Genomic DNA, 71037 nt, shown 5'->3' on the forward strand with positions numbered 1-71037 from the left:
TTCAATCAACCTGTTTGGGCTTAACAGGCTAGGTTTGTCTCTTTGGTTCGACGGAAATTGGCTAGATGATCCAATTAGGGATTAAACAATCTCTCGTGATTTTGGTTTGAAACATGGAAAGATATGAACGATATTTAGTTGGATTCTTTGTTAGAGTTGGATTGGGATCAATCAGGTACGACTAAACAGGGTTTATGAGTCACTTATAATCGAAGGAAAGGATTTGGATGTACACAATCAGCCACGAGAGTATCTCGGGTTTTTATTTTCTTACCCGAGTTCTCTGTTTATTTTTGGGAAGTCGGATTGCGTTTTCAGCGTGTTTAAACTCTGTTGAGAACGTGTTGGTGTCGTGTTGGGAGAATTTCAGCTACCAGTTGACGTGTAAAAGAAAGAATTAAGGAAATAATACTCGAAATATGGCTGAATATTATTCTTGAGTAATGAAGGTGATTCTCAAGTTATGGCCGAGATTTTATGGGACTTCTATGTATTTAAAGGGTGCTTGGGGGTCAGAGATGGTGATCGAGTGATTGGGGAAGCTACAGAGGAGAATAGGAAGCTGCAGAGCAGATTTTTCTGCTGCTGTAGAGAAGAACCTGAAGACATATTACCGTCAAAAACTGTCGTATCCAGCGTCTTATATTCAACAGTTTGTAACGGTCTGTTTTTAACGTTTATCTTCAGTTTGTGACATATATTCTAACGGTGAATTCTGTAACGCCGCGACAGTGTTGCAAATTTCCTGAGTTATATAATTTCTTCTTTGTAAACACCATTTGTGCAATGAAAAAATCATTTTGAGAGTGTCCACAACATGACGAGCTAGACCCCATCACTGGGACGACGGAGGAGGATGTTTTTCGTTCATGTGGTAATTAAAATAATTCTTTTATAACTATATGCATAGAATGTAATTGTTTTATGATTTCTATTAATTATTTTTTATTTTGTTTGATGTCACATGCTTAGTTTTAATTACTTTTTATGTGTCATGCTCACAACTTACAACTAATGTTTTATGAAATCTACTTTGGCAACGATTAGAGTTATTGTTTCTTTTGTTTTGAGCTATAAATGTCTAGGATTAATTTATAAACCCATGAACATGAAAAACAGTAAAACCACGAGTCCCAGTAAATTCTTCATCATGTGACCATATTTTGTACATATACTCTTTATTTTTATTATTTTAGTTTATTAATTCTTAAAATCAATCTCATCAAGTCCGAGTGAACGACAACCTTCTTACCACTATATAAAATTCGATCACAGGTTCACGGCAAATTTGACTAATCAAGCAAGGGTAACCTAACTTCTTGTTTGGTGAAGTCATCGAAATCATTTGAGAAATGATGAAACCACAAATATGTAGACTTGGGACACCCAATTCAAGGAAATAGGCCAATTCCGCAAAATCACGACTCCACCGAGAATTCTCAATTGTGGATGGACAAAGATTAGAGATACCAAGTTTTACAAAGTCCATCAACTCAACACTAAGAACATTAGTAGGAAACTTCCCTTGATTCCAAGCAACCTTCTTACCGCAAAGGCCAAGAGAGATGTCTTCACGTGATGGTCATTCATCACTTGGTCTAGATAGGCGAACATTACCCAATGGAATTTTGGTAATCTTCGAAATCAACTCTCTATTAACAAGAAATCTTTCTCTATTTATCATGGTTTTGAATTCCATTTTTCCGAGATCAACATCATGAATGTTGGCATAGAAAATTCTTGTGAGAGTATCAAATCCTTGACCAAGACCATCAAAGATGTTTCCAAGATTTAATTTTTCAAAGCAAACTAAATTCTCTTTATGTCCACTAGAAGAATCCAATTTCTTTTCTAAAATAAAACCCATAGATGAAATCCTTTCAAAAACATTAGCACAAGAATCATTGACAAATCTAATTCTAATAGAATTTTGGTCTAAAGGAAGATTCATGCTAGAGGAACCCAAACTTTTTGAAGTTCTTTTTGAAACCTTGAAAATTCATCACGAGATCTAGAAACTGGAAGAAAACAAGAGGAAGTTACTTACTTGGAATGAACTTTGACCACCCCTTTGTCTTATTTTTCTCCAAGGAAGATTCAATGGAGAAATATCATGAACCCTAGAAAGTTCACGTACGCGGACTGATGGGATGAGAAAGAAGGTGCACGTACTTCTTCTTTATATGCCCCACTAATGGTCTTGGACTATTTTATGAACCGCGACCCACAAACGGAATGTGGGGTTTTCTTTCGCACATCAAGGTTGTGCATCTCGTGACAACACAATTTCTGAGAGAAGACGGATGCAGTAGAAAGCTCTCTTTGAAACTCCAAGAAGAATAGAACAATTTTTTAACCCAACTATACACAAACCAAACCATTTCTTTCCCCATCTCAAGATATGTACAAATGGGGTGATGCCACGCTTGTTACCAAGAGGCATGATGTCCAGAGGAATCCTCATGCAGCATTTCTGATTTATATATGTGAGCAGTTCCACTGATATAATCAAAGTAATAATGATAATCAGGGTTGTCAGAGCTTTCTATCTTCCTTTTGATGTGACTAGAGAGAAGATTCTTCCGATTCCTATACCCTGTGTTAAAAACATGAGAACCCACGTTGGATCTGCTTGTGTTGATAGAGTATTTGGTTCATACATCATTATTCCATAGTTTTACATGTACAGAACTTTTATCGGGTCGATTCTTAAACTTAACTGAATTAAGTTTTTCTAAGAATCTGAAAACGCTTTCGAAGGCTCTGAATAGATCTTTGTCAATTAATCCATTACGATAGTATTTCTCAAAAAGATTAAGAGTTAATCTAGTGAGGGTCCATATCTTTGAGCGTAACGAACGTTTTCTCAATCTTTCTTTTTATTTTTTCCTTTAGATTGTTTCCCATCATCTAAATTTTCCCTTTTAGATGAGATGAGATTATCATGAGAAACCGGAGGGTTTATCCGTAATAATGTTTCAGCAATCTTTAAGGATTTCTGGTGTGCGTTACAGATGCCAAGAGCAAGTTTTCCAAAGAAATTTCCCATATGGGAATTTTTAAGGATCGAACAAACACAAACTTATCAGGTTTGAGGTGTTTTCCTGCTATGATACCAATTGAAAATGATAGGGTACAACAACCACACCCAATATTTCGATTATCAATCTGTATGGACTAACTCTAATATACTTTCAAGAGAATCAACTAGACTCGATCTTAATAAAGTATATCAAAGATTTATATCTCTCTTTCTCGATTCAATACTTACTCAAGCAAATAGAAATATGCGAGTCTAATTGAATACAAGAGAAATCACTTGAACGGTACCAAAGACCAATGTTCAAGTATCAATCAATTTCAATCAACAACCAAATGTTGGATTTCCTAATTGATTGATTCAAATGCACAACCTGTGATATTTCAATTATAAAGATAACCAATATAATTCTGAAAAGAAATAATATAGACACCAGAAGGTTTGTTAACAAGGAAACCGCAAATGCAGAAAAACCCCGGGACCTAGTCCAGATTGAACACACACTGTATTAAGCCACTACAGACACTAGCCTACTACAAACTAACTTCGATCTGTACTGTAGTTGAACCCCAATCAATCTCACACTGATCCAAGGTACAATTATGCTCCTACGTCTCTGATCCCAGCAGGATGCTACGTACTTGATTCCCTTAGTTGATCTCACCCACAACTAAGAGTTGCTATGACTCAAAGTCGAAGACTTTAACAAATAAATTTGTATCACACAGAAAAGTCTGCGGTAATAGATAAATCTGTCTCCCACAGAAATACCTACGAGTTTTGTTCCGTCTTTTGATAAATCAAGGTGAACATGAACCAATTGATAACCCGGACTTATATTCCCGAAGAACAGCCTAGAATTATCAATTACCTCACAATAATCTTAATCGACGTGGAGAAAGAAGATATTGTGGAATCACAAACGATGAGACGAAGATGTTTGTGATTACTTTTATATCTTTCCTATCGGAGATATCAATCTCAAGCCAATCGTTACGATTGTACTCAATACGATAGAAACAGCAAGATCAGATCACACAACTACAAGAAAGTAGTATCGGACTGGCTTCACAATCCCAATGAAGTCTTCAAGTCGTTAACCTACAGGGTATAGGTAGAAACCTAAGGTTAAAGGAGAATCGACTCTAGCTTATACAACTAGTATCACACAGGAGGTGTGGGGATTAGGTTTCCCAGTTGCTAGAGTTATCCTTTATATAGTCTCTCAAATCAACGTTTGCAATCAATGTTAGCTTAGTAACAACGCATTCAATATTCACCGTTAGATGAAAACCTAATTATATTCAAGCTAATATCTTTCAACCGTTAGATCGAAAACTTAGCTTGTTAAACACAAAAATGCACGTTTTAGGTTTTTGTAACCGTACCCAAACATGTACATTTGTTGGTTCAACAGTAGTTAACCAAATGGTTAGCCATATGAGCACTTTCATATCAACCATGTTTTTCTTCACCATAACTAATTCAAATGACTCAAATGAACTAGTTAGAGAGTTTTTCCATTGCTTAGATCTTATAGAAGTATACAAGACACAATTGAAGCAAAAACGATTTGATTCACTCGAATCGATTCATGAACTTTATAGCCACGGTTTGCAAACTTGCATTCCTTAGTTAATATAAGTATAAGTTCACGAATAATCGATTTTAGAATATAACCAACCTAAGTACGCGGACCAGGTATGCGGACTTAAGTACCCGGAATGAGTTTGTAAATAGTTCACAAACTCCAGCATATTTTCTCGGGGAGAGAACCTCCGAAAGTACGCGGACTGGGTTCGCGGACTCTATTCCGATTTCTTGAGCAGCAAAGCACACAGACTTTGTTTCAAGGAATAAGGACTTATACATGTATGTGTTACCACACAATACTTATATCCAACATTGAAACATTCTTAGAGGACGTTATATAGTTGTTATTCACAAACTATTTTTCGTCAAAGCCATTTTCAAGTGATTGAAACATAACATGAGTTTCGTCACTATGTAAAGATGAACTTGGCCAAAGTGAAAGCGTACCAACACATATTTCGAGAAATAGATAAGCGAGATAAACTCGGCTCGAAATAGCAAATGTGTATAATCAAAGTCTATATAGCAAAATGACTTTTGTCTCAAGATAGGAGATAGAGTAGATAGACTTTTGAGTGATAGATAAGTTCAAGTCTCCATATACCTTTTAGTCGATGAAGTTCCACCAGTTCCTTGAGTAGTTCTTCGTCTTGTATGATGATCGCCATGGAGTTCTTGAGCTCAACTAAACTTTCTATCCTAGTCCGAAACTTAGCTATAGTAGACTAGAAATCAAGACTTATAGTTTTGATCACTAACATTGACAAACATGCTTGAGATAGCAACCCATGCGAGTTCGACCGAGCAGTGCTCTAACAATGAAGACATAATTTTGGCATTCATTGCATATCTTGAGAATATTTTCGGTTTTGGAAATCCCTTGGCGTCCAAACATCCTTGGTCCATAAATACTTAAGTTTGCATTTTTTAGCAAACTATCCTAAGAGCCAGACAAACTTCATTTCTTTTTGTTTCTGGTGGAGCCGTATAATCGGAGAGGAAAGTATCCTAATTAGGTAAAATCTCTTAAGACCGCTCGTTTAAAGACTTCCGTGAGATCAAGAAGATCTACGAGTACCGTTGGTGGGAAACTAGATAATTGCAGTATTATTAGTTTCTGATTTGATTTGATTGACTAATGGTTGTTGAAACTTTGATTGTGTCTAGTTTTTTTATGCTTGGGAATCTTCTCTTCTGATATAAGGTTCACTCAGGCTTGATCAAATTATCGACGGGATCTTTGGAACTGTTGTTAGATCTAAAAATATCTTGTGATAATCCATTGTTAAGATAATCTGTTTTGTGCGTGATTGATCACAACAGATTCAAGTGGATAATAGAAGATTTGAAGACGAATAAGAATTCTTATTAGTTTTCGTATCTTGTGGATTTAGTGCACAAACCTTGATCGACCAGGATCCATCTAGAATCAATTTATCTTTGATAGATCTGATTGATTAGTTGCGTGAGATCGACATTCTCTATATTTATCTTTGGTATTTATATTGATTGAGTGTGAATCTATACTTGACTATTTCGGTAGTTAAAGTTAGATTGGTCTAACCAGAAAAATGAGTGTATTAGATTAAACGGAAGAGCCTTTGTCAACGACTCATCTATATCTTTAGAAAGATTGATTAGATTGGTTGCCAAACAGATTCTTCCTTTGCTGTTTGGAATACGGTCCAAAGGACTTGCTAATCACGTGCGTGTCTCTAGAAGTCGAAGGCGCAGGGATTCTGAGGGAACTAAGTAGCTAGGGGTAGTCTGCTTGGTCTCAACTATACGAAGTTGGTATTAGATTTTGTATAACGGCTTAATTCTGAGACTATTCAAAACTGGACTAGGTCCCGGGGTTTTCTGCATTTGCAGTTTCCTCGTTAACAAAATCTTGTTGTGCCATTTACTTCACTTTTCCGTATTATAATTGTTTTATTAATTAAAGTAAATTGCATTTTACGTTAACTCCGTAATACTTGATGATGATCCTATAGAGTTTGGATATTACTGAACCTATTATCAAGTACATACTTTATCGTTGTATTATCTTGATCTTATTTTCATTGTCAATCACACAAGTTATCTTGTTGTTGTGTTGTCTCGATCTCGTATTCATAGACAATCACACGAAGTGTGAACCGAATTGTCTTGTCTCTTGTCTCGATTTTGTCCATAGACGATCACATTCGGTAGAGGACTTATAGGTTGATGAATAAAAGATTGTGGTGTATTTGGGTACCCTAGTCTTTTCAACTTTTATGGATAATTCTTAACTCAAATGAGGAATGAGCTAGATTTTTTCTTGCAAAGTATCAAGATAAACATAAGTATTGGTTTTTTATTACAAATAATCTTCTGTGTGTCCTGGCATCAAATGGATATTACAGGATTTTAATGAACATATTAGATGGAGTCCGGGAAAAGGAGACCAGATTTCAGTTTTGAAGGATACTTGGATCCTGGAGTAGAGCATCATTAAATCATTTCATGACAGTGCTTATGTAAACCAGCGTATCCACGTGAAGGTTAGTAGTATAATTGTTAATAATCAGTTGGTTATTCCTGAGGAAATATTACAATTTTTTCCAACTTATGATCTGCCAATTATTATACCTGGTGAAGATAAATTGGTTTGGACTGTTACACAAGATGGTAAGTTTTCTGTTGTTAGTGTCATTTCTTTCATTAGAACTTGTTTTCCTAAACTCAAATGGTATAAGCATGTTTGGGAAAAATGTGTTCATCCTACTACAAATAGTAATATATGGAAGATTACTAGGGGAGCTTGTACCACTAATCAAAACTTGAATAAAAGAGGAGTTCATATAGTTTCAAGATGCTATATTTTCCATGATTTTCAAGACTCCATGGCTCATCTCTTATAGGAATGTAATTATGGTCAAATGCTATAGAATTGGCTTGGAGGCATTTTTGCTTTTAGAAATCCTAAATCTTTTGAATATATATTATACCATTGCAAACTTAATAGTACAGTGGTGCAGGAAATTTGGTTCATAGGTGCTTTTAATGTAATGGTGGATATATGGTTCACTAGGAACATGGTATTTTTTGATAATATTGTTCCTGATGTGTGCAAAGAAGAGTATAACCAAAATGGTTAAGGATTGTGAAGTAAGACTTAAAGGTTATACAAATAACTCTGATTATGATATACATGTACATCAATCCTTTTACATTCATTACAGGAAGATGAAGATTGCTAAAATTATTGAATGCCAATTCACTTTGCCTGATGAAAATACTACTTTAATCTGCTGTGATGAGGCTTCAAAAGGTATCCTAGTAACTCTGGTTATGGATTTATTATTAGATATTTTTTGGTCAGTTCATTGCTGCTGAGAGTGGAGGTCTTGGAATAACTACAAACTTTACGGCTGAAATTATGAGAACTTTATGTGCTTTGGAATGGGCAATGCAACATAATAAACTCCAAGTTATTGTCAATACTGATTCAAATGCTTCTTTGTCATTCTTCTCCAAAAACAGCGTACCTTGGTTTATATGGGCTAGGTGGAAAGTGGTCTGCAAAGCTGTAAGAAAAATTCACTTCAACCATGTTTACAGGGAGATCAATTTCGCTGCAGACTTTTTTTGCAAAAAAGAGGATGTCACCTGCTAAGAAGCAAAGCATTACAATTCTCTACTCGACCAACTAATATGCAGAGAATGGAATTCCTAGGTATTCCATGTTATCGCTTTGCCTGAATCTCTTTTATTGCTTTCTTGTTTTAGGCTAAGGACACGTCGTCCATCCTTGACATGTTTTATTCTTTTGGGCTTTTGACATGTTGTCATTTTTGCTTGTTTTTTTTTTTTCTTTTTTCTGAGGATTTAATTCCTCTCTTTGTAACCTTTTTTGTAAAAAGGTTAAAAAAATGCACTCAAGTATCAAGTGAAGACTATCCTAAAACGAACTCATTGATTTACCGGACAGTAAATGTGCAAAACATGATGTGTCATGGTGGCACAATCCATCAAGAAGTGTTCCTATCGTGTTGCATGTCGTGAAGTTCTGCGTCTACTCCTTTGTTATATATTTCCATATAAAATATTTCTGGATACTTGCCCAACGAGTAATCTACTGAATTTATAAGATAATTTAATTATAATAAATTAAGGCTAATGAGAACAAGGTTTTGGCACTTGATTTTAACAAGAGGCTCTACTGTTAAGAGAAATAAACCTCTTCATACTCTGCATGGGGAAAGATTTACTCGACCTCTATTTGCACATATTGGACGAATGATCACAATACCGATTTTTCTGTCTGTTAATACATTCTTTATTCATTTTCTACTTGATTAACTTTGTAAATTAGTAAACCTTTTATTTTTGTTGAAAGACAATCTAAAATTTGGAAAAAATGATCGGTCAAAACTTAAACTCAAATTGTTGGAAAGTGCATAACCATATCTAGAATACAAAACAGAACTTGGCTAAGTTAGGCTAGATAAAAAGCGGCCAAGATTTGTCTAGGAGGGATAAATCTACGGCCGTGGTTTTTTCAACTAACCATTATAAATACTTTATTAATCAGTGTCCTATTAATTGCTCATGATGAATAATTAATTAATTTTTCATGATAATGGTGCATTTAATGAATCTAATAAATACATATTTTTATTAATAAATAAGTTTATTAAAAATTATATATATATATATATATATATTTTTTGATCGGTAAAGAATTTGGTGCTGGCGAGTTTCAAACTCAGGTAATTGGAATCACCACCCAATGACTTTACCACTGTACTACAGTGACCCGTGTTAAAAATTGTATTAATAATTTTTAATGGTGGTAGTGAAAAAAGTAGTGGGTGGTGGAAACAGTAGCGGGTATTTGTGAGTGGTGGAGGTGGTAACATTACTGGTGGTGGAAAAAATAGTGGGTGTGGCTGGTTTTTACATACAGTGGTGGATGTAAGTGAATAGTAGTGGACAAAAATAGTTTTGTGTCTTTACAAAATGAGCAACATTTTATTGTGATAGATGTAGTTGGTTGTTTTTAGCGTAGCTGGTAAGTAAAAAACACAAATACTTTGAGGAGGATACTAAATCATATAAGACAATATGATCCTGACCGCTGGATCACCCAAATGGGTTCCCAACTATTTATAGTACCCAATCGAATAAATCACGATTTTTAGTATTAAAATAAAATTGACTTCATTTCCAGAATACAAAACAAAGTTTGGACAATTAGGCTAGATAAAAAATGATAAAATTTATACTTGCAGAACATAAATCTACCGCTCTAAGTGATCACATTTAATTAAAATTTAATAATAAATGTTCAATTGATATTTCATAATAAATGTTTCTTTAATTAATCAAATGAATATATTTTTGTTGATACATAATAAATTTATTTGATACTCCCTCCTTCCCACTATTAACTGACCTATTTGATTTTAGATTTTGTCCCACTAATAAGTGACTTATATCATTATGAAGTTTGTGAACATCTGTGGAGTAGTTTGAGAGATAAATCATTTCTAAATTTCACTAGTTATTATCCATAAGGGTTTAATTGTAAAAAATGCTTAAAAGTACTATTTTCCTTGCTTGTCTTAAAAATTGTGCAAACTTAAACTAAGTCACTTAATAGTGGGACGGAGAGAGTATTAACCATATCAGTAAGCATTAATGGTGGTTGTGATCATGGGCGGTGGTGGGGATAATGATAGTGGGTATTAGTGAGACTGGTGGAGTGGTGACGATAATGTGGTGGTGGAAGAAGTAGTGGTAGTAGGATGATAAAAGGTGTCCTAAGATAGGTAATTAAGCAATAATGGTGGTTGTGATGGTGGGTGGATCGGCGGTTGGGATAATGGTGGTGGGTATTGGTGAGACTGGTGGAGTGGTGACGATAATGTGGTGGTGGAAGAAGTAGTGGTAGTAGGGTGAGGAAAGGTGTCCTAAGATAGATAAATTATTTAGTCACCCTCGGTAATTTTTCTTTGTTTTGTTTTGTTTTAATTTGATTTTAGTTTTCAAATTATTATTTTTAGTATTTTTTTAAATTAAAACAAATTTTAAGGGCCAGATTTTTCCAAAAAAGAAGATGTTGTGATTTTAAGGTTTGTCGGGTAGGGGTAGGAAGAAAAATGAAATCAAAATTGACCAAACACAAAGCTACGCGCGAATTAATTGTGGTCGGTTCAGTTTCTCACATCTCTCTTTATTCCCCTTTTTTGTCATGGTTTCTGTTTCTGTCATTATTTCTCCCCTATTTCATTGGATTATGCAAGGCTACGCGTGAATTAATTGTAACCGATTCAGTTTCTCACATCTCTCTTAATTTATTCCCCTTTTTTTGTCATGATTTTTATTTTTGTCATTTCTCCCCAACTTCGTGTAATTATGCATGCTTGAGAAATAGTTCATGATAATAGGTAAAGCGACAAGAAAATAAATGGATCAAGAATTAAATATTATTATAAATTTTAGGAAAATAAATAAACACAAATCTATGTAAATTGGGAACCCAACAATTTATATCAAAGAGAAAAATTAAATTCTAATGCTAACAAATTTTGCTAGATTAATCTAATTGGTTTTAAAGTAATTTTTGGTGTTTTTAGTTTTGTTACAAGTTTGGTGAACCTGGCTAAATTGGCGCCAATAGATAGATGACAAAAAATGTCATTAGAAATCACCTACACACCACCCCTTATCAAAATAATTACCTAACTACCTATTTTACCCCTGAATAATTAGCAATAATTAATCGTATTAGGGGTTAATTTTGTTTTGGATGTAAGATTAACTAATGTTAGAGAGTTCATCAAAACATCAAACATTTTGATTTTTTTCGTAAACAGTATTCAGAATCGGTTTACGTTCATGCACTTGTAAACCGATTCTGGATTGGTGTTTACGAATTAACAGAGGACATCTATAATCAGTTAACATTGACATGTTTATAATCCGATTTTCATAATTGGATTTTACTTATAACATATATAAACCGATTGTTTCCTTTCATTACCAATTTTCATTCATTGCATTATTATTGTAGGATGCATTTAGCACATGCATCAAGCCTTTAAATCCCTAGGCGACCCTAGTGGACGAGTTATAGTCTCGTGAGGGTTTACATATCTACTCACAAAACCTATACAAAAACTTCTAAAGCCATCAATCTTCCTCCTCCGAAGAAGACGATACAACATCCAAGTAGTCCGGGTTATCCTCCGGGATTCTTTCTGCCAAGAAGTGATAGCTTGCATCGAAAGCGAATGCTTCCCCCTTTTCCTCCAAGTAGCGCGCTTTCACGACTTCGTGCTACAAAAACACAAAAACAAACTTATATTTTTTAGTGGTGTTTCATTGGAAGATAAAAAACATGGGTTACGTAAAACAAATCGCAAAAATATTCACAAATTGTGCAATGGACAAGGTGAAGGGGCGAGTGTTAAAAATATGAGGTTGGAGAGCTAAAAAAGCAACTATCGCATTTTCGATGACTTGGTGCCTATCATGGACTTGTTGAACACTTCTTGCATTAGGAGTCCCAAAATCTTTCCTAAAATTGTTGTGTACCCTAGCCCAAAAGGTTGTGGAATCCACCCTTCGGAGGATTGACGTCTAAGTCGATTTTCCGCATACCATGCTTTGGCGATTGTCAAATCTTCCGCGGAGTCAAGATGCCATTTCTTGTATGTATATGTATGAAATGAGTAGGTGTGGAGTATATGGAGTGAGGGGAATAAAATGATCAATTTTGGGGAGAATGGGGTCCAAGGGTGAGGTCTCTATTTATAGAGAAAGTCCCTAACGACTAATTTTTTTTTTGAAAAACGTGAAATAATTTGCTATAATCGGTTTATATATTTTAATATGTGATCCGATTCTTGCTTGAAAAGCATCGAGGAAAAATTGCTTGCACAATCAGTTTATATATGTTTATATGTGATCCGATTCGTGCTTGAAAAACATCCAGGAAAAATTGCTTGCACAATCGGTTTATGTTGACATATCGAGTAGACCGATTGTTGGCATGTCAGGCTAGAATCAAAATACAAACATCAACCACACAAAGATCATCCAAAATACAAACATCAACCACGCAAATATCATCCAAAATACAAACATCAACCATCCCAAAAGACTTAAAACAACCACAAGTCTTATAAACTTAAAGTTTTAATATTTAAAAGTTAAACTTAAAAACTTAAGGAGCACCAGGAGCATTTGCAGCAGCAACAACATCAGGAGCAGCAGCAGCACCACCACCACCACCAGCATCATCATCATGAAGAGTAGCAGCTTCTGCCTCTTCCATGGCTATATATTCAGCCATTTCTTCAAACATACCTTCCAATTCATGGTGGTGATCCCTCTCAGCTGAAATCCTGTTTCTCCTCATCCTAGCGAACCTCATGACCTCAACAAGCTCTTCCAGTGCAAGCATGTCAATAAATGCGAGGGCTTGTTCAAGACGGGTCTCACCTCCGAAAGCAAACTTATATAGGCTTCTCTCTGGCACTCTTTGTGGTTTCCTCAGAACATCCTCTAAGGTCAGCTCTCGATTGTAAAATGCTAGGTGTCCGAAGTCCATTCTACACAAAAATTTGACAGAAATCAAGTAAGAAATCGGTACATATAGAAACAAAAGTAATCCGATTCTGAAGAGACTACAAGAATCGGGGTATGTTCTACATGTATAAAACCCGATTGTGGAAAGGAAGATGAAAAGACTATGGTAATCGGATTATACATATTACATATATAAACTAATTCTGGTGATGTATTTTCATATTTCATTCATGTTAATCATCATGTAAACCGATTACTGTACATGCTCTTCATGGCAGAAAATAAAACCCAGAATCGGTTTATTCGATATGTCAATAAAAACCGATTCTGGGTTAATCAGATTTTTGATTTGTCAAAAACGAAGATTTAAACATGTAAATCAATAAGATAAGAAGAATCATATAATGGGTTGATGGAGATTTACCTTTTTCTTGTGCGGATCGAAGATTCGTTGGAGAAGAAGATGAAAATTAGGGTTTTGAGAATTTGGAGAGATTAGGATAAAAATAGAAAGTTTTTTTAGGTTTAGGTTTTTTTTGTTTTTGGATTTACTGAAAATGGAAAGATTAGTATTTACATGTGAGAGTTTTAGGAATTAATGTGGGGGTAAATTAGTATTTTTTAGAAGTTTGGGTGTCCAAAGTAATTTGGTGGTGTGGGAAGGAAAACTTGATAGGCCCCAATTTAGCCAGGTTGGTGAATGACCTTTGATCATATTTTTTTGAAGTAGTGAACGAAATAATGTTCTACAACCCGCTCTAACGATTAACTATGTTTGTCCCAAAGGGTTGTATGACTTACATAGACAATATTAAAAAATTTCAAGGATAAAGACATGCTTATTAACCAACTCCTCAAAACATTTAGACCTGGAACGATTGGTTCGATTCTTCTCGGACAATTAGGACATGTATGAATCGATGGATACATTTGAAACACATATTAGCGGGTTAGTAAGAACGATCCAACCACTGGGATCGATCATTATATTTGTCTTATATGTTTAGCAATCGAATGAGTTTGGACTCTGGAGTCAAACATCATAATCAGTCGCTTGTATAAGTGGATTCTAGTGCATAGGAACTGGACATCGATAATTGAACCAAGACCTACATAGCTAGACATGGGATACTATTTGATACGCGGAAGATCGAAAAGCAGAAGTAGGAATTACCAATAGGTACCATTATAGTGTTCTTAGTTAGTGGCAGGTCCACCCATTAAATCCCAGTAATCAGAGGTCCATAATTAAAAGAAAACATGAAAATGGACCAAATTTTTTTTTCCCGGGTCCTGCACACGTGCGAGATCAGGTATACGTAATATGAAAATACCACAAATAACCTTTCCTATTTAATATGTTAAAAGCATGAGAAATATTTTTCACATTTCATATTCATTTTCTTCTTCTCTTTCCTCTCACCATTGTTGCAGATGAAGATGAAGATTTGTTTTTGTTCTTTCTCGTTTCTACCGAATCAGATGATGAAGATTTTCCATTGTAATGTTTCTTTTAAGGTTTTGGCAATCTAATCATTGTTGTGCTTGATTATGTTTTCGATCTCCATGGTTGATTTGTCGACTATATATTAGATCTAGATGAATAATCACATTTTTGTTCATTTCGTTGCTAGATTCGATTATGCCACTTCCATTTCAGATGTTTTAGACGTGTTTCAGTTCTTTTTTGTATATGAATCAACAGTACGTATATCCCGTACTGATAGAAACTTAGTTTATTTTTGAGAAGAAGAAGAAGAAGATGCATCGTTATTATTTACGACGAGAAGATTGTTTGTGTTTCCAGGTATGTATATTAACAATGATTTTCGATTTCCATTCTATTTTTTTCATAGATTCGTTACTAGTTTTTCACATGCAGCTGAAGTTTAGATTATGAATCAGCAGTACATATATGATGTACTGAAAAATTATGCTTTAATTTTGTTATTTTTGTAGTTTTTGATATTTTTCTTCTTCGATCTAGAAGTATATATATGGAATATTGAAGAAAAAAGTGTTTCGATTCTTGTTTTTAGAGATTCATTACTTGGTTTTCACATGCAACTGATTTTAGTTTCATTTTGGTTGTTTTTGATATGCTTTTAAGTTGTTTTTGTGTATTAATCATCGGTATGTATATGATATACTGGTGGATTTTGATGGAACAAGTTCAGATCTAAATAAACAATCATATTTTGTGTTTATTTCATTAGTAGATCTGATACTTTTATGGTTTGTTTTTCAGTTTTCTTTTGTTATTATCAATTGTTGATAAACATCACTGTCCAGAGTTCGTCCTAAATTTTATACTTCTCTTGCTGTTTTAAAAGTTTGTGGGGATATAGTTGATGAAAAGAATGTACACAGTTGGGTTTTGCTTAGATTTGTTTATAGACCTTCTTTGATTCATATGTGTAGTATTTGAATTTTATGTTTGTTAGTGATGTTGTGAAGTGTTTGATGAATAAGTGTTCTTGAAATGCATTAGAAGCGTTGGGTATCTTTAGAGAGATGAGAATTGAAGGAGTTAAATTGGAATTGCATGACTGTATCTTACTCATTGCTGGTGCTCCACTTGGTGAAGAATTGAAGGGGATTTTGATTCATGTGTATGTGCTCTTCCTCTTATGTGGTCTTCCTCTTTTATGTATTTCCTTTTAAGATTCATGATATAATTTGTATCTTATCTATCACGGACAGGTGAAGGTGGGAACCCGTTCTGCGTTACTCAACTTTGGATCACCAGTGGATGCATCTCAGCTATATAAATTACTCCATGCCCTTCATCCACATCCTCATTAGAAGAAAAATTAGCAGGCAGAGGTGCACCTGGAACATGTATGTTACTCGGATTTTGTTGCTTTTGTCATACATACCAAAATAAATAGAATAGTAGCTTGGTGCATCTTTTCGATGTTGTTTACTGCTCTGGAACTGTTATCCTCAACTGGATAGATAGACCTCACCCTGTGTAGTTTCTTAAATGCCAAATGGCCTAATGTAGGCTCATGGGCATGCGGATAAGTAAAAGGTTAGCCTAATATTTACAGTTAGATAATGTGATTTTGTTAACTGATACTATTTTTGAAAGCTTTATCGTTCTCCCAAAATCATGTAGACCTCTGAGGCAGAACAATTCTTTTTTCTACCACAAGTTTCCTGACTACCTGCTGCTGTGCGATATTGATGTCTCACTGGAATACCCATTTCTTGCTTCATGCTACAAACAGACACCACCTGATACACAACTGTTTTTTTCACCCTTAGTCACTATGTGGAAATGATAATCTATAGAGTCACAAAACTCATAAATTGTTATTATCAATTTTTTTTCAGTTTTCTTTTGTGTATTACCTATCAGTACATATATGACGTTTTCTAATTTATTTATCATTGATTCTTACAGATTTGTACTCTACCTGGAAGCAGTGCAGCAAATATGTACTCGAATTTGTAAGCATTCAGATATATAATCGGATTTGTAAGCAGTACGACAGATATGTACTCAGATTTCTAAGCAGTGTGACAGATATGTACTCAAATTTGTAAGCAGCGTAGCAAATATGTACTCGAATTTTTAAGCAGTGTACCAGATATGTACTCAAACTTGTAAACAGTGTAGACACACACGTTTGGTAGTAATGGGCATTATGAACATTTCCATGTTTTAATTAATTTTGGACCTCCGGATAAAAAAAAAGATCCGATTGGACCCTATTATAAATAACTATATGGGCCTAGGACCAAACAAAAAATTTTCCAAAGCAGAAAGCATTACAACTTTTACTGAGATGACACCAGGCCCTAAAGCAAGTGGGGCCAAAATATTGTTCTTTATTTTTTGTTGCATTCAAGTCCCTGACTCCCTGTTTGTTTCGTGGACATGACCCTAGTTTTTTAGGTAATAAAACAAACGAAAAGAAGAAGAAGAAGAAGAAGAAGAAGAAGAAGAAGAAGAAGAAGAAGAAGAAGAAGAAGAAGAAGAAGAAGAAGAAGAAGAAGAAGAAGAAGAAGAAGAAGAAGAAGAAGAAGAAGAAGAAGAAGAAGAAGAAGAAGAAGAAGAAGAAGAAGAAGAAGAAGAAGAAGAAGAAGAAGAAGAAGAAGAAGAAGAAGAAGAAGAAGAAGAAGAAGAAGAAGAAGAAGAAGAAGAAGAAGAAGAAGAAGAAGAAGAAGAAGAAGAACCCACTTCAGTACTTAGGATTTTATACGTTTATTTGATGAAACAGGGGATTTCTTATTTTTGATTTTGCCTTGGATCTTTTTATGTAGATAATGTTGTTAGTATGGTTTTTGCAGGTGTGTAAACATAGATATTCTGTACATCGTGTTTATGCTAGGAATACTCCAAACAGACTACCTCTCAGAGAATTTGTGGGTGGGATTGTAATGAAAGCGTGCCATGTTCTGCACTTCTGTCTGCGGTTTGGTTTTTCAGTTTCTCAGCAACTCCTTATGGCACCCTTAATTGCATTTTGGATATGGCGTTTGAGTTTAGTAAGGAGCCTTTCTGAAGCAAAGAATTGGTTCATAGTTATATGTCTGCTTCAACAGCTATGATGGACTGGTTGTATGGCATTGTAATCATCGTTATGTGCAATTCTATGACTGTTCACAAATCTTTCGTTTAAGAATTTTATACATTATAGTACTAAAATTATACTCTCTTTCTCCCTTTGCAGTTTTTGATTACCAATGGTGTGCTTATATTGGTGCAGTTCTCGTCAGGACGAATTATACTGCATTGTCTTTCATGGCTTTTCTTTGTGGCTTCGTCGATTTTCATGCCATTTGTAGAGTCAGCACCGCATATACAAAATAACTCACTGAAGAATGCATCACATGCCGCTACAAATTTATCTGCTGAAATTCAGAATGATAGCCTGCTTTCATGTGCTATAGAAGTGGTTGCTGAAACCCTGACTGCAAGTAGTATTGGACCAGGAGAAGCCTCGAGCAGCGTTGGCAAGCCACGAAGCTCAGGCCTATATGATGTTATTACTCTTGCAACCGGATATATGGTCGTTTTGTCTTTGGTCTTCGTTTGCTTTGGTATCCCTATTAGAACTGTTGCATCAAAGATATGCTACTATCTGTGGGAACTCCAAAAAGTGATAATGTATCCCTTCTTTCTGCTGATTCATCTTGGAATCATTCCTTTGGTGTATGGTTGGTGTCTGGATGTTTGTACCATTACGATGCTTGGGAAGTCAATTTCTGATAGGGTAGAATTCTTTTCGAAATTCCCTTTATTAAGTTCTTTAATGCACTGGGCGGTAGGTATCATATACATGTTCCAGATACACATTTCTACTTGCCTTCTTCAAAGGGTACTATTCTTTAGCCTATTTGATGAAATTGACTTCGTTATTGTGTAATTACCAGTTTCCTGTGTAGTGTTTTCTGATGATATATTACCTTTAACTACTTGTTCAGGTGTTGCGTGAAGAAGTTCTAGACTTTCTTCAGGATTTAGCGGATCCAGTCAGCATTATTATACGTGTACTTATTGATGATGTGCATTTGCAAGCTAGACCATTTCTGTTCTCCATTGTCTTTAATGGAATTTCGATAATGTTCCTAGTATATTTACCCGTCGTTGTAGTTGCAAGAAATCCTACACTACACCCCTCACAAGATTTCATTAACATTCAATTCATTTTAGATTAACAATCTTAATTTTATTGATAAATCTTTGAACAATCTTACAAGAAAAGATAAAGGAATCAAGAATAACCACTGCTCTAGATTTTCTCTCTCCTATTTACTTGCTTCTCACTCAAAAAAGATGTTTCTCATTCCTTTACAACTGAGCGGCTATTTATAGGGAATTACATAGTGGATGACAGCTAATCTGTCCTTTATTTTCGGATATGACTTGCGACATTCTCGCATCCTTACAAATGTTAATCTCGCAAACTCTCTAATTTTCGCAGGACCATCACATTTTTCTCATGATTTTATGACTCGTTTATTATTTCGTTCTGAAGTTGTTCTGCGACACGTTGTGTTGTGTTGTTATAATTTCGCTGAGGCATTATTGCTGCGAGATTCTGATCCTACATCTTGCCTCTCTCATATCTTCTCTGCGAAGTAGAGAATGATGTGAGAAATGGCAGCTGTCATCTCTTCATATTCTGCATTTATCACACGTATCTTTCTTCCATCTATTTCTTGACACGTCTTCTGTAACCGCTGCTTTTCAACCGCTCACGTCTTTTCGCATTAATGGTGTTTATTTCTTCGAGTAAAAAAAATCTTCTTTATATACTTCTTACTCTTCTTTCCATTTTCTTTTTACTTTCTCTTCTCTTTTTACTCTCATCTCTGCAACTCTATTGTTCTTCTAAGTTCTGCTACTGTAATTCTTCCCTCAATCTTCTTACTTTTTATCCATTCCCATACTCTATATTCAATATGCCTCCAAGTGGCCAACATGAGAAAAACTTAAAAGACGTCCAAAAAGATCTTGCTGAGAAAGGTTTCACACTTTCTACCATTCCTGGTGAAAGTGCCAAGTCAATTCTTTCTATCAAACTTTTCTCTGATCAACATTGTGATGATCAATCAATCATAATTTCGCTAGGTCAAATTCTCGCAGGTCTCCCCATTCCTCTTTATGACCCAGATATTCCTCTGTTCTATGAAATTCTCGCTCACTCGGGATTTTCGCGAGCTATCTTCCAATTGAGTGGGGATTGCATCCGTCTGATGCTGAGTTCGCTAACCGTGGTGCTGGTAAAGGATCTCTTTACTCCAAAGAACTTAGGGATCCTAAATTCGCAGACTTGGAGATAATTGCTGAAAAATACACAGTAGCGAGTTTCTTTGAAAATTATGAATTGATCTCCATGAAGAAAAGAATACTCGCTGGGGTATTCGCTTGAAAAGGAAAGATAATATTGATGAAGCTAAAATACTCATGCAAGACATTGATTGGCACTGGTAAGAACACAACTCCTCGCCAATCCAAAGATGATAAATGGTGTGTTTTTCCCTTGATGCTGAAAGGACCTTACATTGCTGGGTCAAATGTTCTTCCTGAGAATCTCGCTTCTATCAACCTTGGGTATTCTCTTGGCCCGAGAAGGAGAAAGAGGTATGTTTCTTCCAGTTTCACCACTTTATTTCTTTATTTGTCTTTATTCTTTTGTTCGCTGATTCTTGCGACATTCTACAGATCCAGAAACTGAAAGATAGCTACAGGACTGGGAAGGCTAGTACCTTGTTAGCTCTTCGCTCATACACAGATGAGGTAAGAAATATTCTCTTATGATTTTAAACAGTATATTGTTGCCTCTATTCTTATTTCTATCTGTGTGTGAAGATTATTGCTGAAATAGAAGAGCCTGCCAATGTTGCGAAGACTGGTGATAAAGGCAAAGGTGCTCTTCGCAGGGAAAAACCAACTGCTCCTCCTTCAAAGAAGAAAAATCCGTTCTTCCTCTCCTTTCCTTCTCATGAAAACTCCGAGAGTGATGAGGATGATGAGGATAATGATGACCTTGCTGCAAATGAAGATTCTCCATCTGAATCTTCTATGGCTAAGCTCTCTGGCCTCTTTTTGATTCTTTGCAAGGAATGGGAGATAGTCAATTCGCTAATACCTGCAAAGCTCTCGCTACATTTGCGATGTTCCTTTATGGATGGTGATAATTCTCTTCGCGGAGTTTCTAGATCGTGACTCCCAATTCCTGCATTCTCTTAATAGTCTGGTATGCTTTCGTCCTTTTACTTCTTCATTATTGTAACTCAAAATCTCTTTCTATTTTAATACTTTTTACATTTTCTCGCAGGCTGGAAAAGCTTCTTTCGCTGTTGCCTCAGATCTGGAGAGGAGACGCGAAATTCTTGAAAAGAAGAATCTTCAATTTCGTAAAGAATGAGGAACTGGAATGAAGTCAAAGTCTTCGCGAGAAGAACAAACAACTAGAAATTGATTCTTCTTCGTACAAGAATAAAATCTCTAGTCTTCAGCAAGCTAATAATCAACTCTATGGTATGTTACTTTTCTCCTTTCCCTTCATTCATTCATCCTGTTGTTTTATCTTATTTAATTGATCCTTTTTGCAGACATTTATGGTCTTTCTGATGAAGCTACCATTCTTCGTTCATTTCCTAATGCCTTGGATAATGATACCCTTCTTGAGCGTCTTAATAAATCTTTAAATAGTTTCTCAAATGATAAAATTTCATCTCTTTCTCTGAATGAACTAGATCCAAATTTCGCCTCTTAGAGATTGACCATAGATCTAGTTTAGGCTTAGCCAACCGATTTAAGCGTTCTTTCTTAATTCTAAAGAGAAAATCAATGAGTAAGAACCAAAATTAGCGGTCTCATAGATGATAAGGATCGCATCTCTGATCAAGGTGCTAAGGCTTTGGCGAAATTCCAAGAGACCTTCTTGAAGTTCAACTTGAACGAGATGAAGCTAACCGCAAGAATACCGAGCTCTGCGAAAGAGAAAACCAAATTCGTTCTCGTCTCTTATAAATAATGAGGATGAATTCGCTTGGGCTGCGAAAATCTTAGACGATGCCAGAAAAGATTTAGGTGTAAATGTTAGTCTCCAAGTTGAGCATACACCTTGATTAGAGATATGATTTCTGACAGAGAAGGTTATTAACTGTTCTTCTTCACTAATCTTTTGTTTCTTATGAATTTTCATCAAGTTATTAATTGATTGCCTTTTGCTCGCAGATTCTGAAAGTAGATATCGCGAAAAATTGAGGAACTTGAAGCTGAAAAAGAGGAACTCGCAAAGAATCTTTCTTCTCGCAACGACAAGTATTCTAGATTAAAGAATCAAATCAAGATCACTGTTGCGAACTTTAAGAGATGATCTGCATTTTCGCAATCAAACTATTCAAATGGTTTGTGATGACCATAGTATTCCTCACTGATTATCCTTGTCTCTTGGAGGAGATCCCAAAGAACATTCCTAGTCTGACATTCTGATAGCGAAGCTGATGATGAAGAATCTGATGGTGATGAAGGTTCTGATGGAGATAAAAGTTCTGATGCAGACGAAGAAGGGAACAAGTCTGATGAAGATGATGAAGGATCAACTAAGAAGTAGTCTTTGTTTCTTTCTTTATCTTCTGTAATACTTGTACATTTATTCCTTCTTTCTGTATATTTGCGAATTCTTTTGGTTCCCCATATTCCTTAATATATGAGTTTCTTTTCATTTTGACCTGCATTCATTAAAACAATTCTTCCTTGCAATATGGTTAATCAATAATCATTAATTTTTTAATTTTTGCGTAAATCTATCATGTGGAGACAAATAACATTTTCTAATTTCATTCATTCCCATACTTGCCTCTGTTATTTGTATCCAAATGAGAGATTTTGCAGATTTTTCTTATTTTGCCTCAACTTCGCAGTTGTTTATGTATAATTTCGCAATCATATGCGAAGTGAATTTTGATTCTTTTCAAAATCATTCCTGTGTGGTCTTATTTTGCCTTCCTAGTTAAAGGTCTTATTATGCCACCTCTTGTCATTGCGACAAAATCGCAGGACGTCTTGCACTTTCATGCAAAAACCCATTGATCTTGCCTTAACTTTTTCTTTTGTATTATGGCCTCTTCAGGAATGTTGCGACAATATGACAGGCCTAAATATTCTTGCGAAAATAAAGCCCCATTACATTGCGTCTTGCGACGAAATCGCAGGACGTCTTCGCACTTTCATGCGAAAACCCATTGATCTCGTCTTATCTTTTTCTTTTGTATTATTGCCTCTTCAGGATTGTTGCACAAATATGACAAGCCTTAATACCCTTGCGAGTAAAAAGCCTCATGACATTTGCGTCTTAAGACACTTATCAGCTCCCTAATGGAGGGTGCCGCCCTTATCTTCCCCCTGGTTGCCCCTTCAAGGAGGCGTACTTCTACCATACAAGGTTAGCTCCTCCCATCCAGTCTTAACAACAACCAGTTGTTTTCGCAGCCTCTTATCCCTTTTACCTATAGGGTTTATGGTTACGAGACTGCACCCTAAGTGGGGTTTTCTTCGGGCCGAGTGCAGTATAAGCCAAGACTTGTCAAGAATGGCAAGGTACGCTCCAGACGCCCCTGGCACTCTTGACTCAACCGTGTACCTCGGCGCCTTGATCAGATTCTGCACTCCTTGGGAGAGTCCTTATTACCTTAGTCGCCCAACCTAAGTCATATGCTTAAGCTGAGAATCCAAGGTGCCTCTCCCGGATGGGCTTTATTGACCCCAAATCTCCATGACTCAGGTTCCGGTGGCGGTGTAGCCTTTCCCTGAGCCATGCAACAGGTACCCCCTTATATGACGTACTTTAGGTCTTACATTTGCCTCTTGCGAAATTGTATTCGCGAACTAGGGTGTACGCCATAAAGGTTCGCCCCTTTCTCTTTTGTCATTGTTCTCTGATTGTCTTTTGTAGAATTCATTATCTCTGCGAGATTCTTGCACATCATCATATCGTATTTGCATTTCGCAATCTCAATTTTGTCATTCAATAAAATGTATTTTTGAGAATTTTATTTATTGCGAGAGTGTCGCAACAAATCAATCATTCATACATTACCTTTGCATCCTCTGCTTCTTTGTTATTTTCTGCTACTGCTTCCTTGGTAGTGGTATGTTCACCATTTTTTATTCTGAGCTAGCATTAGTTTCGCAACATCTCTTCTTCTTTTCTTTCGATTGCATCCACCATCAACCTCTCACTTCTTTGTGTCTCTTTGATTTTGTGTCGCCAATTTCCTTCTTGTTTGCTCTTCCTTCGCAGGATTCTACCTCAGTTTCGTAACACCTCTTTCCTTCAACCCAATCTCCCTTTATGATTCCTACACTGGGGTGAGGGAATTTGATGCACTGGTGGAAAGTTGAAGCTACACCTAGAATCCCATGTAGCCAAGGTCGACCAATTAATGCATTGTAGGGTGATTCTACATCAACGACACAGAATAGGATTTCAGAAGATATTCCCTTCAATGGAATTCGCATAGTAACCTCCCCTTTAGGCTTGTTGGCAGTACCATTAAAACCATATATCTTATATGTTGATGGTATAAGATCATCATCTCTTCCTCCCATAGTTTTATAAGTATGATAAAATAAGATGTTCACAGAGCTTCCAGTATCGATTAGAATCCTATTAATTGCCCATGAATCTTCAGCTTCATCATCCTCATCTTCTTTCGGTTTTGGATTAATTTCTAATTTTACTACCAATGGATTATCATGTACCTCTTCACCTTCGGGGATTTCTTCTGCGGTAAAAGAAATAATTGTTTCTGCCATTCCTCTAGTGGCGAGATTTTCGCAATATTCATAATTTCTCTTCCATCATTATCTCTTGCGAACACTCTACTCAAAACATTGTCATGAAAATCTTCAATTGTCTTGTATGAATGTACGATAGAGTGACAGAATAGATTCTTTGCTTTTGCACCAACTTCTATGAAGAATGTTTCCTTCTTTTTCATCGTGTTTACTTTGTGATGCTCTGGTGGTTGGCAATGGTTGAGATTGTGGGTGCCCTACCAAAAAGTGGTTTAGTTTTCCTTGATCTATCATTCTCAGAATAATTCTTTTTACATTTCTGCAATCATTTGTAGTATGTCCATGAAAATGATGATAAGAACAAAACTCATGACTTCTGTGGTTTGGAGGTGGTTCCGTTCCCATGTTCCATGGTGTTGGTATATTCTCCATCAAAATTATAGCTTCCCATATTTTCTCCACACTTGCATTTAGAGGTGGCATCTTGATTTCTTCCCATACCACCTTGTGACCTCCTTGTCCTCTATTATAGTTTTGTCTTTGACCTCCATAAGTTTCTTGCGGCTGATCGAGTCTTTGAATTTTGTTATTTCCACCACGATTGTAGAAATTTATTTCTCTTTCATATTCCTCTTGATCTCGGCTTCCCATAGCCACCAGTTTCTGTTGATTGTTGCTCGTCACCTTTTCTTGTTGTACTTGCGAAGTGCTCGCCACTGTGTTTATTAGTTTGGGTAATAAGCTTGCATTCGCTGTTTGTGAACTGGTGTTCGCAACCGGATATGATTCCATTTCATTTTGCCTTTCCTATAGAGCAATATATTCTTCCTGAAGTTCTCGCAATTCAGTCATTGTGATTGTATTCTTGACTCTGAAAATTTGGATATACAATAGGTTGGTTGCAAACATAGCATTGATAAATGATAAGATAAGATATCTCTTATCCACACGGCCAGCCATTTCGCTACACATAGTCCTCCATCTTTTAGTTAGGTGCTTCAAACTTTCGCCAATCCTTTGTTTTAATCCAAACACGTCTTCAATACCAGGTCGCGAAGAATTATTACTTATATATGCCCCCAGGAATGTATTCTGCAAATGATTAAAGGATGTTATTGTATTCTTTGGTAGACCTTCGAACCATTTTAACGTCTCCCCTGTTAAGCTGGATGCAAAATACTTGCATAATACGGCATCATGATTTTCCCATTACAACATGCACCTCACGTAGGCTTTAATGTGTTGAATTGCACAAGTTGTTCCATCAAAAATGCTGGTTAATGCGGGCAAATTGCATTTCGGAGGTATTCCTCCTAGTTGTACTTCCCTTGTAAATGGAGTTTTCGCAGCTTCTTCTATAGCTTCATCTAATTTTCTTCTGCCTACTTCTCCTCTATTATTTACATTCCTCTCATTTCTTCTAATTCTTTTAAGATTTGTTTATTTACACCTGAATTTTGATCCATTGGTCTTTTTAATTTCGCCTCCCTTCTTCTGCGTTCATGTCTTTCTTCTCTCGCGAAATTTTGTATTTCTTCTTCATCATCCTCATCTCGTCTTCTTCTGCGATTCTCTTCCTCATCTCTATCTTGAATTCGCATATGATGATGTCTCTCATTTTCCCCTTCATAATTTTGTTCATTTCTTATCAATTCCATTCGCTGTCTTTCAGCCATCCTATGTACTTTATCATACTCTTCATTGATATTACCGTTATTCCGGTTTTGTGTACGCCTTCTTTCTCGATTGTCGTGATTGTTCTGGAGAATTGTCTCCTGAAGCTCTTGTTCTTTCATTTCCGCTCTCAATCTTTTACTTTCGCAAATTAAACGTGCTTGTTCAGCATAATGTCTTTCAATTTCTTCTTCAATCGTTTGTTGATTTCTTTGAGCTTCTCTCTCATGTAAAATTCTCCTTCCTTCCTCTCGATTCCCTTCGCCATCTTGATTATTTCGTCCCTGACGTTGTCCATTTTCTTGATTTTTATCATTTTGCCTATCATCAAAAGTTTCATTTTGTGGAACGTAACGATCATCAGTCCGTTCTCTGTTTTCGCGATGTTCTTCATTAGGATTTGATATTTCTTCTTGAATATTATTTCCAGCATTAATTGTGGGTGAGTTTCGCCTCATCTCTCTTCTAGTCGATCTTGAATATGATTTTGTAATACTTCTTGATCTTCTACTCTGTAGTCTCATATTTTCCATCCTCAATTCGTGATTTTGCCTTGTTAGATTCGCACGTTCTTCTGCCTCAGCTCTTCTTTCTTCATGTATTCTTCGTCTCAACGTTTCTAACACTCCAATTTTCTCATCTCCATGAATTATTCCTTCATATGCTTCTTGATTTCTCTCTACCTGTCTATGGTTTCTGGTTTGCTGCTCTTCTTCTACTTCTTCTACTGAATTTGATTGCCAAGTGTGTATACTCACCCTATCATAATCTGTATTCCTTCCTTGTACTAGTGTTTGTTGAACTGGTGGTTGAATTTGATTTTCTCCATTATTTCTCATTCTAGTAGATTTTCCCATTTCACTTCTTTCCCTTCCAGCAATTCTCTTGCTTCTTCTAACAGTAGTTGGTTGTTCTGATGTATTTCTTCTTCTAGCCATTTCTTCAATGTTAACGAATTGCAAGAGATTATGTAAAATTCTTAACCAATTACTCCAAATCTTCACAAATCTCAATATTAATCTTTTCAATTTTTTCTAGAATAATCTTCAATCTCTCTCTGTTTCTAGCACCATTATATAGTTGCAGGAAATCCTACACTACACCCCTCACAAGATTTCATTAACATTCAATTCATTTTAGATTAACAATCTTAATTTTATTGATGAATCTTTGAACAATCTTACAAGAAAAGATAAAGGAATCAAGAATAACCACTGCTCTAGATTTTCTCTCTCCTATTTACTTGCTTCTCACTCAAAAAAGATGTTTCTCATTCCTTTACAACTGAGCGGCTATTTATAGGGAATTACATAGTGGATGACAGCTAATCTGTCCTTTATTTTCGGATATGACTTGCGACATTCTCGCATCCTTACAAATGTTAATCTCGCAAACTCTCTAATTTTCGCAGGACCATCACATTTTTCTCATGATTTAGCTGACGTCGTTTATTATTTCGTTTCTGAAGTTGTTCTACGACACTGCTGTGTTGTGTTGTTAATAATTTCGCTGAGGCATTATTGCTGCGAGATTCTGATCCTACAGTCGTACTAGTCATGCGACTAGCACCAACTATCTTCCCTCTGCATATTTCGTAAGTTTTTACCTTCTACTTGTGAACCATATTTCTACTTGTTATTTCTGTTTGCTATGACAGGTAACATTTAACCAGGTTCTTTCCAAATTGCAGTGTATCTGACCCATTCACCGAGATTTCTGTAGTCATGCTTCTGTTGAAGATATGCCTACCTTATGCAATTGAACTGCGGGAGACAGTTGCAGCTCTTCTCCATCAATGGGTTACTTCAGTTTGCTGTTTTCTTGGCTTAAGTTGTTTCTTGTGTTCTGGACCTGAGGATATTTGTGGGCAGGATAATGTGAAAGTGGAAAGTCGGCAGGAGGGACTGATGATCATAATAGAATGTGGGTAAGTGATTTCAATTGATGCAATTGATAATCTATAAGTGATATCATCAGTGTAATCTTTGTTTCTTAGTTTGAGTACCAGAAGAAAATTTAAATTTCTATCATATTCATGTGTGGAATCCATTCTGTCAAAACATTTTCAGAGTGAACTATCTAACATGTTCACTGATTGCTTTTGATATGTCAAATTTTGTGACATATTAGATACTTTCATGCACCTGGTACTGTATCTTGTCTTTTGTCAAAAGATACTCATAGTGAAATATCTAACATGTTCACTAATTGCTTTTTGAAATGTCAAATTTGGTCAAATTTGGTGATATATGAGATATTTTGATGCACCTGGTATTGTATCTTGTCTTCGGTACCAAATTTAAGCTTATTAATCTTCTACTGGATCTTTCAACTATTTGCAGCTATACTTTTGTACGTCAGGTAGTATTGTTGATCGTTCTGGCGTGGATAACATTGCTCCTCTTCAGTTCGTCTTTGATAATTGTATCCGTACCACTAGGCCGTGTACTGTTCAGTTCCATTTCTAAGCTACCAATAACTCATGGCATCAAATGTAACGGTAATGTAATAGTAGACATTGTACTTTCTGCTCAATTCAATGCTTTTTAGGTGAATTTTGTAATTAACACTAAGCTTCTGACTTCTTTCCTTGGATATCTATGCCTTCTTTATTGGAAAATTTTCCATATGGACTTCTTTCACTGGAGCAAGATACTTCTTCGAGCACTTTAAAGCAGGGAAAGTGCTTTTACGGTTCAGCAATATCTGCAAGTTGTTCTGTATTACCGTTGAGAGTTGTGTTTTATTATCACTTTGGGTATGGGATTGATGCAATTGACATTTTCTGTTTCTTTTTAGCATTCCTAGTTAGGATCTGATCTCTAATGTTGATATTTGTCCTTTGGTTTCAGAGCATTGTTATTCCAGTGTTAATCGGGATTTTATTTGAGTTTTCGTTCATTGTGCCGGTTCGAGCATTGGTTGTTGAAGCTCCAGTTTTACTCTTATGTCAGGATTGGGCAGTGGGCTTTTTCTTCTTTAAGCTGTGGAGGACACTGGTATGTGCTGTAACTATTTACTGTTCACTTTAGAACAGCGTCTTCTGATGGACCCTTAAGATGGAGGTCCACATAATGGTTATCTGAAAATGTGATGCACATATTCCAGGAGTTAGGCATACTAGAGTTGATGCCTAATTGATTCATCAAAGAAGAATCTCGGGCATGAAACTCTTGAGCTTGCTTACATAGAAATACACATAGCTCTGTAGTCTTGGGAGCCACCCTGAATATTAGAAAAAACTTATAAAGTGTGCTTATCTCCCAGCATTTGTATTGTTGCGTTTTACAGGTTTTGCTGAACCATAGGATTGTTCTGGTGGATGAAAGTTGGCGGATTAAGTTTGAGAGGGTGAGAGAAAATGATTTCTTGAAGCTTCCAAGGCATTGGCTGCTGCAGGAATTACTGATCCCTATCATTATGAATCTGCTAATGTCTCTCTGTTTTCCGTACGTTTTTGCAAGATGGATAGTCCCCTCTCTTGGGTTTCCGCCAAAAGTGAACTCCACTGTCTATCGGTTTACTTAGGTAGGCTACCTGACCATAATTGTACTGTTTTCCTGTGCCAAAAGATTTCCTGTTTGGATCACCAACCTTCACAATTCTATGCGAGATGAACGTTATTCTGGTTTGGGGCTACAGAATTTTAGTGAAGCAGGCATTGAAGGGCCAAAATGAGGGTGATAAGTTGGCCAGATGAAAGACACTAATTTGTCGGATACAAATCAAAGGTGAGCTGTTTCGCTGTTTTGTTCTTTTGTTTTCTTGGCAGGTAAAGTTATTTTGTTGATGGGAGAGGATCAAGTACCTAAAATTGTTAAATAAGCTCCACAGCTAGTTACTTGTAAATATTCATTAGAGGTGTGAGTAGGATTTTCAATACGAAATGAAGGTTTCAGAACTAGTTTTGGTTCTCATTTTGAAGTTTCTTTTCCTTCTTCTTTTTTTTTTTTTATTTTTTTTTTTATAACATATTGTACTAGAAGACACAAGTCAGACATGAACTCAAATCTGAGAGGGCAATCTTTAAATGGTGGCATTGAAATATCTGTTGGATAACCACTAATTCTATGTATATAGCTTGGATTGGGGTGTCAGATTGGCATTTTTGTGTTTTTTTTTTTTTGGTAATACCAACCTTGGCTGTAAAGAATGTCTGGTCTAGCTATATGTAACACCACTCCAGAATTAGATTTTACTAATCACATTTCACAACGCGTTATAAAAAAATGAGAAATTCTTGTAAGGATACAGAAGAGCTTATTCAGTTTACCACGGACACAAGCAAACTGGCGCTAATGTATGTTTCAGTTTACCGGTCAGGCATGCAGTGCCGTTAATGAATTTTCCGTTGTATGCCAACTCAGGGCCTGAATCTGAATGGAGCCCAAGTCAAGTGCTGGACCACTTATCAAGTTATCTTGGACTGTTGGACATGAAGAAAATACAGATATAATTCAGACTGACATTTCAATATAAAAAAAAAGTGAAGAGAACAGACAAATTACTGGTTCTGGAGCGGACACCTTTTTCTGGTACAGACGATGCCTTACTAACAGTAGTAATTAAAAGAAAATGGTGGGAGAAACTGGGTTTCCAAGAAGAACAGGGAGAGACTCAGGAGTCAAAGAGAGAGTGAAAATGGAAACCAAAGAAATTATGAACATGAAAGAGAATCAAGAGATAGAAGAAGATGAAGAGAAGATTTGCAGGATTTGTCATAGCCCTGGTGATTCTGAAAACCCACTTCAATACCCTTGTGCTTGTTCTGGGAGTATGAAATTTGTTCATCCAGAATGTCTCCTCCAGTGGATGAAGCAACGCGTCACTTTTGAATGCGAGGTTTCTCTCTATCTCTATCTCTGATTCAATTTGTTAGTTAGGGTTTTATGTTTGATGAAACAGGGATTTTTTATATTTTTGATTTTGCCTTTTTATGTTGAATTTGTTGGTATATCAGAGACAAGATCACTAGTCTGTACTGAAGATTTCTTATATCTTATTGAACTGACGTACAATGATCATTTAAATAGATCATGAAAGCACAACTAACACAAACGAAACTGACTCCTAAAATGATGCCAACAAACTGACTCAGTCTAATGACTTATTCAATCTCCTAAAGATAAGAAAGCTTCAACAAACTATATCTAACTCGATGACTTGCCTCTCATGCATAGCCGTTTTATTCTTCATTTCTTCCCCTAAACTGGAACTCCTCCCTTCCAGTTTAACCTTCTTTAGTTTCAATTCCCAGGCTCTTCCTTTGTTTCTCAAATGTGTCTCGTTTTACTGCTTTGGTCATGAAATCCGAGAGCTGCTCCAATGTCGGACAATACTCAAGTTGAATAATCCCATCATTCACTAGCTCGCGTAGGAAGTGATACCTGACATGTATATGCTTGCTCCTTCCATGTAGCACCAGGTTCTTTGACAGCTTGATGGTTGAGCTGTTGTCACAGAACATTACAGTCCCTTCAGCTTGTTTAACTCCAATCTCTTCTAAAATGTTCCTGAGCCATACTCCCTGACAAGCTCCATACGCAGCAGCCACAAACTCAGCCTCAGTTGTTGACAAGGTTACTATGGGCTGTTTCTTTGACGCCCACGAGACAGCTCCGCCACTCAGCATGAAGACATAGCCAGATGTGCTTCTTCTATCGTCTACATCTCCCGCATAATCACTGTCTGTATAGCCAATCAGTTTATCTTCTCCTCCTTTCTTGTACTGAATTCCATACTCTCTTGTGCCTTGCACATACCTCAGGATTCGCTTAGCCGCCAACATATGTATCTCCTTCGGTTCTTCAATGTATCTACTCACAAGATTTACTGAAAAGGTTAAGTCAGGTCTGGTAACAGTGAGGTACCTGAGACTCCCAATGAGCTGCTTGAACAATGTTGGATCAACTGCAGCACCTTCACCTTCCTTAGATAGTTTCTGTCCTGGAACAATTGGATTCATCACTGGATTACAGCTCTCCATTCCAAATCTTTTTAAGACATCCAAAGCATGTTTGTGTTGATTGATGAAGATTCCTTCTTGATCTTGAATCACCTCAACTCCTAGGAAGTATCTCATTCTTCCAAGGTCTGTCATTGAGAACTCCTCCATCATCGACGCCTTGAACCTTTCACGTAATGTGGCTGAGTTACCAGTGTATATCAGATCATCAACGTACAGGCTTACTATCAAGATCTCTGCTCCATTCCGCTTCACAAACAGGGTGTGCTCACAATAACACTTCTCAAAGCCCTCTCTTGAGAAATAGCCTTCAATGCGAGTGTACCAGGCCCTAGGGGCTTGTTTCAAGCCGTAAAGAGCCTTCCTTAGCTTGAAGACCTTCCTTGTGTCCTGTTGATCTTTAAATCCTTCTGGTTGATCTACATAGACGTCTTCACTTAACTCACCGTGCAGGAAAGCACTTTTTACGTCTAACTGGAACATCTCCCAACCTCTTCGAGCTGCTATGGCCAAGATAACACGTATCGTGTCCCACCTCGCAACTGGTGCGAACACTTCATGAAAATCAATACCTTGTCTTTGATGATATCCTTTGGCCACCAATCTTGCTTTAAGCTTGTCTACTTCTCCTTTTTCATTGTACTTCGTCTTGAAGATCCACTTTACTCCAATCACTTTGGCTCCCATAGGTAGTTCTACCAACTCCCATGTGTCATTTTCTTCGATGGATTTTATCTCTGTTTCCATCGCTTCTCTCCATCTTTTGTCTTGAACTGCTTCTCTGAAGCTCTCAGGATCTTCCGGGTGAGCTACTATAACGTATTCATCCTCTGGGTGGGCTACCATAACGTATTCTTCCTCATCTTCCTCGACAAAGAGCCCCACATAATCCTTCATCCAAACAGGGACTTGCTTTCTTCTTCTACTAGAATCTCTCTGAGCTGTTCCACTTGTGTCTCCTAGCTCAGGCTCACTTTCTTCTTCTTGTCTAAGCGTATCTGAAACCTCTGTCTCAGTATTCACTTCCTCTTCAGGTGGGGTAGCTTTTGTTTCACCTTCTTCATCATCTGATTCAGTCATTAGTTTCTCCCATACGTAGCCATTCTCTTGTTGATTCTCCTCCCATTCCCATCCATGATCTTCATCAAACTTCACATCTTTGCTTATTATAACTTTCTGTGTCTCTGGATTGTAGAGACGATAACCCTTTGACTCCTTGCTTACTCCCAGCAGGATACATTTTATGCCTTTTTCATCTAACTTGGTCCTTCTCTCATAAGGTACCATTGCATAAACAATGCAGCCGAAGGTTCTGATGTGAGCGACTGAAGGTTTGTGACCGCTCCATCGTTCTTCTGGTGTCACATCTCCTAGTGCATTTGATGGACTCCTGTTCAGAATATGAACAGCATACTGAGCTGCTTCAGCCAGCCCAGAACTTCCTTGGTACCGACATACCTACAAGCATACACCTTGTCATGTTCATGACTGTTCTGTTTTTCCTTTCTGCTATGCCATTTTGGTGTGGTGTGTATGCAGTTGTTAGTTGTCTCTTGATTCCCTTTTCTTTGCAGTAAGTTTCAAACTCCTTAGAGTTATACTCTCCTCCTCGATCTGACCTTAAACATACCAATGCTTGTCCAAGTTCTCTCTCCACAGCCGCTTTAAACTCTTTGAAAGTCTGTAAAGCTTCTGACTTCTCGACAAGAAAGTAAGACCAACATTTTCGACTGTAGTCATCAATAAAATTTATCATGTACCTTTTTCCGCTTGATGATACTGGCGTAATGGGTCCACAGATGTCTGTGTGAATAAGTTGCAGCACACGATCTGACTTCCACAAACTTTTCTTTGGTATATTTTCTCGGTTTTGTTTTCCCTTCATGCACGTATCACACAAGTTCTTTTCTCCACTGATTTTTAAAGATGGGATTCCCAGCACCATATTCTTCTCAGCCAGCTCTTGCATTCCCTTGTGACTAAGATGTCCAAGTCTTTTGTGCCACAACTCTTCTGTCTTTCTTTCTGTGACTTGTAAGCATTTTACTTCATCGTCAATTTGCTTCATCTTTGCCACGATGATGAACATACGATTTTTGCTCATCGTTGAATGCATCAACAATCTCATCTGTTGCTTGTGCCATATTTCACAGACGTCATTCTCAATGATGATTCTCAGCCCCTTTTGTTGCAGTTGTCCCACACTCAGTAGGTTATTTTTAAGTCCCGGCACAAAGTAGACTGAGGTAATGGTCTGTGCAACTCCATCAATTCTCAGACTGAGACTCCCTCTTCCCTCAACTTTCATTCTTCTGTCATCTCCTAACTTCACATTCGTATGGAAGCTACTGTCAAAATCACCAAACCAACTCCTATTTCCACACATGTGATTACTGCAACCAGAGTCAAGAAACCATATATGTTCTTCTTCTTCTTGAACTGTCTCCACATGTGCCATAAGTAACACATCCTCTTCGAGCTCTGCATAATTGGCATTCTTATCCCAGTCTGGACATTCGAACTTGTAGTGGCCCTTCTTGTGGCATTTGTAGCACTCAATTGACTCCTTATTGAAATTTGATCTCCCTCTTCCTCTACCTTGATAACCTCCTCGACCTCTCATGTTTGAACTTCCTTGACCTCTACCTCCATCAGATTTCCATCTTCCTTCTATCTTCAGAGCATGTTCTTCCCCTACATGTCTGATCAGTTTCTGCTCATGCACCATCAGAGAGCTCTGCAGTCCATCAACCGTAAGATCCTTTATGTCGTTGGATTCCTCGATCGCACACACGACGTATGTGAATCTTTCAACAAGCGTCCTCAAGATCTTCTCCACCACCTTGGAGTCAGTCATCTCTTCTCCTAGGTTACGCATGTCGTTCACCACTAGCATGACTCTCGAGAAGTAATCTGCTATAGCTTCTCCTTCCTTCATCTCCAAAACTTCAAAGTTGCGTCTCAATCTTTGTAACTGTGCACTTTGAACTCTCTGGTTCCCTTGGTACTTCTGCTTCATTGAATCCCATAGATCCTTGGCCGTGTCCTTCTTCATGATTGTCTTAAGAATCGACTTGTCTATTGATGCAAACAAGTAATTCTTCACCTTGAGATCTTTTAGCGTTGCCTCTGCTAACTCAGTTCTCTGTACACCAGTCAGAATCACGTTCCTCTCTGGTCTTATGATCCCAGTTTCAATTAGATCCCACCACTCCTTAGACTTGAGCAAATTTTCCATCAACATGGCCCAGTACTCGTAGTCTCCATCGAATTTCGGAATGCTTAACAATGAATCTCTATCACCCATCTTCTTCCTCTCTCTCACCAGGCTCGTATCAGGCTCTGATACCACTTGTTGGTATATCAGAGACAAGATCACTAGTCTGTACTGAAGATTTCTTATATCTTATTGAACTGACGTACAATGATCATTTAAATAGATCATGAAAGCACAACTAACACAAACGAAACTGACTCCTAAAATGATGCCAACAAACTGACTCAGTCTAATGACTTATTCAATCTCCTAAAGATAAGAAAGCTTCAACAAACTATATCTAACTCGATGACTTGCCTCTCATGCATAGCCGTTTTATTCTTCAGAATTAGTCCTATGGTTTTTGCAGGTGTGTAAACATAAATTTTCTGTATGTCGTGTTTATGCTGAGAATACTCCAACAAGGCTACCTCTCAGAGAGTTTGTGGGCGGGATTGCAATGAAAGCATGCCATGTTCTGCACATCTGTGTGATGTTTTTGGTTTCAGTTTTTTACCTACTCTTTATGGTACCCTTGCTCATAATTTGGATATGCCGTTTGTATTTTGTGAGGAGCCTTTCTGAAGTATATGAATTATTAGTTCATAGTCATATGTCTCCTTCAACACTTATGATGGACTGGTTATATGGAATTGGTTTTCTATTAGTTGAGATGATGGTAATGGTATTGTGTGGCTATACTTTGCATCTGGTATTCACCTATGATGTTCCTCTACGAAGGATTTGTATAAACCTAGCCACCAATCTGAGAAATGTAAGTTCCATTCCTTCTATTTAAGTTGTCAGTATTCAATTGGTTAGGTTTATGAGTTGCATCCTAGTGTCTCAACATAAATATCAAATATTGCACTGTATAAGTTCAAGATTTTTTCATGATAAGTTCAGCATATGCCATATGATACAAAAACGGATGTATCTAGTTCTAATATGTGAATGATTCTGTTATCCGTCTGAGACCACCTCCAGTTACAGCAATTATAAAGAATAAATACTTCAATGATCTCAAACTATTGCTGGTTTAAAGATTTAATACATTAGAATTCTGAAGTTATCCTCTCATTCTCTTTTGCAGTTTCTGATTACCCTTGGTGTGCTGATATTCGTGCCGTTCTCGTTGGGACGAATTGTACTGCATTGTCTTTCCTGGTTTTTCTTCGCAGCTTTGTCAATATTCATGCCATTTACAAAGTCGGCAGTTAATATAGAGAACAACTCACTGAAGAATGCATTACATGCCTTTACAAATGTAACGACCGAAATTCAGAATGATGGCCTGCTTTTATGTGTTGTAGAAGTGGTTGCTGAAAGCTTGGCTGCAAACAGTATTGGACAAGGAGGAACCTCAAGTAGTGTTGGCAAGCCGCGTTTAGTGAATCGAAGCCCATTCCTATACAATGTTGTTACTCTTGCTACTGGGTATATGGTCGTTGCGCCTTTGGTCTTCGTTTTCTTCGATATCCCTATTAGAACTGTTGCATCACAAATACGTTACTATCTGAAGAAATTCCTGACAACGATGAATTATTCATTCTTTCTGTTAATTCATCTTGGGGTTCTTCCTTTGGTATATGGTTGGTGGTTGGATATATGTACCATTGCGATGTTTGGGAAGTCAATTTCTGATAGGGTAGAATTCTTCTCAAAATTCCCTTTAGTAAGTTCTTCAATGCATTGGACGACAGGAATCATATACATGTCTCAAATACGCATTTCTATGAGCCTTCTTCAAAGGGTATTATTCTTTATCCTATTTGATAAAATTGAAATCGTTGTGTAATCACCAGTTTTCTGTGTAGTGTTTTTGATAATATATTGCCTTTAACTACTTGTTCAGGCTTTGCATAAAGAAGTTCAATACTTATTTCAGGATTTAGCAGATCCAATCTCCAAGATTTTACATGTAGTTACCGATGATGTGCAAGTGCAAGCTAGACAATTTCTGTTCTCTATTGCCGTTAATGGCATTTTGATAGTATCTCTAATATATTTACCAGTTGTACTAGCCATGCAACTAACACCAACTATCTTCCCTCTGCATATTTTGTAAGTTGCCACCTACTACTTGTGAACCACATTTCTACTTTTCGTTTCGGTTTGCTTTGAAGGGTAACATTAAATCAGGTTCTTTCCAAATTGCAGTGCATCTGACCCATTCACCAAGATTCCTGTAGTCATGCTTGTGCTCCAGTTATGCTTACCTTACACAATTGAACTGAGGGAAACAGTTGCAGCTCTTCTCCATCAATGGGTTACTTCAGTTTGCTGTGTTCTTGGCTTAAGTGGTTTCTTGTGTTCCAGACCTGAGGACATTGGTAGGAAGGAGAATGTGGAAGTGGAAAGGCAGCAAGACAGACAGCATAGCATGATGGACTCATTGCTGCTCAAGATCCAAACAAAAATATTTTTACCTCACAGAATTTTGATGGGTAAGTAATTTCAGTTTAGTCGTCGTCACATTTATGTGTGGAATACATTCTGTCAAAAGATATTTATAGTGACATATCTAGTGTGCTCACTAATTGCTTTTGAAATGTCAAATTTGGTGATTTATGAGATATTTTCATGCACCTGGTACTGTATCTTGTCTTCTACTCCATTTTAGCTTAAATCTTCTACTGGACTATTTGCAGGCATGCTTTTGAATTTCGTGTTGTGTTGTTGGTTGTTCTGGCGTGGATAACGTTGCTTCTCCTCAGTACATCTTTGATAATTGTATGCCTACCACTAGGACGTGTATTGTTCAGTTCCATTTCTAATCTCCCAATAACTCATGGCATCAAGTGCAACGGTAATATGCTTGTAACATTGTATCCCCACTGGTTTCTGCTCAATTCCATGCTTTTTGGGTGAATTGTATTGTTAACACTAAGTTTCCAACTTCTTTCTTTAGATATCTATGCCTTCTTTATTGGAAATTTTTCCATCTGGACTTCTTTCACTGGAGAGCAGGGAAAGCACATTTGCGGTTCAGCCATATCTGCAAGTTGTTATGCATTATCGTTGAGAGTTGTGTTCTATTATCACTTTGGGTAATAGATATTTTCTGTTTCTTTCTTTGCATTCCTAGTTAGCATCTCACTTCTAATGTTAATATTTAGAGTCTTTTGGTTCCAGATCATTGTTATTCCAGTGTTAATCGGGCTTCTATTTGAGCTTTCTGTTATGGTGCCAATTCCAGCATTGGTGGTTGAAGCCCCGGTTTTACTCTTGCGTCAGGATTGGGTTGTGGGATTCCTCTTCTTTAAGCTGTGGAGGACACTGGTATTTACTGTAACCCTTTACTGTGTCTCACTTTTGAATAGCGTTTATTTACGGTTCAATGGACCCTTAAGATGGAGGTGCACAGTGTCACCCTGAAAATATGATAAACATATTCCAATCTGGGGTTGACTTTGCTAGCTTTCTTATAAGCGTCTCGAGCAGGAAACTCTAGAATTTGCCTACATGGATACACATAGCTTTCTGGTCTTAGAAGCCTGCCTCCCTGAAAAGTTTAAAAAGTTACGAAGTGTGACAATACCAATTATGACAAGTTCTCATTGGTAGAAAATCTGTTTTTCCTTCAAGTTACTTGAGTTGTGGTAAAGAACAATCTCCTAGTATTTGTGTCGTCTGATTTGCGTTTTACAGGTTTTACTGAACCATAGGATTGTTCTGATGGACGAAAGTTGGCGGTTTAAGTTTGAGAGGGTGAGAGAGAATGATTTCTTGAAGCTTCCAAGGCGTTGGATGCTGCAGGAAATATTGATTCCAATCGTTATGAATCTGTTACTGTCTCTCTGCCTTCTCTACGTTTTGACAAGATGGATAGTTCCCTTGCTTTGGTTTTTGCTAACAGTAAATTCAACTGTTTATCGGTTTACTTGGGTAGCCTGTGTGACCATAGTTGTACTGTTTTCCTGTGCCCAAAGATTTAATGGTTGGATCACCAAGCTTCACAATTCTATCAGAGATGACCGTTATTCTGGTTTGGGGCTGCAAAATTTTGGTGAAGCAGCAACGGAGAGCGAAAATGAGATTGGGAGATGGCTAGCAGAGTCTCATGGACTCTAATGTCATCAGGGAAGTACTGTAAAAATCAAAGGTGAGCTGTTTAGCTGTTTTGTTCTTTTGTTTTCTTGTAGGGAAAGTTCTTTTGTCAATTGCCTACCACTGTGAAATAAGCTCCACAGTGTTGCTTGTAAATATTCAGAAGAGGGGCTTTGCCTTATGACATATTGATATTGTCAGAACTAGTTTTAGTTCTCATTTCGAAGTCTTGCTTAGAACATATAGTCGTCCGAGAGTACTGGGAAAAAGAATATAGTTGTATTGGAACTGTGAAAATTTTGAAAATATGACATATTGATATTGTCACTCTGGAGAGTGGAGTCTGGACCAATTTCCTGCCCGTTGGTTGGAAATTGGAACCAACACTGGTTGCAAAGCTATTCTATACTCGATTACAACCCCTTTTAGTTTTAACCACATTTTCTATGGGTTGCTCCGAATTTATTGCAGTCAAATAATCAAAACTGTTTCCTGACATGTCTTTTCCGATTGTATATCTTATCATTAGTCTTGTCATTTACAAACGGCTTCTTTTGGATGATTACAAATTTGAAGGGATACAATTCTTTTCTCATCATTGTTCCGGTGATGTAAAGCTAGCTAGCTTTAATACGTATGAATGTACTGCAACTTGGATTAGCCTATTTAGCTTTTTACTTTTTTGTATGTATCCTTTCATTCATCAAATACCTATTGGTCTCTCTCCAGACTATGCAAGTAACCTGGGGTTACTTGTATACATTGCTCCATTGTCCCATTTTGTCATGTACAGACATGGGAACTTTTCTGATGGCATACTATTCTGGCAATAAGTCTTTGATCAATTAAACAATGAATACACAATACCCAGTCTATGGTGGTTGGTTGGTGATGCCTGTTTAACTTCTTCAATTACAAAACGTAAAACACAAATCACAGAAAGTAACTTCAAAAGCTAAAAGTCTTAATGCAAACGTACTCGCTTACATAATGCAAATGATGCTCATTGGAATTTCTGATTCTTTATTTCCTTTTGTTTTCGTTCATCCTGTTGACTAGGCTGAAACACAATGGCAGCGTGGCACCACTACCTAAGCTAATCAAACATAAGGAAGGTATTGCCAATGAATTTCATGAGGAGATACAGCACCCATGAATTCTTCATCAGATTCAAGTGCACTCATTGATTCAGGTGGAAGACAAACCTCGAGCAGCACACTTCCTATCCCTGTTAGACCACGGTATGATGTCACCTTGCCATCGAATTTATTATTAAATCCGCAACGTGCAGCCACTGCCGTTCCCAGCCCAAAATCACAACCATAAGCGTCAAATCTAGGTGAACTTCCCATCATTACATTAGCCGGATCAAAAATCGGCCTAGTCTGGTTTATACGTGGTTTCTTCATCCACTCCCCTCTCAATCCTCGGATCTTCGCATCGGTATGTTCCTTTATAGCCTCGTGCAAAAGCAATGCCGCCCATCCATTACCATGCTGTAATAGCTCCCCAACAGTTGTAGTCCCAGAAACTGATTGAACGCAATTACCAAAGTAGTTTCCAGAAAGAGGTGGGTTCAATCTCAATCTATCATCAATTGGTAACCTGCAGCTTGTTATTCTATCGGAATTAAGATGGCGTGTCCGTGTTATTGACCTCCATACAAGAGCACATATGGCTTGAAAAGAAGAGATTTGAACATGTTTTGCGTTACATTCTTCATTGGCTTTAGCTTTGAGTTTTGCCAATGATTCTTCAGTGAAATGGAACATTCTCTCTCTGAGAAGTGGTCGTTCATATCGTTCTTCGATGAATTCTTTATGGTCAGAGAATGGAAGGTTGATGAGGAATGGATCTCCGTTTTCCTCCAAAAACCAGCGTTTAGTAATAGGTGTACAAGAAATACTGCCGTCATGTTTGCCTGCTTTTCTTAGGTTCCTAGTGATTTCTGCAAATGCATGAAAGAATTTCCAGTAAGAAGTCCCATCACCTACAACATGGTTAAAAGTGCATCCCACAAAAATGCCGTCCAGTAACTCTGTCACCTGTACCACCAACAAAGGCTCGGTGTGTCCGTCATGGCAAATAGCTCCGTCAAGAGCAAAAAATGATTGGACGATTAGAGGCACATCGGTTGGGGTAAGAATATCCATCATAGTTATGTCTACAGCAGCATGAACGAACTCAGCTCCTACAGAGTCATTGCTGGAGTCTACATAAATTCCATAAAATGGTGGATTTTCTTGCTTTTGTGTCACCATACGACCTGCAAGAGGGTAGTAATGAGTTAATGTCATTGACAGAGAATGCTTAAGCTGATGGATGAAGGTAATGGTTGGGGTTGGATCTTCTAATGAAGGCACGGGTTTCCGAAAGAGAAGACCCTTTTGAATGTACTGAAAATTGAAAAAGGATAGATCATATGGAGTCAAATAGGTTGGTCGTTTTGATTCTCCCGTGACTTGGTGTGGTTTGATGGTGCATTTTGAGATTTGTCGAATAGCTTTGGTAGTATCAGGATTCATTTGGTGACTGATAAATTCAGATAAAATTATAATAATGAATTTATTTGTGGAGATTGAAGAAGGGTATCAAAATATGGCTTATGCTTCCAAACTTAAATAGAAAATGCAAGAATCAGAAAAGGTCGTGCAGTGCAAGTTACGTGTTCTGACTAATGAACTAATTTTATTTTTATTTTGAATGTCCAATGTAGCAGACATAGCCACTTTCCTGGTAAGTTGTTGGCACCACAAATTTCACCAACTCTTGTTTTCTCAATTGGAACTTCACTTCTATGATGGCATAATATATTTTTGCAATTAGCCTTTGAGCAACCAAAAGCACAAAATTGGTCAAAAAGACCAATTGCAACAAATCCTATATTCTTAGGTTTAGATACTGTTCATAGCCAAAAAACAGAAAAATACTGTTCATTTAGCCAAAATGGATATTTTACCCAGAATCTTTTTTATTTATTAACCTGAAGAGATAAATATGTCCCTATCTTTTACAAATATTTACAGCGTTGGGTTAGTAAAGGTTGGAAAAAAAAACAGAGTACTACTACTACCAAAAACAGAGTACTACAAAAAAAACAGAGTGGTACAAAAATCAGAGTACTACTACCACAACAGAGTACTACAAAAAAAACAAAGTACTACAAAAAAAAAAACAGAGTTCCAACTTCTTATGCTTCTTCTACTCCTTCCTCTGGAAGAACAAAAATTGAAAAAAAAAAACAGAGCAAAAAACAGAGCAAAAAAACAGAGTAAAAAAACAGAGTACACCTCTTTTATTTGATATATGCTTAGTCAGGATAAAACACACATACATGGGAACTACCTACCATAATCTGAGATTCAAGAGCATGACTCAGCCACATCAATCTCTGCAAGGAAGAAAAAAACAGCATCACCGGCGAACAATACCGCATACCACCTGTTCGTTTATGTCTTTCTAACTGAAATAGGATTAGTATTTTCATCTCTAATCACAGATGCCTCTGGGATCACTACAGATTAGATATAGAAATACTAACACATATCAATTGGGAGTGGACATATGAATCACGTTGGACACGGAATGCGAACATCCCCAGCTTAAGTGCAGATATTTCAAAGATCATCTTCATTTCCCTGCAACAGAAATATGCAAAAGTTAAGAATATATTAGTGACCCTATAAGAGATTTCCGAGAGGCATAGTTTGTAAGAAAAATGATGAGCATATTAAAGAAAAAGAGAAAATCAAAAACACCTGGAAATTAACTTTACATAAAAAAAACCCTGAAGATTATCTATTGGATTCCTTTGAGTGGGATTTAGTTGGGGAATATAAGCCTAACTGAAGACAGAATCCCCTATCATCGATTTTAACCTTATCAATTTCAATAACAACAAATTTTTAATGAGTCAAATTCCTCTAAACTCAAAGCTTAATCGAAACTTTGGATTTTAAATTTTGTAGCTAGGGTTTGACGAACCTTTACCTCAACAACAACAGCAATGACATTAGGTAGATACAATCTTTTAAGAGGCTTGATCTTTTCTCTGCAAGTGTCAAAGCACACACACCAGAATTCATTGCCTCATTGTTGTAGCTTCTCTGGTAGCAACACCAGCAACAGCTCTGCAACCACCACTGACAAACATAAGCTAAGAGCAGTAACATATGTATGTCTAAACTCTAAACCAAAATTATATACTAACAAATATATATGCAAGCGGTAAGCGTTATTTTACAGCAAGTGAATTCAACAAAGACTGAAATTGTGAATCTCATTTGTAGCGGCAGTACTGTCAGGATAATGAACACTTTTCCTAGTGGTAGTAAGATAATCCGCAGAAACTATCGTTAAGAAAGTAGGACTTGTAACGAACCATAAAGTATTAAGGCAGATAAGAGTATAGAAAGTCAGTCAATAAAACATGATGAAATTGGTTTCATCCCAGCCTAAATATCGATGAAACCAAATTTAACTAAATTTAAAACAGGATGTAACTGGTTTCATCCTAGTTTAAACATGGGTGAAAACAAATTCAAAAAATTTTAAAACATGATGAAACTGGTTTCATCCCAGCCTAAATATCGATGAAACCAAATTCAACCAAATTTAAAACATGATGTAACTGGTTTCATCCTAGTTTAAAATGGGTGAAACCAAATTCAACTCAAGTTAGTTTAGGATGAAACCCAATTTCATCCTTGTTTACAGTAGGATGAAACCCAGTTTCATCCTAGGATGAAACCAAATTCCATCCTAGGATGAAACCAAATTCCATCCTTTGGTTCTTTACATCTCTCTGTGGTTACTCTATACACAAGATTTTGCAGTCTCTTTACCTCTTCATGTAAACAGGTTGCCATCAAACTCGAAGTAGCGATAATCTATATGGCAAACAAGAACAATGAGACGAAAATTAAGTTACTGCTCTTAGCTTATGTTTCATCCAAAGGCAACACAAGATGAAAACAAGAACAATCAAACCAAATCTTCTCTGACGACATGTCAATAGTGGGCAACACAAGATGAAACCGTGTTTCATCCAAAGGCAACACATGATGAAACCAGAATCATCCAGTGGAAGCAGATGCTGGAACCGGAAAATGCATCGGAACGTGTACTAAGATGAGAAATATTCAACAGAAACTCAATTGCATCATATTTTATACTACTACGTAAACAAATTCACAAAATGCAAATTAGTGTGTTTACAGATCGATACATTAACAAGAAAATTGACATATACATTTCACAGTTATGAACAATGAAACCAGTTTCGTTCTAGTTTACATAGAAATAAAACCAGCTTTATCATGTTATTGAACAAGAACTCTTACCTAAAAGGAAAAGAAAAATGAGTATATCCACATTTCCAGAAGAAAAAAAAATCAATCAATTTACACATTAAAACAGGATGAAACTAAGTTCATCTCGGTTTAAAACTGGATGGAATCATATTCAAGACCCAATTGACATGAACTGAAGAGAAATACTACACTGACCTCTTGATATTAGTTGGAGATGGCTCAGGGATTACTGCCTCCATATAAGCCTCAATTAAGTCCTGCTTGATTTGAGCTATCCGAGGAGCTTTAAAAGCCATATACACCCTTTGAAATGAAATGATCACAACACAAACATACAACACCAATGCCCCAATTCTCTTTGGTTCCCAATTCTTAACATCCTAAGCACAATAATTCCAAGAAAAAAAATGTTCATTTTTGCATCCAAAAGTGTACAAAATGATATGAATTGAAGAAAAGGGTTATACCTTCCAGTGGTCAAGCTTGTTCCAATCAACAAACCCAGGTAGCAATTCAAACCTAAAACGATGAATCACATCTCCACCCTTGTTTTTCACATCACTAACAACCAAAATCACTTTGCTATTAGCTTCATTTAAATCAAACCCAGTTTCTTTTTCACTGATTTACCAAAACTTGAGAAGAATCGTTCAGACCCACGACGAATTGAGCGAGAAATTCTAGACCAAAACAAATTATTAGACTCATTTTCAGAATCCCCAGTAGATGGTGATGAAGAAGAAGCTCGAAAGATGAGTTTTTTATGGGAAATTTTGGTTGTTCTTTTTTGCGGATTGAGAAATAGAGATAGATTTGATTGGTGGTATGAGAATTTTGAAGAAACTGAAAGTGGGTTGAGAAATAGAGATAGATTTGATTGGTGGTATGAGAATTTTGAAGAAACTGAAATTGGGTTTTGTCTGTAATGGATAGTAAGAATAGCAAATTGGCGGAGCTGGTTGTGGTGGTGAAGTTTTTTTGAAGAGGGAGTTTGATTTTCCGCGGTGTTGATGGCGGCGATGGAGAACGAGAGCTGCTTTCAGATCTGTTTTATGTTCAGGGTGACGAAGAAGACGAGAGAAGAAATAGGTTTTCTGTGATATGAAGGGCAGTAACGTAAACTCAATATTTAAAGATTCCTTTGGACATTTGACCCAGGCCGAATCCTAACTGTCCATATGGCCCAGGAAACACCCAATTTTGGTTATATAGCTCATTTTCTGAATACAGTAGTAGTTGGTAGTGTCTGTTGAACATCTTCGATCACAAAACAAAATAAAGAAAACAAATCAACAGTAGACTACCACTTCAATATCTAATTCTCATGGGAATTTTTATTTATATTTATTGCTGGCTGCTTGTTTTTATCATCCTGTTGACTTGGACTGAACTCAGCAGTGACACCACTGCCAAAGCTACTCAAACATAGGCAAGATGTTGCACATGAATTTCATGAGGCGATACAGCATCCATAAATTCTTCGTCAGATTCAAGTGCACTCATTGATTCAGGTGGAAGACAAACCTCAAGCATGACACTCCCTATTCCCGTTAGACCACGGTATGATGTTACCTTCCCATCAAATTTATTAGCGAATCCGCTACGTGCAGCCACTGCTGTTCCCAGCCCAAAATCACAACCATAAACGTCAAATCTTGGTGAACTTCCCATATGCACTATAGGCACTTCAAAAAATGGCCCCGACTGGTATATAAGTGGTTTTTTCATCCATTGCTCTCTCAATCCGCAGATCTTCTCATTGGTATGTTCCTTTATACTCTGGTGCACAACCAATGCCGCCCATCCAATACCATGCTCTAATAGCTCACCAACAGTTGTAGTCCCACAAACTGATTGAACACAATTGCCAAAGTAGTTTTCAGAGGGAGGTGGGTTCAGTCTCAACCTATCGTCAATTGCCAGCCTGCAGCTTGTTTTTTGATCAGAAGTTAAATGGCGTGCCCGTGTTATTGACCTCCATACAAAAGCAGTTAAGGCTTGAAAATAAGAGATTTGAGTGTTACATTCTTTATTGGCTTTAGCTTTGAGTTTCTTCATTGATTCTTCAGTGAAATGAAACATTCTTTCCCTGAGAAGTGGTCGTTCATACGGGTCTTCGACGAATTCTTTATGGTGAGAGAATGGAAGGCTGATGAGGGTTGGGTCAATGTGATCTTCCATAAACCAGCGTCTAGTTATAGGTGGATGAGAAATATTGCACTCAATATGTTGATCACCTGCTTGTTTGCTAGCTTTTCTTAGTTTCCGACAGATTTCTGCAAACGCATTGAAGAATTTCCAATAAGCAGTTCCATCACCTATAACATGGCTAAAACTGCAGCCCACAAAAATGCCATCTAGTAACTCCGTTGCCTGCACCACTAATAAAGGTTCTGTGTGCCCATCATAGCAAATGGCTCCTTCAAGAGCAAAAAATGATTGGACGATCCGGGGTACATCGACTGGAGTAAGAATATCCAGCATACTTAAGTCTACAGCAGCATGAATGAAGTCAGCTCCTACAGAGTCATCGCTGCAGTCAACATAAATTCCATAAAATGGTGGATTGTCTTGCTGTTTTGTCACCATGCGGCCTGAAAGTGGGTAGAAATGAGTCAATGTCATAGACAAAGAATGTTTAAGCTGATCAATGAAGGTAATGGTTGGGTTTGGATCTTCAAATGAAGGTGCCGGTTTCCGAAACAGAAGACCCTTTTGAATGTAGTTTAAATTTAAAAGGGATAGATCCCATGGAGTCAAATAGTGTGGTTGTTTTGATTCTTCTGAGATTTTGTGTGGTTTGATGATGCATTTTGAGATTTGTCGAACATGTTTTGGAGTTTCTTGATTCATTTGGTGACTGATAAAGATTGATACCAGTGATGGTGTTTGTGAAATTAGGCTTATGCTTCTAGAACTTATACAGATATTGCAAGAATCGGATAAGGTCGCGTTGAATGCAAGTTAGTGTCTTGTGGCTATTATTAAACTAATCTTCCATTTATTTATTTTTATTCTGAATGTCCTTAGGAGTAATAATCTAGTATTAGAACAACTTCAACAGCAAGGAGACATAACATAAACGTAATCGCTGACGCAAGGTAAATAATTTTCATTGGAAATGAATTTCTAATTCTTCATTTCTGCTTGGTTTTATTCGTCTTGTTGACTTGGACTGAACCCAGCAGAGGCACCCTTAGCAATGCTAATCAAACACAGGCAAGATGTGTTGACAATGAATTTCATGAGGAGATACAGCATCCATGAATTCTTCGTCAGATTCAAGTGCACTCATTGATTCAGGCGGAAGACAAACTTCTAGCATCACACTCCCTATCCCTGTTAGGCCACGGTATGATGTCACCTTCCCGTCGAATTTATTAGCAAATCCGCTGCGTGCAGCTACTGCCATTCCCAGCCCAAAGTCGCAACCATAAACGTCAAATCTAGGTGAACTTCCCATCATTACACTAGCCGGATCAAAAAATGGCCCCATCTGGTATATACGTGGTTTCTTCATACATTCCTCTCTCAGTCCTCGTATCTTTTCATCGGTGTGTTCCTTTACAGCCTCGTGCAAAAGCATAGCCGCCCATCCATTACCATGCTCTAATAGCTCCCCAACAGTTGTAGTTCCACAAACTGTCTGAACGCAATTGCCAAAGTAGTTCTCTGACAAAGGTGGGTTCAGTCTCAACCTATCGTTAATTGCAAACTTGCAACCTGTTTTTCTATCTGGAGGAAAGTGGCGTGCTCGTGTTATTGACCTCCAAACAAGTGCACTTAAGGCTTGAAAAGAAGAGATTTGTGTATGTTTTGAGTTACATTCTTCATTGGCTTTAGCTTTGAGTTTCGCCAGCGATTCTGCAGTGAAATGGAACATTCTTTCTCTGAGGAGTGGTTGCTTGTATCGTTCGATGAATTCTGTATGGTCAGAGAATGGGAGGTTAATGAGGAATGGATCTCCGTTGCCTTCGGTAAACCAGCGCTTAGTTATAGGTGGATGAGAAATATTGCATTCAGTATGTTGATCGCCTGCTTGTTTGCTGGATTTTATTAGATTCCTACTGATTTCTGCAAACGCGTGGAAGAATTTCCAGTAAGAAGTCCCATCACCTAAAACATGGCTAAAAGTGCAGCCCACAAAAATGCCATCCAATAACTCAGTCACCTGTACCACTAACAAAGGCTCGGTGTGCCCATCATGGCAGATGGCTCCTTCGAGAGCAAAAAATGATTGAACGATTCGGGGCACATCGATCGGGGTAAGAATATCCAGCATGGTTATATCTACAGCAGCATGAATGAACTCAGATCCTACAGAGTCATTGCTGCAGTCTATGTAAATTCCATAGAATGGTGGATTGTCTTGCTTTTTTGTCACCATACGACCTGCAAGAGGGTAGTAATGAGTTAATGTCATGGACAAAGATTGTTTAAGTCGATCGATGAAGGTTATGGTTGGGTTTGGATCTTCTAATGAAGGTAAAGGTTTCCGAAAGAGAAGACCCTTTTGAATGTACTGTGCATTGAAAAAGGATAGATCCCATGGAGTCAAATAGTGTGGTTGTTTTGATTCTTCTGAAACTGTGTGTGGTTTGATTGTGCATTTTGAAATCTGTCGAACAGCAGTAACAGTTTCTTGATTCATTTAGTGACTGATAAATACAGATGATAGTGATCTTGTTTGTGGAGATTGGAGAAGTTAGGTAGTTGCTAATGAACGATCTTAAATTTAGTCTTTAAACTTAAATAGAAACTTCAAAAGGTCAAAAAGTCAGGATCGAGTAGATTTCAAGTCATATCCTCTTTTTCTTTTGATTGGTCGTTACTTATGGTTGCTGTAACAGGCAGCTTCCTAGTAAGTTCTTGGCACTCGTATCAGATTTGCCCTTCAAATGGGCTTATTTTGTTTTTCTTGATTTATTTTTCTGATTCTTTTATGTCAGCAATTCCCACTTGTATTACCCTTTCGTATATAATCCGAAGAGGTTGGTGAGTCAACTGTTAAGTAGCTTTGAAATAATGGAATTCCAAATCTGCATCTTCCCCATTTGAAATGAGACTTAACCTTATTGAGTAAGAAGAGAGGTTATGAATCTTTAAATTGGTTGAAAACACAATATTCAGTCAATGGTGGTTGGTAGTGCCTGTTTAACTTCTTCGATTACAAAACAATAACAGAGAATACAAATAAATCAAAGACTAAGAAACGTAATCGAGGACAAGAACATAGACAAGAAGTTTTGAATGAATCTCATGAGATGCGGCCAACTCAGGGCGAAAGACAAACCACAAGCATCACACTCCCAATCCCTGCTAGACCCCGGCAACATATCACCATCCCATCAAATTTATTAGCAAATCCGCTACGTACAGCACTGCCATTCCCAGCCCAAGATCACATCCATAAACGTCAAATCTAGGTGAACTTCCTACCATTACATTAGCCGCGTCAAAAATTGGCCCCATCTAGTATATACATGGTTTCTTCATCGACTCCTCTCTCAATCCTCGGATCGATTAAATCATTCACCAACAGAAAACACTAGTCTCAGCATAGTATTTTAGGATGGAGATTGCTGATAAGCAGAATGCACTTTTGATTCCAGAAAAGACACATGTTTGTCAAGCACAGAAACTACAGCTTCAAATTCGGTCAGTTGCAACTCCATCGCTTCAATTTGCTGAACGTATTCATCAAAGTTTCCATTTTTTTCCTTCAACTGTTCCACAAAAATCCGCAATCCAGAAGCTACATCGCCCAGGCCCTTGTATTCCTCTGCTACTCGGGTATTCATCTTCTCCAAAAGTTCCAGCAAGTTATTTGTGCCCTGACAACAATCAAATAAAAATATAAAATCAAAATTTAGACCCTAGAATGATGTATTAGTATTTAAGCCATTTCTAATAAAATCTAAAACTCATTTCAAGGGAAGGTGACAAAAAACTAGGCAGAGACGATATTTCACTATGACTATATGGTGTATGAATCAGAACTAACCGATTTCAAGAATACAACACTAACTCTGTTATTAGTATAGTGAAAATCTAAGATTACATATTAAAAGGGGAACATGGAATAGGAAGAAACCACTTTTAAAGAAGTACCCCATACAAATCAATACCCCCCCCCCACCCCCCCCCCCCCCCCCCCCCCCCCCCAAGACGATCAAATTATAGACGAGGTGGTGAGAGACCGGGATTTACATGTGCAGTTTGACTAACACGGAAAAGAAAGTATCCAAAGAGATTATTCAATAATAAATATGTAAGTTCGCAACAGAATGACACATTCATGCCTCAGCCAATAATAATTATAATAAAATGTAGAAAAAGTGGGATGGAAAATTCATAATTGAGTTGAGACCTGGAGTTCTCCTTTGATCATGGTAGAGACATTGGTGAAGAGACCGTTAAGTGATTCAGAAAGTTTGTCTACCTCCTCATTCGCAACCTTTTTCCCCATTCCAACATACATATATAGATTCAACTTTGATACTTTGGTCTCATCTAGAAAAAACAATTAATCATATTTACACACATCACAGAGATACACAGCTAACAATTGAAATGACATCAAGAGATCAATGATATCAAACGCACATCGTACACAATTGTGGCAAAATAATCACACGATCACAGGGAGTTATGCCTAATTCAATAATCAAAGCTGATAAGTCACAAAGTCCGTAAGACCTTCGAAAATATGCACAACTCAGAGTAACATTTTAAATTATGTACTTTCAAACTCCCCTGCCAGTAAATGTGATATCATGTTTTAAAATTGGCTAGAGTTATAAGAAATGATATTGATTAGAGACTACCTTGAAGTTCTTATCACCGTAAAACTGTTACTGAGAACTGATAGTGATAACATTGTTAGTCTTTTAAAACTAAGATTACTACTGTATGTACTACAACATCTTTCGCCAAATCTAACCAAAACCCGAAAAGACAACATTTGGTGGAGAGGGAAAAAAAAGAACTCACATAATCTACACCAAAAATCAACTCAACTGCAACTATATCATCATAACCTTTGAAATTTTGACTTTTCAGAGAACTTGATCAAGTCCAAGTACCATTTTAAAATTAAAAATCAAGTCAAAAACTTTCTCAATTATCAATATTTAACAGCAGATCTTCCCAATTAGGTTTCCTCAATGCAAAACCCTAAAAATTAGAAAAGAAGAAACTCACTAGAAACCTAAAACAAAACAAACCTTGAGATCTTCTAGTGGATATTGGATAAAAGTAAATAAGTGCACGGAGCTAATCTAAACTCGTACCTTGTGGTGGCAGTGGCAAATCAAAGGCTGGATTACGGATAGATTCACTCAATATCCTTGAATCATGTGCAACACCAAATCAGTGTGATGAGAGTATGAGACTGAAAAATGAAGGCCAAAATTTATGTACTTCTTACAATCAGCAATGACCAAAGAATATGGAGTAGTCAGTACTATGCATCAGTAAGATACACCCCCTTTGGAGAAGAGCAAATGAGCCCCAACCCTCCATTACAGATTTACAAACAATAAATATGCTTAGTATCAGGAGAAATTTTTTTTAATCATAGTACAGTCAGTACTCACTAGACTCGCTCCAAATTTCGAGTCCAGACTCTAGATAGAACGACAAGTGAATGTGTCCTACGGTCAAAACTGGCGACCAATAACGTAAAAGAAAGGAAGAAGAAATATGTGCACAAGTTATTAGTTGCATCAAGGAGGTGGGCATTATCATCGAAGCTATAGATGTGGCTTACACTAATTTGGTTACCCGGCATTGTCGTAATAAACTTTAATCTCTTTCAACCGAGTCTATATATATGCATATGTTTACCATCCAAGTTCAACACAGTACTAGATTTTATCAAAGAAAAAATTCCCCTCAACACTGCCATTCAATACAAAAATAGAACGAGGAAAGTACATTCAGTTGCTATTGAAAACTCATATACACTCATGGGTTTAGAGTTTCAGACAGAAAGCTCGAAATCGATGATCCCAACAGTAATTACCAATGACACTAGTAATAGTACTGAAACTACTTCTACAGTTTCTGATGACGGGGAAATAAAAACGAGCATTCGTTTTCATGGATACTAACAAGAGTTCATGCTGGTTAGTTCAGAATTGCTCATTCAAATACGACATGCCTTAAAAATTTAATCCCTAGACCCTCCCTATCTCGTCCAGAATTGAAACATACAGCTACATTTCATGTCTTTGAGGTTTCAGAACATCCGTATCATATACGGATTGCTTATAACTACATACAGATGAATGAGAAATTAATGACAAAAACAAGGATATACAAGCAATAGCTGTGGTCCTGCGGAGACGATTGGCAGTACCTTGAAGAAGGTCAATCCGCAACTAGTAATGCAATTATAAGCAAAAATGAAATACTAATTTAGACTAAACACAGCTGATGAGATCTCAAGAAATATGCAATTTGTCTTGATGGAAAAAGAAAAAGGATATTTGAATTCAGTATTCAAAACAGTTTGAAACTTATAAATTCATGTAAACGGGCAAATCAGATGGCAATAGAGGACAACAAACTAGTCGTTTTTCAACACACGAACAAAATGCTAACGAATGAATCAATTAGAATCATTCCTATCCACACATAACCAATTAAATCAAGCATGAAGTAAGTAATGTAATTGAAAACCAGTCCGCTTAACAATCATATCAAGCATGATCCATGGATGAAAATATAGAAAGCAGCGCATGAATCTCTGAGAACTAATTAACGAAATCGGACAAAGTAGCCACGAACATGATATCACTGATCTACAATACTGATATCTTGCTACAAATTCAAATTATTACATAATTGAATGACTATAGAAACGATCATCAGAACAAAAAACGAAATGAAATTCTCACCTCCAAAGGAGAGATCGATGATATTTTCCTGCTTTTTCAATGGAGAGGTTTGGGAGTTTCTTTAGGTAGCGCGGAAGAGAACCCGAGGAGAGGTGAGGATCAGGAATCGGGAAATTAAAGAAAAAGAAAAAAAAATGAACCTCATAAATTAGGAACCCACAATTGGGGATATGAAAAGTAATGGAAGGATATGAATTATTTCCCCCAACCAATAGCGTCTGCTAAGGGGTGTTTTTGGGGCAAAAATACTAAAGTATCCTTTCCTCAAAATAAAAATAAAAAAATTTAAAATAAACAAACAAAAGCATATCCCCATTTGCATCTCCACTTCTTATTAATCTCTTTTAGGGTTAAAGCTTTGAAACCCAAATGTTCCCCATTCCCTTTCAAATTCTAAATTTTCCCCACTTCCTTTCAAATTCTCTTCTCCTTCTCTGCCGGCTCCTCACTTTGAAAACGATTTATTTATTTACACATTCGGAAGTGATGAAGACCACGCCGGAAGTGATGAACACCATGCCGGAAGTGATGAAGACCATGTCGGAAATGATGAAGGTCATGCCGGAAGTGATGAAGACCACGCCGGAAGTGATGAAGAACATGTCGGAAATGATGAAGACCATACCGGAAGTGATGAAGAACATGTCGGAAATGATGAAGGCCATGCCGGAAGTGATGAAGACCATGTCGGAAATATATTATTTTACATCGCCGGAAGTGATGAAGACCATGCCGGAATTGATGAATTCAATGCCGGAACTAAATGCTGGCATGCTCGATATAAATCTATCAATGTCGGTAGTCAAGTGAAAAAAATCAATTTTCTGGATACTTTTCATCATGTGCCGGCATAGAAATTTAAGCAACATACTATGTCGGCATAGGTACCGACATGCTCGAGAATTAACTGACTGTGTCGTGAAATCAATACGACAATGCTGACTGTGGCTGGCAGAATCCATCCCCTCTGAGGTTCCCAACCCCATAATTTTACACAATGCTTCTTTCGATTAGTTGTTGTTGTTTGAAGATTAATTGATTAATTGGAAGTCTCCTCAACAACAATAGATAGAAGCGAAAAATGGACGGATTTTGTAAAGCATTGCAACGTGAAGTTATCGAAAATCAGAAATGATTGAACTACTGTCTGATGAGAACATTGAGATTGGATCTTAGTTTCTGCCATTTCTCCTCGACTTCATGTGATTATGCATGCTTGAGATTTAGTTCATGGTAATAGTTAAAGAGAGAAGATAAGTAGATAAGAAATGAAATGAATCAAGAATTACAGGTGATTAAACTTTAGGAAAATGAATAAACACAAATCTATGCAAATTAGGAATAATTTATATCACCAAAGGGAGAAAAGTAATTCCTGAAGCTAACAGATTTTTTAAGATTAATCTGATTGATTTTGAAGTAGTTTTGTGTTTTCAGTTTTGTTATAAATTTGGTGAACGACCTTTAATGATTTATTTAGCTAAGTTAGGCTAGATAAAGAACGGTTGTATAATACCCAGTTTAAATTTTAATGGTATTTTCATATATTGATAAAGGGTAATTTTGTAATTTAATATGCTAAGATTATCTCAGCGAACTAGTGCCTGATCGAAGTCGTCATTAATATTCTTTTTATTTTGAAGGAGAAATATAGAGAAAGATAAAAGAGACACAAAAAGAAGGGTTTTCCGTTGAATAGAGTTAGTATAGTTACATGGATAAATACTTTATATACATGGGAAAAGGAAGACCAAAAGACTATCCTTTTGGACCGCACATCCATGGCCATAGGCCCTGTAACACTCCCCCTTGTGCGGTTCAATAACGAAATTTTACACATAGTGCTTCTTCAAATGTCGTTCTCTCCTTGATGACTTGTGCGGAAAACAATTGCCTTACTAAAACTCTGACAAGGAAAAACCCAGTGGGATAAAACCTTGGTCCAACTCTTCACATGTAGCACTTCACATGTTGTCCCGTAATTTATAAGTAATTCATCACATGCAATACGATCTTCAAAGACCGACAAGTCAAAGTTAATTGACTTGTTAAAACTTCGTCATGGAAACCCAGCGGGACAAAACCTGAACTAAATAAAAAGAGTACAATACTAAGCAAACTTAGAACATAGTTGGACTCGAATATGTTGCCTCATTAAAACCTTGACAAGGAAAAACCCAGTGCGACAAAACCTTGACGAAGGGAAAATAGTACAACGTGACAGGTGCAAGTAAAGGTGATATATTGCATATGATCACTTTGCTCCGTTGATGTTGACTAGTTGCTTTACAACTCTTAAGGCAGAAAATCCTCGTGGTAAAGACAATACCCTTAGCTGGGAAATTACATTCCCGGTGTTTGTTGTTGTCTCATTAAAAACCTTGCCGAGCAACAAAACCATGTGGGAAAAAGTAACCTCGGTGAAGGAAAAGAGTTCAACACACCATTGGATGCTCCCCCTGATGTCAGACAATTTTCATTAGTCTAATGCAGTCAAAAGGAGTTTATCACACTTTACTTTGGTGACTTGGATGTTTATAGAACCATGTTGTTGATTCTGGAAGTTACGTTGCTCAACGTCTTATCGTGTTTCATTTCTTTGATTCAGATATTTTCAATAATATCAGCACGATATTTATGTCTTCAACGTTCAACATACTTGATGCTTTTAGTATTGTCTCGCTAAAAACCTTGTCGAGTAACAAAACCCTTTGGGAAAAACTATTCTCGATCGAAGGGAAAAAGAGTACAACACAACTTCAATTTCGAAGTAAAATATGTCGACATCATATCCTTGGATCCTCCCCATGATGTCGACATCTCCCCCTGATTACATTCAGAGTTGTACCAGAAAGTTCCTTTAGTCATGTACTTTTCGAAACTGAATATCGGTAATGACTTAAAAAATAGTCTACCATATCTCCTCCTAATTACTTTTGGTGGAGAAGATATTATTGTTCCTTCATAATCAACAACCTTTGGATTGCAGTTCCTTTAGCATTCCTTTTTATGTCTTTGCAGGAATAAAACAAGTTTATGTCAATGGTTACTTTTAAGTACATGATTACATTCCCTATACCATTCCAATGACGTTGAGTTGGCGCTGAGATATATCTAGCTAACAAGTTCACTGAGGATGTAAGATTTGGCCTAGTACATAATGCTAAGTACAACAGTGCATCTATTATACTTAGATAAGGAAATTTCATCTCCCGACACAACTTTGCCATCTTCCTTTAGACGAATTGGTCATTTATGTACATTTGAAACTCGACTAATCATGGGAGTGCTAGCAGCATGCATGCCCTTGTTAAATTTCCTGACAATGGACATATGCAAACTGGTGGAATAATATACCACAAGCTCAGTCTTCTAGTTTAGAACATAGATAAGATCGAGATTTCCCAGGATTTTCATCTCAAATTCAGATTTTAAATAGCTTGTAAGATCTCTTATTCCGTTAAGAGTACTTATCATGTTCATACCGTCGACATAGATAACTCTATAATTCTGAATCAGGAACTTATTTAATACGCATGGCACGAAACCTTACTTGTTTATCCCTTCCCAATCAAATAGTCACTTAAACGGGTATACTACATCTGCCTGATTGTTTAAATCAATAAGTGAGTGTTCCAGTGTAACTGCAAACACACTCCGTGGTTTAGAGTCATTCGACTTGGGAAGCAAAATGCCATCATGCACTTTTGCAAATATCTTTGAGTCTAAATATCCAGAGATATAATCACATCTACTATGTTTCAAGTTCTTTTGAAACTACCAAGCAAACTAATTAACTGAACATTATGATGTTCAAAAGAGTAAGCGATCCAGGGGTTTGTGAGAAAGCTCGCGCCACAAGGTGATTCTTTATACTTTAAGACCTCATTCTTCTCACTACACTTTGTGACAAATAACCACATATGTTCCACAGGCTTTAGACTAGGTTGGTTAGCACTACCACACCAAATACCTGTATATTTGTCAAAGAACTAATTTCTGCCTGGATTGCGTAGGCTAAATATGCTATTTATTTGAAATTAATCAAAATAAAGCATGTTCGATCTCATTGTACTCTACTTCTGGAGCAACTATTTATGGATTATATCATCATTGTGCACGCATGATCCTTCCATTGACTCATATGCATTCTCATAATTCGTCAGGATTTCATTGTTCTCTAGAATCATTTAAAACTTCGGAGCGTCCTCCAGTTTGATTCATGGAAATATTCAGATACAATCTTATGAGATGATTTCTGATGATATAAATAAGTTGTGCCTTACTCACCTACTTCATTTCTAGGTGAGGATTGATCAAACCAAGTGGTCTCTCCAACTTCCTTTATGGAGCCACGACTGTACTTGCAACACCTTAGTCTATGGTGTATATCCCGTATTGAGGATTTGTAACTTTGCAGGTAGGTTTGCAGCTTGTATGTGTGATCTCATCACTTTAGCAACATCAGTGTACATTCTGAAAATCGAATATTCTTTATCACTTCACATTTACATTTGTGGAGTACAAGAATCAATATGAGACATAGTGGGAACACACCACGATAATTCATGTCGTTCCCTTAGAAAATACTTTTTCTTATCTCCCCCTAACGACGGGAAGACTGTCTCATTAAAGTGATAACTCGCAAATCTAGCGTTAAGAGATCTTTTGCTAAAAGCTTTAAAATGCGGATAATTGTTGGGAACTCATTTCCAACATAACTACTTAACAGTGTTGAAGACCCATCATAGTACGATGTGGAGTCGTAATGGCACATATATAGTGCAACCAAAAATGCGTAAGAACACGAATGTCATGCTTAAATCCAGTTACCAACTAGTACGAAGAAAAGGTTTGCTAATGTTGGGTTCTAAAAACGAATTAAGTAAGATGCGTGTAATATTGCATATCCCTAAAGCAATAAAAGATAAGTTGGTACGCATAACCTATTCCTTAGGCATCATCTGTAACCTTTGATGGTAGCCTCTGCGAGACCATTGGGTATAAGATGCTCTATATTGATCCTATTGTGAATACCAATATTATGTGGAGCACGTGTCACGATCTTAGTGGACGCATATATACCTAAATGTGTAGTCTTCACTAAACAGAGAAGCCTGAGTAACAAGGGATACCTCCGCAGATCTACTTTATCTCATCCCAAGAAAGAAGGCGTGAACGGTCAAGATAAGGAAAAGGCCTAGTCTATATAGAGTCAGCTGGCGAGGGGACAAAGGTAGATGACGCATCCAATCAGCATCAAATGCTCAAATCTCTTATCTACACGCATGAATCTAGGCACGTGAAGAGAGAAAGGGTGGCAGAACCCGATTGGCGGAAGCTGGCGGTGAACGAAGGTACAACCTGTACTAAGGTTGGGTAGTTCCCGAAGGAACGTGGGCCAGCTGAGGTGGCGAAATATAACTGGAGAAAGTACGCGGTGGACGAAGGTACCATTGGTACGAAAGGTATATCAGCAGATGATGGACCCAGAGGAAGCAAAGATATACCCGGAGCAAGAGGGGCTATAAATATCAAGCTTCACCAACAAACTAAGGGCATTCAATATCTAGGAGAGAAGATCTAGTCTTAAGATTATACCTCTTTAATGTTTAGAACTTAAGTACTTACTTCCACTTGAGTTCTCTCTATTACTTTGGGAAGCATTTAAGATCTTTGTAACCACCACAACTTAATACAAAAACAAGCACTCATTACCCTGTGGATGTAGACAAATGTCGAACCACGTAAATCTCTTGTGTCTCATGATAACTTAGAAGCTTTTACATTATACTTGTGTTCTTAGTTGTTATTGTGATCTTAGATATCATTTATTAATTGGCAATATCGGTTCAACGGAGGTATCAATAGTACTTAGTATCATATCCTCAGAGCTGTATACATTACGTAGACTACGGGAAAACGAGTAGTCACAGTTTGGCGCCCACCGTGTTTTGTTCACGAACCTGAGTTTAGGTACAGTTTTACATTTTACTTATACATCTTCTGAAACGAAGGGATCTGTGTTTCACCGATGAATCTCACTCTCTAGTGATTCGTTCATCCATTATTTGTGTATGTTTTTGAGTTCATAGCCTCTAAAAACGTGCCTCATTACAGATCCACAACAAATCTTTCAACAAACATACTCACAAAACGCCAAAATGTTTGTTTTATACTAAAGCAACCTTTCTTAAACAAAGCTCATCTTAGATCTGAGAACCTTTGACTGACAGAGGAATCTCGGTAAAATTTTAAGGATAAAAGATCTTCCAACACATTTAATAGCCTTGTTTTTCGCAAGATCTGACACCCCCCTTTTCATTGGTTTTCGACATTTTAAGGTTGTATTTTACAAGGATGTCATACGCATTTAATACCCGTCTGTCAAAAACATTATTTCAGTCCTTTTTCTGAAAAGCTGCTTAACAGTCTTCTGTGTCAAAGCATTAATAGCTACTTTTAACGGAGGTACCCAAGTAGCAGACTTCTTTCAATTTTTCTGTAACCTCAGGATAACCAAAGCCTAAGGCATGCAGAAACCAACTGATGTTCCAACAAGCTCACGACCAGCTATCACAAGAGGGAGATCCCAAAAGCCGTCTCAAGCAAACCAAAGGAATGAAGCGGAGGACGAACAAAGCGAAATAGCAAGAAGAACAGTTGCTAACAAATCGCTTATTCCTGCTGAAGGGATGGGGCAAACATCAGGGGCTCAAACAATCTACGGCTTGCCATTACCGACGCATGCTACAGCTACGAAGCCACCTACGGCCAACGCAGGGTTGCCCAGAACCTTAGCTCCTACGGGGCGAGGGTTGGGAAGCCTAACTCCAATTCAGATAGATCCAGACGTGCCAATTATAGAGGAAGGAGTGGAAAACTCTGGAGATCCAGTAGACATCACTCCTCGGGGGTGGAGCCTACAACGAAGACCAAATGACGGCACAAATAGCAGCTTTCTTACTCCGTAACAAGAAATACGAAGATGCAATGCACGAGATGGCCCAAGAGAACCAGAACCTCAAAGGTATGTTATACATACAAGTCGAAGGTTCCCAAACTCACCCTCCACAACCGAGGCGTGAAAATGGGGATATCTCAGGAAGACGAAGGGTGGATCTCAACCCGCCAAAGGTGAATCAGCCTAAGGAAGCAAGGAGACCGCACCATGATCCAGATGAAACAGATTCAACATACAAGCCCTCTCAAACCTACTACGACGAAGCATTTTCCAAATATGCTCACAATGTGAACATGGTCATGGAGCAAATGGAAAAAATGCGGAAGAAGATCCAAGGCCTAAAAACTGGCCACGCAGGCGCAAGACTAGAAGAAGTACTACAGGAGGCAACCACGTCACCACTATCCTTTTGCATTTTGAGGGAAACCATCCTTCCGAAATGCCCGGTACCTACGTTCCAAGCATACAACGGTACCTCAGATCCCGCAGCCCACCTACGGTATTACACTCGTGTCCTTGCCCATTGGGAAAGAAACGAGGTGGTACTTTGTAGGTACTTCCCATCAAGTTTAACGGGATCAACACTGGCCTGGTATGACAACTTACCAGCAAACTCAATTGACTCCTTCGAGCAATTATCTACGGTGTTTTTGGAGACATATATATACAACAAATCAACAAAGGCGGGGTTAGATAGGCTATTTGCTTTAGCTGTCGGTCCCCGGGAGACGCTGATGCAGTACACAGACAGGTGGCAAAAGACATGCCAAGCAATTGGAAAAGTCAATCCAGAAATTAGCATAAATTTCTATAAGTACGGACTTGATAGAACCTCAACCATCTTCGTGGAGCTTCACAACAGAGCCCTCAATTCTGAAGGCGAGCTCAGGGTTTTCCAGGACCGTTACATCAGACTCGAAGAAATCCAGAAGGACAACCCTAGGGCACAAGCAAAGGCAACAACGGCTCCGCAACGAACTAACTCTATGGAACCAATTCCGGAGGTATCTAAGCGACAAAACGAAGCCGGGGCAGAACCAATTCTCGAGACAAGCGATCCAAGCACGGAGATGGAAAACGAGGCAAAGGAAGAGAATAATTTATGGATAAGGTCTACACAAAGTTAAACACAACTTTCTCTCACATCCTAAGCAAGGAGGGAGCAAAGCCAGGCTTTCCTTAACCTAATACTAGGGGAAAGCAGCCAGAAAAGACAAAGGAGTCTTAGGAGTAATGTGCATACCACCAATACTACGGACATACTACTGATACATGCTACCACATGCGCAACGTGAAAAATTCATCGATGAAGTCAAATTCATGGAGTACGTACAACCGCAGCCAGCGGAGACTGAGGAGATCCCAAAGAAAAGGGTAGAACTACCTCAGGATGGCAAATACATCAACATGATCACCTTCTCCAGCGGAGGCCAAGAAGAAATGCTCGAAGATATCCTCGAGTTAGCTCGAAACAGAAAGAAGATTGAATCCCATGAAGTGTTGAAGCTAAGTGGACCACCCACTAGCACTTGGGAGGACTGGATGGCCACGCCATTAACCTTTTCAACAAAGGACGTCAACAAGGAGGTTGAAATGCACAACGATCCACTAGTGATCACTCTTCCAATACATGGATGGAACGTTACGAAGGTCCTTGTGGATGGGGGCAGTTCGTTAAATGTGTTATTTTACGAACCCTACCTACGCATGGGTTTGACATCAGAACAAATGGATTCTTCCACTTGCACAATATATGGTTTTAATGGAGCAGTCTCAAGACCGAAGGGAGAAATCGTCTTGCAGGTACACGCAGGACCCTTAGTAACCAGTACACGCTTGTGTGGTGGACGCACCTTCGCCCTACAACGTAATCATGGGAAGACTATGGGTCCATCGACTGCGAGGAACAGCTTCGACGTATCACCAGTACCTACGCTTTCCTACACCTATGGGTGAAATGGAAATCAAAGGCGACCATTAAGACGCAAGGCTATGCAATCTTCGGAAATCAGACTCAACGAAGAAAGAACTGCTACTCAACAACATGAAAGAAAGAGACGTAAGGCAAATACCAAGGAAGTACAGGACGCAGCCTCCTAAGTACCCAAAGCCGTCTCAGACCCGGAGACAAGCACCTCCGCCACTCCAGGCGCAGATGTCTCCGCCAAATGACAATTACATAAAAGCACTCCTCAAATCTGCTCACTGATAGAACCAACAAACAAAATCAACATCGGGACAGAGGCAGAACCAAAGATGCTCAACATCGGAACTTTGCTTGATGAAGAAGAGGAGATGCAACTACAAAGGCTACTAAAAGAATACGCAGATGTCTTCGCATGGTCGATGGAAGACATGCCGGGAATCGATCCGAATTTGGTCTCACACCACCTTCGGCTCAGACCGGAGATACCACCGTTCAAACAACGCATATGTAAAATGGCAGACATCTACCACGAAGGGGTGGAAAAAGAGTTGCAAAAGTTACTTGCAGCTGGATTCATACGAGAAGACAAATATCCCACTTGGATATCAAACATGGTCATTGTTCCTAAGAAGAACGGAGGTGTACGCATTTGCATCGACTTTAGCATTCTCAACAAGGCGTGCCCCAAGGAAAGCTACCCACTGCCAAACATTGACCAGCTGGTCAATGCAATCGAAGGCCACCAAAGGCTATCCTTCATGGATGGATACTCAGGCTATAACCAAATAGCCCTTGCGGAAGAAGATCAGGAGCATACTGCGTTCTTTACCCCACGAGGCTTGTATTGCTATACAAGGATGCCTTTTGGACTAAAAAAACGCGGGGGCAACATACCAACGATTAGTAGACAAAATCTTCAAGCCATGGATAGGCAAAATACTGGAGGTCTACGTAGACGACATGCTCGTCAAGAGCAAAGAAGCAAAAGACCATCTCTAGGACCTAAGGGAGATATTTGAAGCCATGAGGAGCTACCACATGAAGGTGAACCCGGACAAATGTACGTTCGGAGTTACCTCAGGAAAATTCTTGGGTTACTTGGTCTCCAAGCGAGGAATCGAAGTAGACCATGAAAGGGTCAGAGCAATAATGGAGATGCCATCTCCGCAAACCCTAAAAGGAGTGCAAAATCTAAATGGAATTTTAGCTTCCATGGGAAGATTCATATCAAGATCATCAGATAAATGCAAAGCATTTTGTGACACACTAAGGAAAGGAAGCAGGTTCACATGGACCGAAGAGTGCGAACAAGCTTTTCGCAAGATCAAAGAGTTCTTAGTATCAGTACCCATCTTGCAGAAACCTGAGCCAGGAAAAATACTCACACTATACCTAGCAGCAACAAGCTACGTTGTGAGCGCATTGTTGGTACGAGACCAAGGGCAAGGAGAAAAGCCTGTATACTACATCAGCAAGACACTCAGTGCAGCGGAGCGTAACTACACCAAGGAGGAACAACTCATATATGCCTTAGTAGTGGCAACACAAAAGCTAAGAATATATTTCGATGAACACACCATCCGAGTTTTCACGAAGGCTCAAATAATTCAAATCCTCGACAGCACTGAGAAGATTGGAAGAGTGACAAAATGGAATGCCATGATCAAACAATTTCACATAATCTTCGAAACCAGGAAAGCGGAGAAATCACAAACCTTAGCAGACTTCTTGGCATACCTACCTCTGAATGACGAAGATGATATAGACGACATCCCAGGAATGGAGGAAGACAAGCCGGAACCAGAGGATCTCTTGGAACCATGAAACTCACGAAGGTGGGAGATATTCGTAGATGGCTCCTCCAACGGAGAAGGCGCATGTATAGGGATCGTGATAACAACCCCTACTGGAGACCGACTCATCTATGCATTCAGGTTAAAATTCGAACAATACACTAACAACATCATGGAGTATGAGGCAGTCATACACGGCCTACACTTAGCACATGAGCTGGGCTTATCAGATGTCCGTTTGACTAGTGATTCGCAATTGGTCATTAGACAAATAGAGCTCAAATACCAAACTCTTGATCAGATACTATCTTCGTATCTAAATCTAGCACAAGAACATGTGTCAAAGATCAACAAGGTCACATTCATACATGTCTGCCGAAAAGATAACAAACACGCAGATGCCTTGGCATTTATATCATCAATGCTGAGAGACAGAAACACTACCTCAGTCCAAATTGGGAGAATTTATGAACCTTCGATAGAAGGACTAACCTCCGACACTGAAGAAACCTTAGCCGTCCAAACAAGGGTCATAAGGGAAGCAGAAAAAGAAAAAAAAAAGATGAAGCGATGAGAGAGCCATGTAACGAAGCTGGTGAGTCTGATAAAGATCAACCCACGTCAGATGAAAGCAACAAAGACGAAGCTGAGGACGATTGGAGAATCCCAATTCACCAGTACCTTGATAAAGGTACCTTACCCGCAGACGTCAAAGAAGCTCGAAAACTCAAATCAAAGGCAGCAATGTACAGCCTACGAGATGGGATACTGTATAGAAGGTCATTTCTTGGACCTTTGATGCGATGTCTCTCACAAACCGAAGGTAAAAGGATACTGCATGATATACACAGCGGAGAAGCTGGCCATCATAGCGGAAGAAGGTATTTGGCAATCAAAGACAAAATGCAAGGATACTATTGGCTAAGCATGGACGAAGATGCAAAGAATGTAGCAAGGCGTTGTGAAAGATGCCAACGCTATGCTAGGAAGATTAAAGCGCCAGCGACGGAGCTTAACTCGGTCATCAGCCCGTGGCCATTCGCCAAATGGGGAGTTGACATTGTTGGACCCTTGATAGAGGGGACATTAAGAAGAAGATACCTTATCATAGATACCTTATCATAGATACAGATTATTTCACCAAATGGGTGGAAGCAATGGCTTTGGAAAGGATTAGGGACACATATGTCTTTAAATTCTTGTTCGAGCAAATCATCTGCAGGTTCGGGATACCGGCCGCCATAGTCTCTGACAATGGCAAACAGTTGGAAGGAAAGAACATAGACATGCTCTTCAACACCTTCAATATTCAGAAAAACAAGTCTACTCTGATATATCCTAAGAGCAATGGACAAGCGGAGGCCACTAATAAGACGATAGCAATGAACTTAAAAAAGAAGCTGGGTGCATACAAGAAAAGATGGTGCGAGCAGCTGCACAATGTCCTTTGGGCCTACCGTACTACTAGAAGGGCAGCCACGGGAGAAACTCTGTTCTTACTAACCTACGGAGCCGAAGCAGTCATCCCAACAGAGATAATACTGCCAACAATGAAGACAGAGGCATGGGAAAAGAATCTGACAACAGATCTTATGCTGGAAAAGCTTGATGACCTTGAAGAAAGGCGGGAAGTAGCTCTGCAAAGGATGGTAAACTAACAACGAAGGTTGGATCGTGAATACAACAAACGGGTAATTCCTAGAAACTTTGTGGTCGAAGAATACGTACTACATCAAATACCACCATATCAAAGGAAGAAAGAGTGGGGGAAGCTAGCTCCGACATGGGACATACCCTACATTATACACGATATTGCGAGAAAGGGTTCATACTACTTAAGAAATCTCAAAGGGCAAGTAGTGCAACACCCTTGGAATGCAATGTACCTAAAGAAGTATTACCTGTAAGAGAATGGTTATCACTCAGGAGAAGAAGGGAATGGGCAATAGCCCGCCATGTTCTATCCCTGATCAAAGGTACTACAAACCAAATCAATCAATGAAAGAAACTTTTTGCTAAGAAAGAGTGCATGTTGATTAAATACAAATTAGGTTAGAAAAGACACGCTCCGTCAGAATTGACGATGAGGCAAGGCACGACATAACTGCGCATATGTCAATCTCGGATCCTAAGGGCAAATGAATCCCACTAAAAGGCAAATAATAAGCAATATATCCCACAAAGAGAGATACCTTGTCGAAGTAAGAAGCAATCGCGCTGAACGCGTAGGGTTACAGGAAAATTATTACCCACGTAAGAGCCCTCTCCACCACGGTACCTTATGGACAAAGGATACTTGGGTAGGATGATGAATGTTCCACCAAAGGTTAAAAACACCTTAGCACCTTGTGATGACTCGAATGTGCAAACAATTAGACATAATACGTCTATATATATAATAATAATAAAGGTACTAAAATAAGTACTACCAAAATAAAACTAACACATCTCAAAGTTGCAGATGACGAAGGTTCAGAAAATAACGAAGCATTGTTTCAAGGAAAGGAGACAACAAAGGCCCCTCAGCTGGGGGCACAATACATCAAAGGAGTTCGGTTGAAAACAAGGTCAGCATAGCACAATCAAGGGTAAGGAAGGCGAGGGAAGACAACACCCTCATCTTAGAGCTCAGCCTCCGCAAAAGCATTGTTAATATAGTCAATGGCAGAACGCTTGAACTGCGCCTCCATTTGGGAAGCTTGCGCCGCTAGGTCCGAAGCCGATTTCTGAAGAAGCTCCCTAATCTGAGCGCTAAGCTGATCATTAGCTTGCTGAAGCGCCTCAGCTTTAAACTTAGAAGCAACATCAAACTGGTGAGATATCTCCAACTGAGATATCTGGCCCTCAAGGCGGTTAATCTTGGCGTTAGCACCCACCAGCTGCTCTTGGAGGCCTGCAGACACAAAGGGTATAAGCAACAAGAACAGGGATCTAAAGATACAAAGGATGTTACGGAAAAAATAATTGTCCTAAGCTACCTTCGGCATGACTAAGGTAATCTTCTAAACTATGTTGAGCCTCAGCAAGGTCTACCTCAGCCGCATCAAGGTCTTCCACAAGGGTATCCCTCTCCGTCCGAAGATCATCAACATCTATCCGGAGCGAAGCATTCTCGGAGGATAAAACTTGGTACACATTCTCTAACTCTTCAAACCTTTTTACTAAGGATGCATGAGACATGGAAGAAGGCACAGAGCTGGCATCAATAAGTTTTTTCTTAAGAGAACAGACCTCGGAAGTTAAAACATTACGCTCTGCAGTAACCTTAGCTAAAGAAGCACAAGCAACTTCAAAATTGGCATGATATTTCTTACGAATAATTTCTTGGGTAGAGAGACGCTTCTCGACTAAGGCAATATCCTCCTTTTGCTTTAAAATGAGACTCTCCTTCCAGCAAAGGGCTTCGTCACACTCCTCACGAAGCGAAGCCATCTGCTTCACTAAGTTTGCATTATGAGCGGACTCAAGGGAAAGCTGGCCCTCATAATGAACAGTTATGTTCATTAGCCTATCAGACTTCTTTTGATAATTCCAAACATCGGAGGTTAACTTGGTCACTTGATCTCGAAGACATCTACATTCACTAGAGCTGCCGGCTGGCAGACGAAGGTTGTCTTAGGACCATGCAACCAGAAAGTAAAGAAAAAAGCTAAGGAGAAGAAGAAACAAACCTATGGCTTTAGAAGACTCGGCAGCTAAGACAGCATCAGCAGATTTGCGACCATCCTCGGCAACCTTAGCAATATTATTAGCTTTCTCAAGAGCCAATAACACAAGCTTCCAGAGATCTCTGGGTTTTCCTCAGATCATCCTCCAACGAAGATATCTTAGCAACAAAAGTAGCATCACTCGACGAAGGCTGCTGAGCAACGGCAAGAGCATACTCTTTACGAGCACGTTCCAGCAGGGCACTCAAATGAGTGCATTTATCCCTATAAACCTTGAATAAGGTATAACCAACATCGATCTTCTTGCAAAGCTGCAAATAAATGAGTATAAGGACGGACGAAGGATCAGATTAAGAAGAAAAACGATAAGGTAAGAATCACTTACTGAGAACGCTTAAAGACGGGGTAGAAAGTTAGCGTAGGTATCCATGAAAGCCTCCATCTCTTGGATGCTACCCTACGGATCTCACCAAAGCTCTGACTGGAGCGGAGACAATCAGGGTCAAAGAACAAATCTTTGGCAGCACGATACTGGGCAGATAACACGTCCAGCAGTGAAGCTATCTCGAAAGAACTACCAAGATGATGATGATCAACTCCAACAGAAAAAGCACCCTTGGAATCCCGCAGGATGGCCTCAAGAATAGCATCATCGGAACTACCCAAGCTCAAGATCTCCGGCAACCTACCTTGGCTAGATTCAGCGGCAATTCCCTCGTTTGTTTGAACACAAACAAGTGGAACGACTGTTGAACCCTCACCATGACGAAGAGATGGCATGGTGGAAGAGCTAGGAACAGAAAGAGGAGCTTGAGAGCTGCCCAAATCCATGTCACCTGCAGAAGGAAGATTACCCAGTCCGCTCCAATCTGGTGACGAAGGTGGGGGTCCAACAGCTTTGCTAGCGGGGGCAGTAGAAATAGACTGAGCACTCCCTAGTGAAGCAGGAACGACATTGAAGGAGAATCTGGCTTGTGAAATCACAACCTTCTTCTTCTGCTGAGAATCTGAGCTACCAGCCTTCACCGTGGGGGTAACAACCTTAGCAAACGAACCACTTGATTGAAGGGAGGTAGCAGAAGACGAATGAAGACTCTTAGAAGCCACAACAGCAGCTCCAACAGCAGCAGGAATAGCGGGCAAAGCTTTGCTAGGAGCAGAAAACGAAGGCATCTTCAAGGATAACGTAGGTGCATGGGCTTGAACGGTAACAGGCTCTACTAGCTGAGCACCAGTACCAACAAGAAGGTTCTCACCCTCAACTGAAACAGCTCGGACGGGGTTAGGGTTATCTTTGGAAAAATCCTCCTCAATATCATTCAAATGAGGACTAAGGCCAGTATCCTCGATATCCTCCATGTCTTCTTCACCAGGTCCCTCACCAGAAGCCTTGGGATCATCATCCAAAGCATCAAGATCAATCACGGTCTTCAACTTACCCTTCCTCTGGGAAGACTGTAAAGAAACACATGCGTCAGTTAAGAATCGGGGGAAAGGTACTAAGGAACTTACAAGAACAAAGGTATGATAATGATCCTTACCTCCGCAGGCCTTTCAACCAAAGCCTTTCTCTTCCTAGTCCTTGTGGACACAGAATTACCAGCAGAGCCTGGAGCAGTCCCAGCAGAAGAAGCAGAGGCAGACTGCAAAAGAGGACCATCAGAACAAAGATATCAAAACAGATAAAGATATCTAAGAAGACGGAGATATTAACAGCAAAGGTGCCTCGTGAGAAGCAGCAGGATTGAAAATCCAAGGCTGATACCCATCATACTTCTCAGGCAAAGAACGAGCTGAACGAGGGACTGAGAGGTCCGCAGTGGTGAAACCATAAGCCCAAGGACCAACCACACGAAGAGGAGTATGAGCCCAACGATCATCATGATCAAGACGAATACGGTCAGACTTTGGCAAAGGTAGCCTAGCATAATAAGGGATGGTAGTCAAACCAGTCTTATCAATCTCGTCCAGCAAGCGAAGGATATTACCCTACCTAATCTGCCTAGCAGTAACATGAATACGACGAGGACCACCACTCCAAGGAAGAAGGTTGCTTTTTTGAATAACATCATCATACGTAGCATTGAAGTTGGCAGGGGTATAGTCCTCCTGCTTAGATCTCCCTTCAGCAAATGGGTCATAAGACTTCAAAGTAGTCTTTCCCTTGCTACGATACCATCTTTCGCGAAGGGAACGCCAGTAATTACCAGTATACTGGTAAATTCCTCGGACCTGAGTCTTGTTTGCTGGGTCATCCCTGGTGGACAAGATGTCATAATAAAAAGGATTCTTTCTACTATACAGAGGAAGAAGCATACCTGCGGCCAATTGGCCAACGCTAATCAAAATATTATTCTCATCATAAGGGAAATCCAGAATGTGAGACTCAGTGAGAACATCAGGGCCATTGACGAATAAAATCTCGAATTTATGAAGGCGGAAAGACTTGGTAATCTCATCAATAGACAAATGAGCGAAGCTGTCCTTGTCACGCAGTTGGAGCCTCTGAAGCTCATAGTGAGGAGGAGGAGGTGGAAGATCCTCGATAAAAAATTCCTCCTCAGCGATCGTAGCCACCTCAGTACCAGCAGGCACCTCAGAATCCTCAGGAGTAGGAGATGGCGTAGCATCAGGATGATCCATTCACGGAGGATGATCAGTCGACGAAGATATCTTTGGACCCTTACGCGTAGGTTTCTTTGGAAGCCTCATGATGCCTAACACCAGCAGGAAGAACATCTCCACCAACAATGGAAAAAGAAGATTGCAATTCATTCAAAAGTGAATTGGGGGAAAAAAACCGACGAACTTTGGGCATGGGTTTCACTTAACCAACCAAAGGGGACAGTCTAAACATATCATGGGGGAAAATCAAAAACCTTTGATCACATGATCAAAGTTGCCGAAGAACTATCATATAGAAACCATCATCAAAAAGGAGCAAAACCCAAGTTCCCATACATCGTAAACAAGCAAAAGAAAGCAGGAATTCTCACATGCAAGCATAATAGGCAACATCAATAAATATCCTAGTCTGACAACGATACAACAAGGCAAGCATGGA

The 71037-nt window shown here is 38.3% G+C and overlaps 7 protein-coding genes and 1 pseudogene across 12 annotated transcripts; 3 read left to right on the forward strand and 5 right to left on the reverse strand.

Annotated features, from left to right (window-relative positions):
- Nucleotides 1–17733: 17733 nt before the first annotated feature.
- LOC113346322 lies at nucleotides 17734–29960 on the forward strand (annotated as a pseudogene).
- Nucleotides 29961–30653: 693 nt separating this feature from the next.
- LOC113292469 (probable E3 ubiquitin ligase SUD1) lies at nucleotides 30654–39733 on the forward strand. 4 transcript variants are annotated; one of them, XM_026541451.1, is made up of 9 exons: nucleotides 30654–30977; nucleotides 35727–36131; nucleotides 36450–37109; nucleotides 37212–37420; nucleotides 37517–37803; nucleotides 38008–38165; nucleotides 38268–38406; nucleotides 38492–38638; nucleotides 39008–39733. In XM_026541451.1, exons 1-6 carry the CDS (start codon nucleotides 30711–30713, stop codon nucleotides 38055–38057), a joined length of 1878 nt encoding a protein of 625 aa, XP_026397236.1. In that variant the 5' UTR covers nucleotides 30654–30710; the 3' UTR covers nucleotides 38058–38165; nucleotides 38268–38406; nucleotides 38492–38638; nucleotides 39008–39733. The 4 variants fall into 4 exon arrangements, with proteins under 4 accessions (XP_026397236.1, XP_026397237.1, XP_026397238.1 ...); XM_026541452.1 differs by having other exon boundaries at nucleotides 38556–38638; XM_026541453.1 differs by having other exon boundaries at nucleotides 37245–37420.
- On the forward strand, nucleotides 38148–39430 carry LOC113346405 (probable E3 ubiquitin ligase SUD1). The gene is made up of 4 exons (XM_026589966.1): nucleotides 38148–38165; nucleotides 38268–38360; nucleotides 38492–38638; nucleotides 39008–39430. Exons 1-4 carry the CDS (start codon nucleotides 38148–38150, stop codon nucleotides 39428–39430), a joined length of 681 nt encoding a protein of 226 aa, XP_026445751.1.
- A 494-nt stretch (nucleotides 39734–40227) lies between the features above and the next one.
- On the reverse strand, nucleotides 40228–42135 carry LOC113292547 (uncharacterized acetyltransferase At3g50280-like). Its single transcript, XM_026541458.1, has one exon. It carries the CDS (start codon nucleotides 41929–41931, stop codon nucleotides 40507–40509), a length of 1425 nt encoding a protein of 474 aa, XP_026397243.1. The 5' UTR covers nucleotides 41932–42135; the 3' UTR covers nucleotides 40228–40506.
- Nucleotides 42136–42607: 472 nt separating this feature from the next.
- Nucleotides 42608–45975, reverse strand: LOC113346483 (ATP-dependent zinc metalloprotease FTSH 12, chloroplastic-like). The gene is made up of 7 exons (XM_026590061.1): nucleotides 45890–45975; nucleotides 45186–45339; nucleotides 44914–45098; nucleotides 43495–43536; nucleotides 42948–43044; nucleotides 42741–42797; nucleotides 42608–42619 (listed from the first exon to the last, which is right to left on the reverse strand). The coding sequence occupies exons 1-7, from the start codon at nucleotides 45973–45975 to the stop codon at nucleotides 42608–42610; spliced, it is 633 nt and encodes a 210-aa protein (XP_026445846.1).
- LOC113292575 (protein ENHANCED PSEUDOMONAS SUSCEPTIBILTY 1-like) lies at nucleotides 45831–47700 on the reverse strand. Its single transcript, XM_026541465.1, has one exon. It carries the CDS (start codon nucleotides 47569–47571, stop codon nucleotides 46138–46140), a length of 1434 nt encoding a protein of 477 aa, XP_026397250.1. The 5' UTR covers nucleotides 47572–47700; the 3' UTR covers nucleotides 45831–46137.
- LOC113292563 (uncharacterized acetyltransferase At3g50280-like) lies at nucleotides 47691–49624 on the reverse strand. The gene has a single exon (XM_026541459.1). It carries the CDS (start codon nucleotides 49367–49369, stop codon nucleotides 47924–47926), a length of 1446 nt encoding a protein of 481 aa, XP_026397244.1. The 5' UTR covers nucleotides 49370–49624; the 3' UTR covers nucleotides 47691–47923.
- Nucleotides 49625–49793: 169 nt separating this feature from the next.
- LOC113292586 (biogenesis of lysosome-related organelles complex 1 subunit 2-like) lies at nucleotides 49794–53771 on the reverse strand. 3 transcript variants are annotated; one of them, XM_026541484.1, is made up of 4 exons: nucleotides 53622–53765; nucleotides 52011–52066; nucleotides 51089–51231; nucleotides 49794–50552 (listed from the first exon to the last, which is right to left on the reverse strand). In XM_026541484.1, the coding sequence occupies exons 3-4, from the start codon at nucleotides 51197–51199 to the stop codon at nucleotides 50286–50288; spliced, it is 378 nt and encodes a 125-aa protein (XP_026397269.1). In that variant the 5' UTR covers nucleotides 51200–51231; nucleotides 52011–52066; nucleotides 53622–53765; the 3' UTR covers nucleotides 49794–50285. The 3 variants fall into 3 exon arrangements, with proteins under 3 accessions (XP_026397269.1, XP_026397258.1, XP_026397265.1); XM_026541473.1 differs by having other exon boundaries at nucleotides 52011–52111; XM_026541480.1 differs by lacking the exon at nucleotides 52011–52066 and having other exon boundaries at nucleotides 53622–53771.
- Nucleotides 53772–71037: the final 17266 nt, after the last annotated feature.

Source organism: Papaver somniferum, chromosome 1 (assembly GCF_003573695.1).
Source record: "Papaver somniferum cultivar HN1 chromosome 1, ASM357369v1, whole genome shotgun sequence".
In the NCBI taxonomy this organism is placed as follows: domain Eukaryota; kingdom Viridiplantae; phylum Streptophyta; class Magnoliopsida; order Ranunculales; family Papaveraceae; genus Papaver; species Papaver somniferum.

Bases quoted from the DNA above. Each gene is read 5' to 3' on its own strand.
- LOC113292469 (XM_026541451.1), top strand. From the start codon at position 30,711: ATGGTGGGAGAAACTGGGTTTCCAAGAAGAACAGGGAGAGACTCAGGA. The intron at 37,421-37,516 runs GTAAGTTGCCAC...TCCAAATTGCAG, and splicing joins ATCTTCCCTCTGCATATTTT to TGCATCTGACCCATTCACCA. The intron at 37,804-38,007 runs GTAAGTAATTTC...GACTATTTGCAG, and splicing joins ACCTCACAGAATTTTGATGG to GCATGCTTTTGAATTTCGTG.
- LOC113346405 (XM_026589966.1), top strand. The intron at 38,361-38,491 runs GTTGTTATGCAT...TTTTGGTTCCAG, and splicing joins CGGTTCAGCCATATCTGCAA to ATCATTGTTATTCCAGTGTT. The intron at 38,639-39,007 runs GTATTTACTGTA...TGCGTTTTACAG, and splicing joins TTAAGCTGTGGAGGACACTG to GTTTTACTGAACCATAGGAT.
- LOC113292547 (XM_026541458.1), bottom strand. From the start codon at position 41,931: ATGAATCCTGATACTACCAAAGCTATTCGACAAATCTCAAAATGCACC.
- LOC113346483 (XM_026590061.1), bottom strand. From the start codon at position 45,975: ATGTTCAACAGACACTACCAACTACTACTGTATTCAGAAAATGAGCTA. The intron at 45,340-45,889 runs GTTAGGATTCGG...TTGGTAAATCAG, and splicing joins TTTCCTGGGCCATATGGACA to TGAAAAAGAAACTGGGTTTG. The intron at 45,099-45,185 runs GTATAACCCTTT...TATTGTGCTTAG, and splicing joins ACAAGCTTGACCACTGGAAG to GATGTTAAGAATTGGGAACC.
- LOC113292575 (XM_026541465.1), bottom strand. From the start codon at position 47,571: ATGAATCAAGAAACTCCAAAACATGTTCGACAAATCTCAAAATGCATC.
- LOC113292563 (XM_026541459.1), bottom strand. From the start codon at position 49,369: ATGAATCAAGAAACTGTTACTGCTGTTCGACAGATTTCAAAATGCACA.
- LOC113292586 (XM_026541480.1), bottom strand. From the start codon at position 51,199: ATGTATGTTGGAATGGGGAAAAAGGTTGCGAATGAGGAGGTAGACAAA. The intron at 50,553-51,088 runs GTCTCAACTCAA...GATTGTTGTCAG, and splicing joins TGATCAAAGGAGAACTCCAG to GGCACAAATAACTTGCTGGA.